Source organism: Siphateles boraxobius, unplaced genomic scaffold, assembly GCF_051911475.1.
Source record: "Siphateles boraxobius isolate OS27281-9 unplaced genomic scaffold, OSU_SipBor_1 87, whole genome shotgun sequence".
Lineage (NCBI taxonomy): Eukaryota > Metazoa > Chordata > Actinopteri > Cypriniformes > Leuciscidae > Siphateles > Siphateles boraxobius.
Window position 1 is genome coordinate 1,380,014 of NW_027509216.1, and position 60,948 is coordinate 1,440,961.

A 60,948-nucleotide genomic window follows, 5' to 3' on the forward strand; every position below is an offset into this window, starting at 1 on the left:
GAGGGCGCCTTCGGCGGTGGGCAGACGAGGGATCTGAGCGGACGGCGGGGCCGTCGGGACAGAATCAGCCTCACTCTGCTCATGGGCGGCTGAGAGCTGTTGGGCAAGCCCTCAACCGCACCGCCGAAGAGGCCGACCTGGGATATGGGAATGTCGGACAGACGGGTCCGCGCGACATCCAGCACATCAGACAGGTTCAGCCACAGACTGGTGAGCATCACCTGACCCAGGGAGCGTACGGCCACTTTCGTCGCTCAGAGAGCAAGGTCAGTGGCGGCGCGCAGCTCAGTGAAGAGCCCTGGGTCAGTCCCGCCCTCGTGCAGGTCCATGAGCATCTGGGTCAGGTGGACCAGCAGAATGACCATGGCATGCAGTGAGGCGGCTGCCAGTCCCGTGGCGCTATAGGATCTCGCCACAAGCGTAGACGAAAAACTACAGGCCACGGGCGGGTGCTTAGGATTGCGCCGAGAAGAAGCACTCTGAGGACACATAGCATCGCAACAGAGCGTTCAGCCGGGGGAACCCTAGTGTACCCATGGGCAGCGGCCCCATCGAGGGGAGGAAAGGCGGATGAGATCAGCGAGCGGTCCCAAGAAGACAAGGGGGTCTTCTTGGACTTCGAGATCTCATCATGCACGTCCGGGAAGAGAGGTATTGGGGTTTGCCGTGGACGAGGGTCGGCGGCCTTACCCAAAACCCATCGTCCCAGGAAAGCATGGTCGTCATCTCCGGATCAGACTCAGGCACAGCCGTATGCACACCGGAAGGTGGCAGCTGTGACGAGCCCTCACTTCCAGAAGACTCAAACCCACCTAGTGATGCTGCAACAGACATGGCATCTTCCTCTGTAGCTTCAACTGAAACACGCGGGCCACCAGAGGGTAGACTCGCGGGAATCAGCAGTTCACTAGCGGGCACCGTCATTGAAGAGGGGGGCTGGGGTCACGGACACATAGTCGGCGCCTAGATCCAGACCGTAACCCTCAGGTCACCCTGGCCACCAGCCGAAGATCGGGGGGTGGATGAGGGGACTCTCACTCTTGCGAGTTCACCGAGTCTCGACCTATATATGACGCGATGATCACGTTCCCAGCGAGAACATGAGTCCCCCACGAGCGCTGTTCAAGCATGATCAAAGCCCAAACACACTAGACAGCGCTCGTGCCCATCAGAGTCCGATACCAGTCCGCTGCAACCAGAAATGCACGGGCGAGCCGTCTTTAAAAAGACGTGCCACGTGTAAGCTCTTTTAGTGAGAGAAAACTCAAGTGTTGAAGCACCCGGGGAGAAACGCACCGACTGGCAGACCACTGCAACAGATCAGCAGGAAGCACGCTCTCGCCGTAGATCGCCGTCACACCAACACTCGAGGTACTCGTTTGTAAAGCTGACAATTCAGAGATGGCTTGTGGAGAGAAGAATACACTTGGCTCCGAAGCGAAAACATATCTGCTTGCTGCCGGCTTCCTCCTTTTATACCCACGAGGTGGGGCGGAGTTACGCCATGCAAATTCCGCAGACCCATGGCATTTCTTTGCCATTGGCTCGTTTTGTAATACTCGAAGTTGATAGGCTTTCTAAGCGAAACCCCATTCGTCGTCATCCGACGTAACTCGGAGTGACAACGAAAGGGAACTAAGATTTTTTTTTTTTAAAAACTCAAACTTTTTCAGGCTGTTTAAGAAGCTCAGGGACTCTTCTTTTTTTTTTTTTTACTAAAAAGCTTACAGCACATGGTATTCCCAGGCGGTCTCCCATCTAAGTACTAACCAGGCCCGACCCTGCTTAGCTTCCGAGATCAGACGAGATCGGATGTGCCTTTTTTTTTAACTTTTTTATTTATTTTTATTTATTTATTTAAAACATGTTAATACACGTCTGAATCACATTCCGGCAACAATACATTAAATCGAAACTATGTCATTTCAATAAACGGGTTATCATTTACAAAATTTTCTCTTTATTCATATTACAATAATCAAATAAAACATTTAAAATACAACACATCTTTATCTTAAAAAGTTTGCACACAGGTATTTTTGTTTTCTTTTGTTTAACCATGTTTCTTCTGTTCCAAATTACAAATCTAGCAATGGTTAATATCCAATTTAAAAAAACACACATTCTTAACATTACCTTTAAAACCAAATAAAAACATTGTTTCGCAATCTTCATCAATACATATTTGTTCTACCCCCAATTTACTTGTGATTTCCTTTAATCTTTTTATAAAACATTTTAACCCTGAGCATAGAAAAAAAGATGCAGCAATCCTTCATCTTCCTTATTGCATACCATGCATCTTGCATCACTTGCCATCCCAATTTTACACAGTCTCATTTTACTTAGTAAACAATTATGTCTTAAAATGTAATCAAAGTTTTCTAAAATTGGGCTTTTGCACCAAGCTCTTAGATTTTGCCATGTTTTCTTAGTTTCCATGCTTGGGAATAATCTATGCCAATATCCTCTTCTGCTCTTGATAAAAACGTCTTTACATAATCAAGAATAAAACATTTTTAAAATACCGTCTTTAAAAGCATGTTGTTTGTCATTACTTTTAAAATTAATCATCATTACACTTTGTTTCTTCTGTACCTTCTAAAATATTTATCCATTCTTCCGGTATTACTCATTTCATTTGTTTGTACTGTTTTTCTAAGACTGCTTTAGTTTCTTTTTCCTAACTTCTGTTCTTTCATCTCCTTTTTTATCATCTTGTTCATTATTCAATACATGCTCTTGATTTTCACGTAGATCCTCCTTGGTTAAGTAATCGTCCTCTGTGTCTGCATCCTCCTCAGGGTTTTCATCCTCATTTCCTCCGTCATTTTCTTCATCTTCAACTCTTTCATTCTGCCTCAACAATTCATTAAACCTTTCAATTGTAGTGTCTCCAATCTCCTCATGTATCTCCATTCCTCCTCCTTTATATCCCTCTTTATCCTTCTCACATGTGCATCTCTTCATTGCCTTTGTGCTGCCTTGGCACCGCGGCGCTTTGCAGTCCCGCACATAATGCCCCTGCCCAAGACACTCTTTGCACGTAAAGATAGGACAGTCTTTCTTCTTATGTTCTGTACTTGCACAAATCCTGCATGTCGTTTCTTGATGATCATGTATCACTCTGAAGAACTGCGCTCCTTCCTCAGTCATGAATTTTGTGTTGTACGGTAAAGATGTCACCTCTTTTGGAAACTTCACTTTCAAGAAGTGTGTTCCGTCCACTATCGTAGTCCCAGGATAGTATCTCCATCCTAAAGGAAGGAGACCAAATAATCAGTTTTTTAACAATGTCTTCATCTTCAATGTAACTTGGCATATTAAAAAAAAAAACACCAGTCTTTCCATTGCACACAGCTTCCTTACTTCACATTTTTGCCCATTAATCATAATTCCATCCAGCAATCCTTCAGTCTCTCTCATCTTCCATCGTCATTTCAAATTCATTATTTAATTTTCTCCTAATCTAATGAGTTTACCAATTGCAGATTTATGTTCTACTGCTTTGATTATCATTGCTATTGTTGTATTTTCAATATCTTTCACATTCAAGGTCAATGTCGCTTCTTTCTTATATTCTCTTTGATATCTTGTTTTTTTTTTTAAGTCTGTTAATCATTTCTTGTCGTTGTGATAACGTGGATCTATTTAAAAGTTTAGACCATTAGTGAAGAAAACTAAGAAAACTTCTTCTCTGCTCTGTATGTCCATAGTTAATCCATGTGTTTGTTGTAGTGCACTTCCTTCATCATCCTCTTCCACATTCTCCCCGTCGTTGAGTGTCCCCGTCTCCATTTCCTCACGTTCCTCTTCATATGTTTCACATCTGCACCTGAGAAATGCCTTTCCGCAGCCTTGGCACCTCGGGTGGCTTTGCATAATGCCCCTGGCTCCAGGCTTTCTCTGCATATTAGTTGTGGACATTTCTTCTTTTCATGATCAACACTTGCACATATTCTGCACGTCTTCAACTGGTGATCATGAATCACCCTGAAAAACTGCCATCCTTCCTCCACTTCAAATCTTGTATTATATGGCAGAGACACCACGCCTTTTGGGAATTTAACTCTTATAAATCTTGTTTCATCCGCCACAGTTGTCTCAGGGTAATACCTCCTTCTCAGTGGAAGTATCGGTGTAACCCCCCAGCTTGTCAGTTTTTGTAAAACATCCTCATTTATATAGTTTGGCAATTGTAAAAAAGATACCATCCTTTCCGTTGCACAAAGTTTTCTTATTACACGACATTGAACAATTATTGGATGGAATTCAAATAAATGGACACAGTCTTCTTCTTTATCCAATGTAAGTTCATATTCAAATTCAGTTTTTTTCCTTAGTCCATATAGTTTGCCCATTCCAGTTTTGTCCTCCCAGGCTTTATCATCATAACCATTAGTTGTTTTGGGTTTTTCACATTCATTGTCAGCGTACTTTCCTTTTTGTATTCTCTCTGATATCTAATTTTTCCTCTCAATCTATTTAGCATATGTGACCCTGGATCACAAAACCAGTCTTAAGTAGCACGGATATATTTGTGGGAATAGCCAACAATACATGGTATGGGTCAAAATTATCAATTTTTCTTTTATGCCAAAAATCATTAGGATATTAAGTAAAGATCATGTTCCATGAAGATATTTTGTAAATTTCCTACCGTAAATGTATAAAACATCTATTTTTGTGAGTGAATGCAGCACAATCGCGAACATAAATGGACAACTTTAAAGGCGATTTTCTCAATGTTTTGATTTTTTTTGCACCCTCAGATTCCAGATTTTCAAATAGTTGTATCTCGGGCAAATATTGTCCTATCCTAACAAACCATACATCAATGGAAAGCTTATTTATTCAGCTTTCATGTGATGAATAAATCTCAATTTAAAAAAAATGTCCCATGTGACTGGTTTTGTCATCCAGGGTCACATATCTACGACTCATTTTTTGCTAAAAACCGTATTGAAATCAACCATTAAAATAACTTTCTTTTCTGTACAATTCCTTAAACCATTAAAGAAACCCCTCTTTTTTCTTTTCTTCATTTGGCGCATATACATTGCATAAAACAAAAGTTTCCTCCCCACTACTTATTTCTAATGCTAAACATTTTCCATTTCTATCATCAAATACCACATTCCATTTTTCATTCATATCATTAGCAATTAAAATTGCCACTCCCCTTCCTTTTCTTCCATCACTATTATTATATACTATTTATCCATTCTATCTTTTTTTAAATCTTCCATTACTTCATCTTTCCAATTTGTTTCTTGTAATACAATATATTTTCACCTTTACACATTTCTATCATTTTTTTTTAAATTTCACCAAATTTAACAAACCTCTTGCATTCCAAGATACATTTCTTAAAACCACTAAAAGTAATAATTATTTAAATATATATCTTTTTCCTCCCCTATACTACTTAAAACATCAAATCTCTCTTTATATGCAGCTTTTTCTTTTCTCTTTTTAGCACATTCAATTGGTTTTACCTTAAGCGGACTTCTTCTTTGCATACGACTCATTTCTCTGTCTTTTTTGCATCCTTCAATCTTTTGTTTCTCAGTCCTCCTTGTTGTTCTTCATTATGCTCCAGTTCTCTGTCCTCTAATGCAGTGTCCTTTAGTGTCCATGTTTCTTCCAGCATTTGTTCTTCTTTTTCTCCTCTTGTTCCGCTTTTCTCCCATTCCCTTTCAACCTCTGCCTGCTCATCACCAGCATTGTTCGACTCTGCTTCTTCCCCTACTTTATGCATTTGTCTGCTTTCCTCCTCGGTTCCAGCCTCTCTGTTTGGTTCCTCCTCATTTCCCATCCAACATTCACATTTCACAAGAACTTTGTGGCATTCTGGGCATCTCACTGCATCACAGTCCCGTGCAAAGTGTCCTTGCTCCTCGCACTGGTAGCATTTTAAGTCTGGACAGTCCCTGAGGATGTGTCCCGGATTCAAACACAACTGACAAGTCTTCACCTGTCAGTCATGTATTATCCGGAAAAACTGTGTTCCCGTCTCAAATTTTGCGCTACATGGTAAAGAAACCACTTGATCTGGGAATTTGACACAAACAAATCACGTTCCATCTTCCACTTCAGTGCCCGGATATACCCTTCTTTTAATTTGTGATGTTGGATGTACTCCTCACGCTTCCAATTTGTTAAAAATGTCTTTGTCCTCAAGATAAGCAGGCAAATGCATAAACGATACAACATATTCCCTTGTCTGTAGTTTTCTTACCCCACATTCCTTTCCTTTAATGGTTATTCCGTCCAATAAAATGTCACACATATCCTCATTTCTCAAAGTAATTTCATATTCTCTGCCCTGCCTGGGCCTTACCGCCAAGATATTTCCGGATATTTAAGAGGCGACGGCGTTGATGGCGGGTCTCTCTCTTTCTCTCTCTTCCTCACCTGCTCACTCATTCTTGCCAGCTGGGAGATCACTCACAGTCTTCTTCCAACATGCTGGAGGATCTTGAGATGGCTATATTTTGAGCTTAGTTTGAGTTTTATTTAAACCAGGTAGTGGGATTACTTTTCTTATTTCACTTTTTATTGTTTAGTTTAGAACAGCGAGGGAAGCAGTTGCCCGGAAGACTCACCTGTTTTTCTATTTTTCGGGAGCTAGGTAAGATCTACTGGTTAACTAGGTGTGGTTAAGGGTTCCTGTTTTCTTTTAGCTGCCCTACCTGTGTATGGTTATTTTCGTTTAATCTTAATCTTTGTATTCGATGATTAATCGCTAATCATCATAACGGTTAGTTGTTCTGGATTTTTCACATTCATTGTCAACGTTGTTTCTTTTTTGTACTCTCTCTGGTACCTCATTTTCACCTCACAACTTATTTATCATTTCATCTTTTTGACTTTCCTCTTGTCTCCTTTCACCATTTACATCATCCTTTTCTTTACCTTGTTATCTTCTGTTGTTCAGTCCTTCTCCGCCATTTCAGCTCCATTTCTCTTCTTTCTCGAAACCACAGTTGCCCATGTTTCTCCTTCTTGATTTTCACTTTCCAGTTCTGTTCCATTTTCCATTATGTTCTTCCTTGTTTGTAACCTCCACACCAAAATCCAAACGTAAAAATCTCAACCCCAAACAGTTTTAAAGCTGCTTGGGGTTAAATCGTGAAAAATAATAACAAAAGAAAGCTATATAGCACAAAACTAAATAAAAAACAAACAAACTATAAAACCAACAAAAAATGGAGACCCTTCCTCTCCAACTACAGTCAACTCACTTCCTGGATCGTACCAACAAGATCGGGCGTGTCCAAGGTGGTATGGCCGTAAGCGAAAACTGCTGCCAAAATTTGGCTATTTAAAAGGTTAGACCATTAATGAAGAAAACTAAAAAGAATTTTTGAAACAACTCACACTCTTTCAGGCTTTTTGAAGAAACTCAGGGACTTTTTTTTTTAATCAAAAAAGCTTACAGAACCTGGTATTCCCAGGCGGTCTCCAATCCAAGTACTAACCAGGCCCGACCCTGCTTAGCTTCCGAGATCAGACGAGATCGGGCGTGACTTTTTTCTTTTTTTTTTACTTTTATTTAAAACATATTAATACATTTAAAAAAAAAAAAAAAAGTCCTGAAGGCCATAGCGAATACCATCAGCTGTGGAATTGGCCACTGCAAACGCCTCCGCCAAGCTAAGAACAACATTGCTTTCGTCCGGGCAGGGGAGAAGCCACCATTAACTGCCAGGGCCACCTCATCTGGCCTGCTAGCAACAGCACAAGACTGGGAGTTGAAAGTTGACCTGGAGAAGCAACTGAAATTCCCAGAAACTGTCGCCACCACAACGCTGCGGCCTGACATTTTGCTCATCTCAGAGACCTCCAAGCAGATCGTTCTCCTGGAACTCACTGTACCCTGGGAGGACCGCATCGAGGAGGCCAATGAGAGGAAGAGGGCAAAATATGCTGAGCTAGTGGAGGAGTGCCGGAACAATGGTTGGCAAGCGCGGTGTGAGCCCATTGAGGTGGGATGCAGAGGTTTTGCTGGCCAATCTCTCTGCAGGGCGTACAACATCCTGGGCATCATAGGGGCCAGTAAGCGAAGGGCCATTAAAGAGCTCACGGAGTCAGCAGAAGTTGCCTCAAGGTGGCTGTGGATAAGGAGAGGAGAACCATGGGTGAGGTAGGGCTACCTGGACACAAGTTTGGGCCTGATCAACCCCAGCTGGGTCGCCTGGGTGAGAGTGTATGATGCTTGAAAGACCCGAAACACTCCGTGACCCCAGGTAACATCACTGATGATGTGTCCAGGTTGCATCAAGTTGATGTATGTTACAAGATACCTTCCCTTTTAAAAATAAGCCTCTTAATTTCCAGAAATGTAATCTCTTTTCTATTCCTTTTACAACCTCCTCCCATACCACTTCCCTTATTTCTTTTTCATTTTCTCCAACTCTTATACCTAAAATTTTCATATTCTTCTTCGCTTCCTTAAATTGCATTTTATTCAGTAAATCATTCGGTAATCCAATTTTCATGTATGTTTTTTTCTTTATTAAACTTTGCCCCTGTTCCTTTACAATATCTTTCTAAAACCTCCATTGCTTTATTTCCATAGTTCATTCCTCCCTCTATCTCTTCTAAATCTCATTGAATCATCTATATCAATTCTCTGTATTACAGTATTAAAATCACCTAACACCATCATATTTTCATGGTTTTCTATTAACTCATTCATATCCTTATAAAATTTAAATTTTCACCTTTCATCATTTGGTGCATGTATGTTACACACTTTCATTTCTTTTCCATTACACAAAAATTTCACAATTATTATTCTTCCCTTAGCATCTTTATAGTCTATATCTGCTTCTTCAAATATCCCTTTTCTTATTAAAATAGCTACCCCTCTCTTCCTTTCCATATCACAATTACAATATATTTCTCTGTTCCATAATTTTCTGATTTCATCACTTATTTTATCTTCCCATTTCGTTTCTTGTAAACATAACACATCACATTTTTTGGTTAGACACATTAATCTTTCAAACTTTTGACATTTAGATAATCCTCTAACGTTCAGCGATACAATACTTATATCACTCATTAGATAAAAGATTGGATAAAACCAAAACCACCATTCAATCTGTTTCATTGTCTTTCAACAAAAGTATATCTTACTTGTATTTCATGTCAGCTCTCGTCCTCTCCAGTCATTCCTTTATCTCCCCTCTTCGTATCTTCTACTTTTTAAGAACCTGTTGAATGTTTATTCCACCTTTTTTTGCTTTTACATCTCTATTCAGTCTTTCTTTTCCTTTGTTTTCCATTCCACTATTTTCCCCCTCATTGTCTACTCCTCTTACCTTGGTCAGTGTCTTTATTCCTTTATCCTCAGCTTTTTCCTTTTCTTGTCCATTTTCATAGTCCAGCTCAGTAGTGTCCACTTCGTCTCCATCCTCATTCTTTTCTTTATTCTCATCTATGTTGGTGTTCTCCTCTTCCTCGTCATCTTGTTTATCTTTCTCTCTTTGTGTCTGCCTTTGTGAGTCATTTAATCTTTCAATTGTTGTAACTCCCATCACCTCTTGTACTTCCATTCCTGTATCTTCATTTTCCTCGTCGTCCATATCGCATCTACATCTTAACATTGTCTTTTGGCAGCGTTGGCACCGCGGGACTTTACAGTCTCGCGCATAATGCCCCTGCTCAAGACAGTTTCTGCAAATGAATTGAGGACAGTCCTTTTTTTCATGCTCCGGACTTGCACAAATCCTGCACATCTTCACTTGATTGTCGTGACAAAAACGTGTTCCGTCCGCCACTGTTGTCCCCGGATGATATCTCCTCCTTAGAGGCAGAATGGGAGTTACACCCCAATAGATCAGTTTTTGACTGATTTCGTCATCTTCTATGTAGCTGGGCAGACTCAAGAAAGATACCATTCTTTCCGTTGCACACAATTTCCTTATCTCGCGTTCTTGTCCGTTAATCATCATTCCGTTCAAAAGCACATCACAGTCTATCTCACTTTCCATAGTCATTTCAAACTCATTTTTAGTCTTTCTTCTCGGTCCGATCAGTTTTCCAATTCCAACTTTCTCTTCAACTGCTTTAATTATCATTATTATTGTTATATTTTCTATATTTCTAACAGTCATTGTTAATGTTGCTTCTTTCTTGTATTCTCTCTGATACCTTGTTTGTTTGCTTATCTTCTTTATCATTTGTTGTCGTTGAGATAAATCATTTACAGGTCCTTCTCAAAAAATTAGCATATTGTGGTAAAGTTCATTATTTTCCATAATGTAATGATAAAAATGAAACTTTTATATATTTAGATTCATTGCACACCAACTGAAATATTTCAGGTCTTTTATGGTTTTAATACTGATGATTTTGGGATACAGCTCATGAAAACCCAAAATCTCAAAAAATTAGCATATCATGAAAAGGGTCTCTAAACGAGCTATTTACCTAATCATCCGAATCAACTAATTAACTCTAAACTCCTGCAAAAGATTCCTGAGGCTTTTAAAAACTCCCAGCCTCAGTTTCATTACTCAAAACCGCAATCATGGGTAAGACTGCCACCTGACTGCTGTCCAGAAGGCAATCATTGACACCCTCAAGCAAGAGGGTAAGACACAGAAAGAAATTACTGAACAAATAGGCTGTTCCCAGAGTGCTGAGTCTGGAGTAGAAACATCCAGAGCAACTGTGCACAGGCGTGTAGAGGATATGGGCTACAGGTGCCGCATTCCCCAGGTCAAGCCACTTTTGAACCAGAAACAGCGGCAGAAGCGCCTGACCTGGGCTACAGAGAAGCAGTTCCTTTTTTTATTTATTTTTTTATTAAAAATATACATTAATATATTTTTACATGAATACATTCCTACTTCCAAATACACACATACAAACAAACAAACACATTAAAAACACAACATACAACACAACAAAAGACTAAAAACAACTAGGCAGCTTCAGATCAAAACCTATATATGTTTTTATAATAAAAGGATTACCATCAACTATGTTCTTATTAAAAATTCCCAGTTGCCCATTCACATTAAAATACTCATACAGGATCTTTATAGTATTATTTAACTTATGCCTAAACAATACACATACCGACAAATCTTTTTTCTCTTTTTTCATTATATTTCGTCTAGACCATATTACATGTCTTGCAACAGATAACCATAAATTAAGAGCATATTTATTACTTGCTTTTCCATTAAAACCAAATAAAAATAAAGTTTCCCATCCATCTTGTATTATACTTTGATCAACTATAAACTTCCCAACCATATTTTTTAACTTCCTCATGAAACATTCTAACTTCTTACATTTAAAAAACATATGCCGCATTCCTTCATTTTCTTCAAAGCATACTTTACATATCGCATCTTTTGCTATCCCAATTTTAAACAATCTTATTTCATTTAAAATACAGTTGTGTCTTAAAAGAAAGTCAAAATTTTCTAAAACAGGGCTTCTAAAATTCATCCGTACATTTTTCCACACTTCTCTTTCATCCGTACATTTTCCACACTTCTCTTACATCCAAAGTATTAAACAATTTTCCCCACTATTCATTTGCTCTGGGCTCAACAAATACATCCCTATATAAAATCAAATAAAAGTTTTTATAACACATGCATCAAAGTTGACATTCTCTTCATTTACTCTGTGTGTCTATTATAGCTTGTAGAGGCAAAAAAACAGGTTTCACTTCATATAAAATATCGTTTTACCATTACAAATAACCTTCTCATTTAAAAACAGTGGTTGATTTAATGTCACAAGTGACGAAGGAAGCGGAACAAATGTCCGCCGGAAGTGCGTTCCCCCCGGAACAATATTAGTGAAACACAGAGCCGGTTCCATTTGTTGTTGGTTTCTATGACAGTGGCTGCTGATGAGGCAAACGGTATCAGGTGCGGGCGATTAGTGTGAGGATTAGCGATAGGGCTATGGAGCCGAATGAAGCAGTTAAAAGGAAGAGGAAATTGAGCGTTGGTACTCCCCCGGGAGAAATCGTTCTTTGGCAGTAGCGTGAAGTCGCTGGGTTCTTTGGCAGTAGCTTGAAGTCGCTGGGTTCTTTTGAGAGGGCTGTGAGGATTTGGCTGGATGACGGGTCCAACGGTGATTTGCGTGAATACAAGCTGGAAGCGTGAACTGGATGGGAAGTAGGGAAATTGTGGGGACACAGTCGAGACTGGAGAGCGCCATCATTCCTGAGAGGAAGCTAAGTAAAGAAATATCGGATCTGTGTGAATGTATGTCTTGCACTAAGCTGAATAAGGAATTGTGAACTATATTGATTGCGAGTGTAACTGTCACTTAAGAGGGTGAACTGAGTCATCATTAAAATCCTGATATCTTCGTCTGAGTGTGAGCTAGTATTGAAGACGTTGTTTTCCATGCTATGAGAAGTCATCTACATCTCTTCATCTTCTGAGTGCTGATTCAGCGTAACAATGGAGGGATTGATTATTGGGTGAGTGCTGGCCTTATTGCAGTGAGAGTGGATATGCAGTGCCTGAATTGAAGTGTCACACAGTATTGGATTTGATGTGAAGTTGCAGTGTGTGGATGTATATGTATATTTAACTGCCAGTATTCTTCAGTTCATATTCTCGCCCAGTGTTGGCTGAACAAGGCCTCAGTGTTGAATGCGCATGTCCCGCTCGGGCTACAAGCCCCCGCTTCGATACTGAAGAGGAGTGTGCCTGCACCTGTGTAAATTGCTCTGTCTATTTGAATAGATGATTCTTCTGCTACTGTCTTGTGTGATGCCCGTTTGAAGGAGGGATCCACCCCAGCCTCAGCACTGTCCGCTTAGAGCTATACCATTCAGCCATAAGCTCGATTCTCCATCTTATAGAGGAGTGTGCCTGCACCTGTGTAAATTGCTCTGTCCATTTAAATAGATGATTCTTCTGCTACTGTTTTGTGTGAAGCCCGTCTGAAGGAGGGATCCACCCTAGCCTCAGCACTGTCCCCTTGGAGCCACACAGTCTAGCCGTAAGCCCGATTCTCCATCTTACAGAGGCGTGTGCTTGCACCTGTATAAATTGCTCCGTTTGTTTAAATAGATGATTATTCTGTTACTGTCTTGCGTGATGTCTGTCTGAACCAGAGGCCTGCCTTGGCCACATTGTGTCAGCACAACCACCCGCTCCAGCCGTAAGTCCTTGCCCCATCGTAAAGGGAAATGAGTTTGTATAAAAACTGTCTGTCTTTGGAATAGAGGATACCTCTGCTAACGACTGAACCCCGCCGAAGGAGAAAGAGACACGAGGGACCCCGCACCTGCTGCCCAGCGACGACACGGGAGTGCGCCTTGCCCTGAGGAGATATACGTACCCAACTACCTACCTGTCCTCTAGTGAAGCTCCTCTGCCTTGCATGTCCTTTGGAGAGGTATACGTACCTGCCACTTACCTGTCTGGGAGAAGAGTCCCCTCCTAGTCTTCAGTTCGGGCCCAGGCCTGTTCGGACGTCTGTCCGCCTGTATGACGCCTTAAAAGGTGTGCTTACCAAGATACTCACCTGCTTGCTGGAACGGCGGTCGAATCCTTCCTCCTCGGGGGTTGCCGGTGGCACGGATCGGTGGTGCGAACCCCTCGCCTCCCAGGGTCCAAAGCGGGCTCCCTTTCCTGGGAAGAGACATACAATTCACGTCAAAGACTTTTTAATTCCTTTTTATACAATAAAGATTGTTCATTTCAATTTCACTTGTCTGTCTGGTCTCTGGTACGCTCCTCGAGGTGGTCCTGGGTTTGAGGGGTGGGTGCAGTCTGGCTTGGCCCCCCCCGACCTGTGACATTATCATGTGTTGTCTGTCCTTTGGCTCAAAATAAATATACCTTCTAAAATCATTTCATGCCTTTAAAACTTCTTTATAAAATTCAGTTATATTTACAATCATATCAACTTTCAATTTCATCCATAATATATCACTACCTATTTGTCCACACTTATTCATAAAAAACACCATTATTTTTCCCCAAGCAGATCCAGAATTGTTTAAAAACCTTTTCATTATTTTTATTCTCATACTTTTCATTCTTAAAAGAGGATCAATAAGTCCCAATCCTCCTTCCACTTTTCCTATTATGATATTATATGCAATTTTCGCAGGTTTACCATCCGATAAAAAACTAAGTATATTCGCTTTTAATTTCTTGTATGCCCATACCGGAAGACTTACTACAGTCAGAGTGTACCACATCTTTGATAAAAATAATGAATTCAATACTAATACTTTGCCTTTTAAAAAATATACCTCGTTGTTTCCAAAAATTAAGTCTTTTAATCATACCACTAAGAACCTCCTCCCATATTATATCTCTTATTTTTATTTCATCCGCACCAATCCTAATTCCTAAAATCATATTATTTAACTGTTCTTTAAATTGAAATATTCCTGTTAAATCTTGTACTTGCCCCATCCTCATATACTCAGTTTTTTCTTCATTAACTTTTGCTCCTGCTCCTCTACAATATTTATCAATAATACTCATTGCCTTTTTAACACTATTAAAATCTTTTAAAAATAAAGTAGTATCATCGGCATACTGAAAGACCTTTTGCTCTACATTATCATTTTCTATAAAAAATCCCCTTATTTCTTTCTCTGCATTTATTGCTAAACCTAAAGGTTCAGCCACAATTGTGTATAATAATGCTGATAATGGACATCCCTGCCTGATTGATCTAGTTATACTAATAAAATCTGTTAAAAACCCATTCACTTTAACACAACTAAAAATCCCATTATAAATACATTTCATCCATCTAATAAAATTCTTTCCAAATCTTTCTATTAATTCAAATAAATAACTGTGCTCCACTCTGTCAAATGCTTTTTCTAGATCCACACTAATTAAATATCCCTTCTCTCTTTTTTCTTTTATATACCAAACAATATCTCTTATATTACATACTGTGTCCGAAATATCTCTATTTAAAACACCATAAGCTTGATTTGTAGTAATAATGTTAGGGATAACCTTTTTCATCCTATTAGCTAAAACCTTCGCTAAAATTTTATAATCCGTGTTTAACATACTCAGTGGCCTATAATTCTTTAACTCTTCTTTATTTCCTTTATTTTTATAGATAATTTTAATCATTCCTCTTTTCATACTTTCACACAATTGTTCTTTATTAAAAATAAAACTGTAAATTTCATATAAAATTGGGGTTAAAATACTTCTAAAAGCCTTATAAAATTCACTTGACAATCCATCTAATCCAGGAGTTTTGCCATCACTTAACTGAGTAATAACTTCATCTATTTCCTCTTCCGTTATTTTACTATCACACATTTTTCTATCATCATCTTCCCATTTTACTTTTATTTGATTCAAAAGAAATTCTTTGTCTTCTTCTACCACTCCCTTTTCCTGAAACAAATCTGCATAAAAATCTTTGACCTCCTTTAGAATTCCATTCGTTTCTTTAACACTCTTTCCATTTTTTATCACACTTCTAATTAGTTCTGCTCTTTGCCTTGTTTTTTCTAATTTATAAAAGAACTTTGTACTTCTCTCACCCTCTACTTCATGTTTAGCTCTACTTCTTATTATGGCACCCATACATTTTTCTTCTTCTATTTTTTTAAATTTTTCTTCTAATATTACAATTTTCTCCACTTCTGCCTTTCCTTCCTCCGCCTTTTTCATCTCTTTATCCCATTCTCTTTTGACTTCTCTTTCCTTTGCTCTTTTTGCTCTTTGCACGTTTCTCGCATATTTTATTGTAAACAACTCTATTGGTATTTTAAGATTATCCCACCACACACATATTTCTTCCTCATACAATAGATTATCTATACTATTTATGATTAGATTTTCCACTTCCATTTTATAACACTCATTTTTCAATATCTCTGTATTAAATAACCATATTCCATTTCCCCTCTCAACTCCACTCCAATCATTATTACATATAAAAAGTCATGATCACTTCCACTATATAACTTATAATATATTTTTGTTATATATTGTTCAAGTTCCCTCTTACTTAATAAAAAATCTAATCTACTTTGCTTTAAAACTGAGTTCACAACTTGTCTTCGTGAGTATTCCCTTTTAGACTTGTTTCTATTTCTCCATACTGCAATCAGATTATGTTGAGCCATCATTCTTTCCAACTCATTTCTCCCACTATCAGCTTTATATATCATTTTATCATCAACATCAATTCTCTCTAAAACCGTATTAAAATCACCAATCAGAAACACATTTTGCCATACACTCATTAAATCACTAAATTTCTTAAAAAATTCGACTCTTTCTCGTCCTTCATTTGGAGCATGAATGTTACAAATTATTATTTATTTTTCTTTACTTTTAAATTGTATAACTAAAATCCTACCCTCATTGTCCTTATATATTACATTTGTGTTATTACTCACTTCTCTTTTTATTAAAACAGCTACTCCTCTTTTTTGTTGTGGGTCATTATTAAACATTATTTCCCCATCCCACATTTTTTCCAAATCATTAATTTTTTCATCATTCCAACACGTTTCTTCTAAACATAATATGTTGCACATCTTAGTCATATGAATCAAATTTTCAAACTTATTGACATTTGATAGTCCTCTTACATTCACTGATACAATACTAAATTGACTCATTATCTCACAAAAAAAGAAGAAATAACCAACCAACAAAAACAGAAACACCCAAAAAACTTTCCCATCAGTCCAATTCATTTTACTGTCTTTTTGCCTTTTTTCAATTCTCTTCTTATTCTTTGTTTTTCCATCACCTTCCCAATATTCACTTTTGCTGTTGTTTTCATCCTACTTCCCCCACCAAAAATGTTTCTCTCCCCACTTTCTATTTCCAAAGTTTTTTCCTCTGTGTCCCTTACCTCCTTTGTCTTATAATGTCTTTTACTCCACCACCATCTTCATCTTTGTTTTCCATCTCATTCTGTTCATCTTTTCCTCGCTCTTCACCGTTCTGTATGTCCTTTGTTATGGCACATGCTTGTTGCAGTACCTCGCCTTCCCCAGCCACTTCCACATTCCCCTCGTCATCATGTAAATCCATCTCCATTTCCTCATGTACTTCTTTATCACCTTCATATGTACACCATTGTGCTGCCTTTCCACAGCTTTGGCACCGCGGGACTTCGCAATCCCGCGTCAAATGCCCCTGTTCAAGGCTTCCCAGTTACTCGTTTCTTGCTCTTTCTTCAGTGCTCTTTATTATATCACACGCTTGATGTAGTACACCTCCTTCACCATCCTCTTCCTCATTGTTGTGTAGGTCCATCTCCATTTCCTCATGTCCTTCTTCATCATCTTCACATGTACAACATTGTGCTGCCTTCCCACAGGTTCGGCACAGCAGGTCTTTACAATCCCGCTTCAAATGCCCCTGTTCCAGGCTTCCCAGTTCATCTTTTCTTGCTCTTTTTTCAGTGCTCCTTGCTATGTTACATGCTTGTTGTAGTACACTTCCTTCATCATCCTCTTCTCCGTTGTTGTGTGAGTCCATCCCCACTTCCTCATGTTCTTTTTCATAATCCTCACATGTACACCTTTGCGACACCTTCCCACAGCTTTGGTACCGCTGAGCTTTACACTCCCGCGCATAATGCCCCTGCTCCAGGCATTCTCGACATGTGAATTGCGGACAATCTTTTTTTTCATGTTCAGGACTTGAACAAATTCTACATGTTTTGACTTGGTGATCATGAATCACTCTAAAGAATTTATCTCCTTCCTCCGTTTCAAACTTTGTATTATATGGTAGGGAAACCACGTCCTTTGTACATTTTACTTTGATGAATCTGGGCCCATCCGCCACCGTAGTTCCTGGGTAAAATCTCCTTCTCAGAGGTTATATTGCTGTAACACCCCAGCTCGTTAATTTTTGCAACACTTCTTCATCATTTATGTAATTTGGCAGATTAAGAAATGAAACCATCCTTTCCATTGCACATAGTTTCCTCATTTCACACATTTGCCCAATAATTAACAGTCCATCCACTAGATTTTCACAGTCCGTTTCTTTCTCCATAGTCAGTTCATATTCACACTCAGATTTTTTCCTTAGTCCATATAACTTTCCAACTCCATTTTTGTCCTCTACAGCCTTTATTATCATCATAACAGTAAGTTCTCCTGGATTTTTCACATTCATTGTCAGTGTCGTTTTTTTTTTATACTCCCTCTGGTATCTCGTTTTCCCTCTCAGCTTATTTATCATTTCATCTTTTTGACTTACTTCTTGTCTCTTTTTACCATTTACATCATCCTTTTCTTTACCTTGTATCTTCTGTTGTTCAGTCCTTCTCTTCGCCATTTCAGCTCCATTTCTCTTCTTTCTCGCAACCACAGTTGCCCATGTTTCTTCTTCTTGATTTTCATTTTCCAGTTCCGTTCCGTTTTCCATTATGTTCTTCCTTATTTGTAACCTCCACACCAAAATCCAAACGTAAAAATCTCAACCCCAAACAGTTATAAAACTGCTTGGGATTAAATCGTGAAAAATAATAACAAAAGTAAGCTATATAGCACAAAACTAAATAAAAACAAACAAACTATAAAAAAAAAATTGGAGAGCCTTTCTCTCCAAACTGCCACTTCACACTTCCTGGATCAGACGAGATCGGGCGTGACCAAGGTGGTATGGCCGTAAGCGAAAACAGCTGCCAAAATTGGGCTATTTAAAAGGTAAGACCAATAGTGAAGAAAACTAAGAAGAACTTTTGAAAAAACTCAAACTCTTTCATGAAGATGAATCTCAGAGACTTTTTAAGGCTTTTTGAAGAAGCTCAGGGACTCTTTATTTTATTTTATATTTAAAAGCTTACAGGCCCTGGTATTCCCAGGCGGTCTCCCAACCAAGTACTAACCAGGCCCGACCCTGCTTACCTTCCGAGATCAGACGAGATCGGGCGTGCCTTTTTTAGTTTATTAATTTTTAATTAATTAATTTATTAATTTATTAATATTACAACAACATAATTCACATTGCATTTTAACATATTCAAGATCATAATTTACAAACCATTTTAAAATACATCTTCTGTCAGCAAAAACAGTTATCCTACTGACAAAGCAGCCTATTGTTGGACTGTCAATTTTTAATATTTCTCAACCAATCCAATAATAATAATAACAAAAACTATGGGTTCATAAAACGGCTAAGGGCTGACAGCATAGTAAAAGAGTCAGAGCGAGCCAGCCAGGAGTCGAACCTAGAATCTTCTGATCCGTAGTCAGACGCATTATCCATTGCACCACTGGCCCACTGATCAGGTGTCCGTGAGCTTACACGGCACCTGTTGGTTTTCGACTGGGCAGAGGCCTGTGATGACATCTACTTTTTCTCATGCTATTAACAGACCTGGACCCAACATCAGGAAGGGGTCAGATGAGGGGCCTGCTACAAAAACCTTCAAGATGGAGGCCTCACATGTTGGGGATCTCAATTCTCAATTCAAATCTTAAACGTCAATTTAAAAATTTTAATGTACAGGCTTTTTTGCATGATGTATATAATAGTGATTTACAGTTGGTTTCAATTATACCTGATGTGGTTGATGCTTGGGATTATTTCAAATCTATCCTTCTAGAAATTTGTGATAAACATGCTCCTTTACGTAGATTTCGGGTGAGCGGTAGAAATAATATTTGGAAATTATATCCTATATAATAGGATATTACTACAGAGCCTGTGACAGTTTCTCAGTGGAAGAACTGGGATCCAGGGCCACAGACGTCTGCAAAAAACTGCTTTAAAAACCTTCGAGATGCAGGCCTCACATGTTGGCGATCTTATTGTTTTTGTTTTCATGGCAAGTTGTGGTGTTGTTAGGATATTCCTACAGAGTCTGTGACAGTTTGTCAGTTTGCCAGGGTCGGTGACGTCTCCTCTCCTGGAGTAAAATACAAGTATTAGTGGTCTTGCTGCAAAATCTGGTAAAGGCCACAGCCAGGCTTGAGGGCAAGACGACAGCAGACTTTCCCTGGTGGTCTAGTGGTTAGGATTAGGCGCTCTCACCGCTGCGGCCAGGGTTTGATTCCCGGTCAGGGAATGAGTTTTTGCCTACCACCGGCGGCCGTGATTGTAAAATGGCGAACTACGAACTCAAGCGCTGACGCCCTCGTCGAGAAGCAGGGCCAAGGAAAAGTTTATGTGTGAAAAAGAACTCCTTCGAGCCGGAGTTGAACCAGCGACCGAAGGATTGCCAACTTGCCACCTACAGTCCTCCGCTCTTCCAGCTGAGCTATCAAAGGCACACTGATTGGGGACAGAACCTGAACATATCAGGTTGCTGAATCTCCGCCACTGGCTAAAACTGCTACAGACATACATGCTGGTTGTTTCGATTAAGTGATGCAAAGACAACCCGATCTTCCCATACCGGGAGTCGAACCCTGGCCGCCTGGGTGAAAACCAGGAATCCTGACCGCTAGACCATATGGGATATTCCTTCTGCTTGGACAGACCCTTTTACTTTTAGTGTGTGACCGTCCCCTTTAAGAACATGGGAATGATCCGAAGGGATTGTTTACTGAATTCAATTTCATCAGGCTCAACAGAGGGAGCTCTCATTTGCCTCATGAGGGGCTCAGTTTCCTCCCATTCTTGCGATGCTTTAATAAACACTACAAACTGGTCGTAAAGCAATGTCCTTGTGACAGTACTCATGCAATGCATTTTAAAAGACGCATAGTATTGTATGGTAACCGTTATCCTACTGACAAAGCAGCCTATTGTTGGACTGTCAATTTTTAATATTTCTCAACCAATCCAAAAATAATAATAACAAAAACTATGGGTTAATAAAACGGCTAAGGGCTGACAGCATAGTAAAAGAGGCAGAGCGAGCCAGCCAGGAGTCGAACGTAGAATCTTCTGATCCGTAGTCAGACGCGTTATCCATTGCGCCACTGGCCCACTGATCAGGTGTCCGTGAGCTTACACGGCACCTGTTGGTTTTCGACTGGGCAGAGGCCTGTGATGACATCTACTTTTTCTCATGCTATTACTGTAACAGACCTGGAGCCAACATCAGGAAGGGGTCAGATGAGGGGCCTGCTACAAAAACCTTCAAGATGGAGGCCTCACATGTTGGGGATCTCAATTCTCAATTCAAATCTTAAACGTCAATTTAAAAATTTTAATGTACAGGCTTTTTTGCATGATGTATATAATAGTGATTTACAGTTGGTTTCAATTATACCTGATGTGGTTGATGCTTGGGATTATTTCAAATCTATCTTTCTAGAAATTTGTGATAAACATGCTCCTTTACGTAGATTTCGGGTGAGAGGTAGAAATAATATTTGGTTCAATCAATCCGTCTCTAATCTTATTAAGCAAAGAAACGTGGCTTGGTCTAAAGCAAAGAAAAGAAATGGTGAGGAGGACTGGTCTCAATATAGATTATTACGAAATAAGTGTACAAAATTAATATAAAGTTCGAATAGTCAGTATTATTTAAACCTGATTAATGATAACATGAATTGTCCTTCTAAATTTTGGAAATTAACGAAATCTTTTATAGGATCAAATACATCCACTAATCTTCCAAAAGTTTTAAAATTGAATCAAAGATTGGATACAGACAAGGCTGATATTGTTAATACGTTTAATAGTCATTTTATTTCAGCTGGTTTGATAACAGACAATTCGTTGGTCCTTGATGAACAGAGAACTGATGAGTTGACTAATAGTGCATCAGATTTATTTTCTTTTGCCCCTGTATTGCCGTCCCAAGATCATAAACTACTCCGAAATTTAGACTAAGAAATCAGGTGGGTCTGACCAAATTGAACCAATTTTTTAAAAAATTGTCAGCAGATATTATTGCCGAACCTATTGCATCGATTTTTAATTTGAGTCTATCCACTAATGTAATTCCGCCATCTTGGAAATCGGCTATGGTTATGCCTTTATTAAAAGGAGGCGATCCTTCCGATTTGAATAATTATCGTCCGATTTCTAAATTACCGGTTTTAGCAAAAGTTTTTGAATCTATTATAAATGATCAAATGAAAGAATATCTACTTAGTCATGATATTTACAACGCATTTCAGTCAGGATTTAGAGCGGGCCATAGTACGATAACAGCTACTACATTAGTCACTAATGATTTAATTACTGCTCTCGATAATAGACAACATTGTGCGGCCTTATTTTTTGATTTGACAAAAGCGTTTGACTTAGTGGATCATGTTTTACTGTTACGGAGGCTTAAAAGTGTTGGCCTCGATAATTCGGCTGTGAGTTGGTTTAAAAATTATTCATCGGATAGAACTCAATGTGTTGCTGTAGATAATTACCCCTCATCCATGGTAATAGTCAGGAAGGGTGTCCCGCAAGGTTCTTTATTGGCACCACTTCTTTTTTCTATTTTTATTAATGAATTGGGGCAGGGAATACAATCGGAAAAGCTACATTTTTATGCTGACGATACAATTATTTACTCCACTGCATCCTCTGTGTCTCAGGCTATTGAAATTCTTAAGGATTCTTTTTATACTTTTCAGCTTACTTTGTTGAAACTAAAATTAGTTTTAAATGTAAATAAAACGAAGTATATTCTTTTTACACGTAGCCGTTCTATGTCTACTGTTATGCCTATTCTGACTATTGAGGGTTTACATATAGAAAGAGTACCAACTTATAAATATTTAGGAATATGGCTCGATGAGAAGTTAGCCTTTGATGTTCACATTAATTACTTGGTGAAAAGGCTTAAACCAAGACTGGGTTTTCTTTTTCGGGGAAAAAAATGTTTTTCCTTTATAGCTAGAAAGAGAATAATACAGAGTACTATTTTACCTATTTTAGACTATGGTGATGTTGTTTACATGCATGCGTCTACATATTTATTGAAAAGGCTGGATGGCGTTTATCATGCTGCACTGCGTTTTATAACAAATTCTTGTTCACGTACTCATCATTGTTTGCTGCACAACTATTTGGGTTGGTCCTCTTTATATCAAAGAAGGAAATCCCATATGTTAGAATTTATTGTAAAGACATTGATGGGTAGACTTCCAAATTACATTACTAGTCTTCTATGTTTATGTAGAAAGAACTATAGCACTAGATCATCTAATGGGATTAAATTAGTAGTACCTAGGGTACATTCAGAGCATGGTAAATCATCTTTCTCCTACTATGCTCCATGGCTGTGGAATGAATTTCAAGCTACTGTCCCTCCTGAAACAATTCCTCCTTTGAATGTATTAAAAAATTTACTGCAGCATACAATGATTGAATCATGCTGTTGTTTTACTTGATTTATGATGAATGTTTTGCCCTGACTTTCTGGAATGTTTTATATGTGTTTGTGTGTGATTTGTAGTGTGGCCATCTTGGCCAGGACTCCCTGGAGGAAGAGATTTCTTTTAATCTCAATGGGACCTTCCTGGAAAAATAAAGGAAATAAAATAAAATAAATGTTAAGTTGTGGTGTTGTTAGGATATTACTACAGAGCCTGTGACAGTTTCTCAGTGGAAGAACTGGGATCCAGGGCCACAGACGTCTGCAAAAAACTGCTTTAAAAACCTTCGAGATGCAGGCCTAACATGTTGGCGATCTTATTGTTTTTGTTTTCATGGCAAGTTGTGGTGTTGTTAGGATATTCCTACAGAGTCTGTGACAGTTTGTCAGTTTGCCAGGGTCGGTGACGTCTCCTCTCCTGGAGTAAAATACAAGTATTAGTGGTCTTGCTGCAAAATCTGGTAATGGCGACAGCCAGGCTTGAGGGCAAGTCGTCAGCAGACTTTCCCTGGTGGTCTAGTGATTAGGATTCGGCGCTCTCACCGCCGCGGCCCGGGTTCGATTCCCGGTCAGGGAATGAATTTTTGCCCACCACCGGCGGCCGTGATTGTAAAATGGCGAACTACGAACTCAAGCGCTGACGCCCTCGTCGAGAAGCAGGGCCAAGGAAAAGTTTATGTGTGAAAAAGAACTCCTTTGAGCCGGAGTTGAACCAGCGACCTAAGGATTGCCAACTTGCCACCTACAGTCCTCCGCTCTTCCAGCTGTGCTATCGAAGGCACACTGATTGGGGACAGAACCTCAACATATCAGGTTGCTGAATCTCCGCCACTGGCTAAAACTGCTACAGACATACATGCTGGTTGTTTCGATTAAGTGATGCAAAGACAACCCGATCTTCCCATACCGGGAGTCGAACCCTGGCCGCCTGGGTGAAAACCAGGAATCCTGACCGCTAGACCATATGGGATCTTCCTTCTGCCTGGAGCAGACCCTTTTACTTTTAGTGTGTGACCGTCCCCTTTAAGAACATGGGAATGATCCGAAGGGATTGTTTACTGAATTCAATTTCATCAGGCTCAACAGAGGGAGCTCTCATTTGCCTCATGAGGGGCTCAGTTTCCTCCCATTCTTGCGATGGTATAATAGACACTACAAACTGGTCGTAAAGCAATGTCCTTGTGACAGTACTCATGCAATGCATTTTAAAAGACGCATAGTATTGTATGGTAACCGTTATCCTACTGACAAAGCAGCCTATTGTTGGACTGTCAATTTTTAATATTTCTCAACCAATCCAATAATAATAATAACAAAAACTATGGGTTAATAAAACGGCTAAGGGCTGACAGCATAGTAAAAGAGGCAGAGCGAGCCAGCCAGGAGTCGAACGTAGAATCTTCTGATCCGTAGTCAGACGCGTTATCCATTGCACCACTGGCCCACTGATCTGGTGTCCGTGAGCTTACACGGCACCTGTTGGTTTTCGACTGGGCAGAGGCCTGTGATGACATCTACTTTTTCTCATGCTATTACTGTAACAGACCTGGAGCCAACATCAGGAAGGGGTCAGATGAGGGGCCTGCTACAAAAACCTTCAAGATGGAGGCCTCACATGTTGGGGATCTCAATTCTCAATTCAAATCTTAAACGTCAATTTAAAAATTTTAATGTACAGGCTTTTTTGCATGATGTATATAATAGTGATTTACAGTTGGTTTCAATTATACCTGATGTGGTTGATGCTTGGGATTATTTCAAATCTATCTTTCTAGAAATTTGTGATAAACATGCTCCTTTACGTAGATTTCGGGTGAGAGGTAGAAATAATATTTGGTTCAATCAATCCGTCTCTAATCTTATTAAGCAAAGAAACGTGGCTTGGTCTAAAGCAAAGAAAAGAAATGGTGAGGAGGACTGGTCTCAATATAGATTATTACGAAATAAGTGTACAAAATTAATATAAAGTTCGAAGAGTCAGTATTATTTAAACCTGATTAATGATAACATGAATTATCCTTCTAAATTTTGGAAATTAACGAAATCTTTTATAGGATCAAATACATCCACTAATCTTCCAAAAGTTTTAAAATTGAATCAAAGATTGATTACAGACAAGGCTGATATTGTTAATACGTTTAATAGTCATTTTATTTCAGCTGGTTTGATAACAGACAATTCGTTGGTCCTTGATGAACAGAGAACTGATGAGTTGACTAATAGTGCATCAGATTTATTTTCTTTTGCCCCTGTATTGCCATCCCAAGTTCATAAACTACTCCGAAATTTAGACTAAGAAATCAGGTGGGTCTGACCAAATTGAACCAATTTTAAAAAAAATTGTCAGCAGATATTATTGCCGAACCTATTGCATCGATTTTTAATTTGAGTCTATCCACTAATGTAATTCCGCCATCTTGGAAATCGGCTATGGTTATGCCTTTATTAAAAGGAGGCGATCCTTCCGATTTGAATAATTATCGTCGATTTCTAAATTACCGGTTTTAGCAAAAGTTTTTGAATCTATTATAAATGATCAAATGACAGAATATCTACTTAGTCATGATATTTACAACGCATTTCAGTCAGGATTTAGAGCGGGCCATAGTACGATAACAGCTACTACATTAGTCACTAATGATTTAATTACTGCTCTCGATAATAGACAACATTGTGCGGCCTTATTTTTTTGATTTGACAAAAGCGTTTGACTTAGTGGATCATGTTTTACGGTTACGGAGGCTTAAAAGTGTTGGCCTCGATAATTCGGCTGTGAGTTGGTTTAAAAATTATTCATCGGATAGAACTCAATGTGTTGATGTAGATAATTACACCTCATCCATGGTAATAGTCAGGAAGGGTGTCCCGCAAGGTTCTTTATTGGCACCACTTCTTTTTTCTATTTTTATTAATGAATTGGGGCAGGGAATGCAATCCGCAAAGCTACATTTTTATGCTGACGATACAATTATTTACTCCACTGCATCCTCTGTGTCTCAGGCTATTGAAATTCTTAAGGATTCTTTTTATACTTTTCAGCTTACTTTGTTGAAACTAAAATTAGTTTTAAATGTAAATAAAACGAAGTATATTCTTTTTACACGTAGCCGTTCTATGTCTACTGTTATGCCTATTCTGACTATTCAGGGTTTACATATAGAAAGAGTACCAACTTATAAATATTTAGGAATATGGCTCGATGAGAAGTTAGCCTTTGATGTTCACATTAATTACTTGGTGAAAAGGCTTAAACCAAGACTGGGTTTTCTTTTTCGGGAAAAAAATGTTTTTCCTTTATAGCTAGAAAAGAGAATAATACAGAGTACTATTTTACCTATTTTAGACTATGGTGATGTTGTTTACATGCATGCGTCTACATATTTATTGAAAAGGCTGGATGGCGTTTATCATGCTGCACTGCGTTTTATAACAAATTCTTGTTCACGTACTCATCATTGTTTGCTGCACAACTATTTGGGTTGGTCCTCTTTATATCAAAGAAGGAAATCCCATATGTTAGAATTTATTGTAAAGACATTAATGGGTAGACTTCCAAATTACATTACTAGTCTTCTATGTTTATGTAGAAAGAACTATAGCACTAGATCATCTAATGGGATTAAATTAGTAGTACCTAGGGTACATTCAGAGCATGGTAAATCATCTTTCTCCTACTATGCTCCATGGCTGTGGAATGAATTTCAAGCTACTGTCCCTCCTGAAACAATTCCTCCTTTGAATGTATTTAAAAGTTTACTACAGTATACAATGATTGAATCATGCTGTTGTTTTACTTGATTTATGATGAATGTTGTGCTCTGACTTTCTGGAATGTTTTATATGTGTTGTGTGTTTGTGTGTGATTTGTAGTGTGGCCATCTTGGCCAGGACTCCCTGGAGGAAGAGATTTCTTTTAATCTCAATGGGACCTTCCTGGAAAAATAAAGGAAATAAAAGAAAATAAATGTTAAGTTGTGGTGTTGTTAGGATATTACTACAGAGCCTGTGACAGTTTCTCAGTGGAAGAACTGGGATCCAGGCCCACAGACGTCTGCAAAAAACTGCTTTAAAAACCTTTGAGATGCAGGCCTCACATGTTGGGGATCTTATTGTTTTTGTTTTCATGGCAAGTTGTGGTGTTGTAAGGATATTCCTCCAGAGCCTGTGACAGTTTCTCAGCGGACAAACTGGGAACTGGGATCCAGGGCCAGAGACGTCTGCAAAAAACTGCTAGAAAAAACCTTAGAGATGGAGGTCTCACATGTTGGGGATCTCAAATTTTTTGTTTTTATGGCAAGTTGTGGTGTTATTAGGATATTCCTACAGAGTCTGTGACAGTTTCTCAGCGGAAGAACCGGGATCCAGCGTAAGAGACATCTGCAATAAACTGCGTAAAAATCCTTCGAGATGGAGGCCTCACATGTTGGGGATCTCGGTTGCTTTGTTTTCATGGCAAGTTGTGGTGTGGTTAGGATATTCCTACAGAGTCTGTGACAGTTTGTCAGTTTGCCAGGGTAAGTGACGTCTCCTCTCCTGGAGGAAAATACAAGTATTAGTGGTCTTGCTGTAAAATCTGGTAGAGGCGACAGCCAGGCTTGAGGGCAAGTCATCAGCAGACCTTCCCTGGTGGTCTAGTGGTTAGGATTTGGCGCTCTCACAGGCGCGGCCCAGGTTCGATTCCCGGTCAGGGAATGAGATTTTGCCCACCACCGGCGGTCGTGATTGTAAAATGGCGAACTACGAACTCAAGCGCTGACGCCCTCGTCGAGAAGCAGGGCCAAGGAAATGTTTATGTGTGAAAAAGAACTCCTTCGAGCCGGAGTTGAACCAGCGACCTAATTTTTTGCCCACCACCGGCGGCCGTGATTGTAAAATGGCGAACTACGAACTCAAGCGCTGACGCCCTCGTCGAGAAGCAGGGCCAAGGAAAAGTTTATGTGTGAAGAAGAACTCCTTCGAGCCGGAGTTGAACCAGCGACCTAAGGATTGCCAACTTGCCACCTACAGTCCTCCGCTCTTCCAGCTGAGCTATCGAAGGCACACTGTTTGGGGACCGAACCTCAACATATCAGGTGGCTGAATCTCCGCCACTGGCTAAAACTGCTACAGACATACATGCTGGTTGTTTCGATTAAGTGATGCAAAGACAACCCGATCTTCCCATACCGGGAGTCGAACCCAGGCCGCCTGGGTGAAAACCAGGAATCCTGACCGCTAGACCATATGGGATCTTCCTTCTACCTGGAGCAGACCCTTTTACTTTTAGTGTGTGACCGTCCCCTTTAAAAACATGGGAATGATCCGAAGGGATTGTTTACTGAATTCAATTTCATCAGGCTCAACAGAGGGAGCTCTCATTTGCCTCACGAGGGGTTCAGTTTCCTCCCATTCTTGCGATGGTATAATAGACACTACAAACTGGTCGTAAAGGAAGGTCCTTGTGACAGTACTCATGCAATGCATTTTAAAAGACGCATAGTATTGTATGGTAACCGTTATCCTACTGACAAAGCAGCCTATTGTTGGACTATCAATTTTTTATATTTCTCAACCAATCCAATAATAATAATAACAAAAACTATGGGATAAGAAAACGGCTAAGGGCTGACAGCATAGTATAAGAGGCAGAGCGAGCCAGCCAGGAGTCGAACCTAGAATGTTCTGATCCGTAGTCAGACGCGTTATCCATTGCGCCACTGACCCACTGATCAGGTGTCCGTGAGCTTACACGGCACGTGTTGGTGTTCGACTGGGCAGAGGTCTGTGATGACATCTACTTTTTCTCATGCTATTAACAGACCTGGAGCCAACATCAGGAAGGGGTCAGATGAGGGGCCTGCAAAAAAAAAACTTCAAGATGGAGGCCTCACATGTTGGGGATCTCAATTCTCAATTCAAATCTTAAACGTCAATTTAAAATTTTTAATGTACAGGCTTTTTTGCATGATGTATATAATAGTGATTTACAGTTGGTTTCAATTATACCTGATGTGGTTGATGCTTGGGATTATTTCAAATCTATCTTTCTAGAAATTTGTGATAAACATGCTCCTTTACGTAGATTTCGGGTGAGAGCTAGAAATAATCCTTGGTTCAATTAATCCGTCTCTAATCTTATTAAGCAAAGAAACGTGGCTTGGTCTAAAGCAAAGAAAACAAATGGTGAGGAGGACTGGTCTCAATATAGATTATTACGAAATAAGTGTACAAAATTAATATAAAGTTCGAAGAGTCAGTATTATTTAAACCTGATTAATGATAACATGAATTGTCCTTCTAAATTTTGGAAATTAACGAAATCTTTTATAGGATCAAATACATCCACTAATCTTCCAAAAGTTTTAAAATTGAATCAAAGATTGATTACAGACAAGCCTGATATTGTTAATACGTTTAATAGTAATTTTATTTCAGCTGGTTTGATAACAGACAATTCCTTGGTCCTTGATGAACAGAGAACTGATGAGTTGACTAATAGTGAATCAGATTTATTTTCTTTTGCCCCTGTATTGCCGTCCCAAGTTCGTAAACTACTCCGAAATTTAGACTGTAAGAAATCAGGTGGGTCTGACCAAATTGAACCAATTTTTTAAAAATTGTCAGCAGATATTATTGCCGAACCTATTGCATCGATTTTTAATTTGAGTCTACCCACTAATGTAATTCCGCCATCTTGGAAATCGGCTATGGTTATGCCTTTATTAAAAGGAGGCGATCCTTCCGATTTGAATAATTATCGTCCGATTTCTAAATTACCGGTTTTAGCAAAAGTTTTTGAATCTATTATAAATGATCAAATGAAAGAATATCTACTTAGTCATGATATTTACAACGCATTTCAGTCAGGATTTAGAGCGGGCCATAGTACGATAACAGCTACACTGCAAAAACTGAAATCTAAGAAAGGGAAAAAAAACTTATTTCTAGAAAATACATCTTTTTTTTTTGCCATGAAAGATAAAAAGTCTTATATAATACATTGCACGCTGGACTTTACATCTTAATATAAGAAAATTGGTCTTCTTCGGTCTTGACAAGTACATTTTAACTCATTTTGAGGTAGATTTTACTAGAAACAAGTGACAGTTATAAAGTGCAAGTTTTTGTGCATGTTCAATTAGATATTTGTGCTAATTTTAAGAATAATAGTACCCCTACAAATTCTAATTTCAAGAATCTTAATAAGAAAGTCAAAGTCAAATTTATGATTTTGTTTTGTTAGTCATCTCCTGTTCATGGGTTTGTGTGTGTTCAGGTATTTGAAAATTAAAGTAAGACAAATTGCTTGTGTGAACATAAACACTTGGTCAAAAAGTGGTTTGATTCTGATTTACTAAATTTCGTATCAACAAAAACATACAACAATGAATTTCATGTATGTAGAATAATCACTTGCAAAGTAACACTTAAAGATTTTTGTATCCCAGTGGCTGTTAAAACAGACAGCCCTTTACATGTGCATATCTATACGTTATAAATATCTTTATACAAGGAATATCCTGGGTTCAATACAGGTTAAGATTATCGGCAGCATTTGTTGTGTAATGTTGATGATCACAAAAATAACGGATTTAACATTTTCTTCTTAAAAAAAGGTTTGATCAACATTCTACTGTAGTTTGAGCTTAGCTTGTATTGAACCAAGAATATTCCAAAACATCACAATGATAAATGAAAAACAAAAAAAAAATTATACAGCTAAAATAGTATGCAATTTATAGAAAACACCCATAACTTTCTCACACATTTGAGGCTTTATGTAATTCAATCACATCTCTGAGGTAATACTTCATAGGGACATATGTAATGTCCCTGTGACTGAAACTGTAATACGGTGTGAAGTCTACAAGGTTGTCTGCATTTACCAGTTCAGTTGCCTCTGCCAGGTTGGGAACCTCAATTTTATAAGACATGTAGTCTCTGTCAAAACAGACTGTACTGAACATCTGACACTCAAAACAATACAAAGATGAATTTATGACAAATATGTTCCTCACAAGTCCAAATTCAGGTAGGCTACTAGCATTTGCCATACACACAAGTAATGATTTTTCACGAATGTATTTGTTTCCATTCAAAGTAATCCACTTCACAGACACTGCATGGTTTATCTGATCAACTCCAAAGTAGTCCCTTACTTTTCCTGTTAAATATGGCATGTTTTTTACTTCTGATACTGGTCCCAATACACATTCACTGGTAAAAATAGGGTGGTCGGAACTGTTTACATTCTGACAGCATTCAAACATTTGGTTATGCTTAATCAAGGACTTACAGACATTTTTGAAATTTACATTTGAAACCCATTTTTAAAAAAAACTATGTTTGGATTCGAATCTCATGCACATGTGACGTAGCATTGGTCCCAACAGTTTAATCTGGGATGGAATATGAATCAAGTAATGTTGTTTAGGTGTAATGTTGTTCTCTGAGAAAAGGTCCTTAAAATGTTTAAGATGCTGTTCAATAAGTACTTTCAACTTGTCAATAGTCTCAAGGCAAATAACAGGTGAAAACAAAATTTGAACAATCTCCAGAAGCTCAAGAATGAATGAAAAATAAGCAGTACCTCTAATCACATCCAACAGAAATGGCAATATTTTGAGTAAAACAAGCATTTGACCTGATGACTGTTTCAGTTTGTTGTCATTGGAAGCTAATGTACTGTACGCAATAGGGCTAGGCCTATCTCTAGTATCTTGTGGAGAGTATGGGAAACCAATGATATCAGCATTGAAAACATCTAGGTCAAGTTGTCCCAAAAGAACCAATTGTTTCAACATACACTTAATTTCCAAAGGAGCAATGCCCTCAAGAATGACATGCATTATATCTTGAGGTGTTTGTTGGATCAAATTGAAGGCAGGGAAATCCATTACTTTGCTCCTTCGGTTTATTCCGTATGTAGTTTTAAGGCTGTTCCTGAGATACTCAGTGCTGGCTTTCTCAATGTCACTGCACTGTCGAATATGTCTTTCTAGTGTCCTTTGCTCAAAGTTATCTTCATTAAAAAACATTTGCATGTCCTCAAAAGAACATTCACAATGTCTGCATTTACTGTACGCAAAGCCCACGCCCTCTTTAAATCCACACAACTCATGTTGAGCTAAAGTATCTCCACAAATGGAAACCACTGCTCCATATAGTTCATGTTCACCACTTGCAAGATGAATTTTCACCCCATTATATAGCTTTACCAAGTCCTCATGCAATCTTGCCAATATGGCATCAACTCCACATTCTGAGAGTTCACTTTGCTTCGCAATGGCAAGAAGGCGGATTGAAGCTAATTTTGACCTGTACTTTGGATTAATGTTTCCCAAAGTGTAGTAAAACATGAGCAATTTATTCTTTGACGCATGAGACCCAAGGGGATTGCAAATTTCGATTTCATCCGAATAAAGGATTATCTGTAAAGCAGAGGGTCTAGAAGAAAATAAAGGGTGTGACAGCATGAGTTCAGCATCTATGATGTCATAAAAATATCCACCACTGCATTTCTGGGATCCACCATTTATCATGGCAAAGACTTTTGGATGAGACAGTAATTGTTCTAAACTCTTTATCAGGGGTATATAATGGAAACATTTCATTTTTATGGCGAGATCTCTTCGTTTATCTCTTTTCTGACAACAAACTGCCGATCCAACTGAAACCTCTTCTGCTTCCACAAAATTGAATCTTTCTTTTATGACACTGTCCTGTCTATATGATGTTGAAACTGCAGCAAATGGATCTTTAAAGGAGTCAAAGAGTCCCAAAGCTTCTTGCTGAAGTTCACTTCCTGCATGTCTGTGGAATACTGTTTGTAGCTGACTCCTCAAGCTGTTCAGTAACTGAGCTTGATACTCTTGAACCGCTGCCACAACATCATTCACACCGCTCTGAAAAAAAAGAACATTAATTAGCAGGGAAATACACATTGAACATTACAACATCACTGAATGAGAACAATGATGGATCATTAGTGTGTCTCAGCAAGTTCTTTTAACAGTTTTAATAGTGGCCCATACTAATTTTAGAGCTATAATTAATGGGGCATTTTGTAAGGTATACTGTATTTATAAAATCAAATAAAAAACAGGAGTATATATATATATATATATATATAGTCGCTGTCTGATGAAAACCGCGTATGTCCATTTTGCCGATTTTGAGATTTTTCGACGGATAGAATGTCCAGGTTCATTTCCTTACACAGAATGCTTCACGTTATCTAAATGACCAATGAAAAGTTGTGAAATCATAACTGATTTTCTGATTACTGATTTTCACGTATATACATTTGGTGTCAAAACTGTCAATCACGCCGCGTATCTCCCACCCTGTGGAGGGATTTCGCCGGTCTCGTGAAGTTTCATCTTAAGCGTCTCTGGAAGCTCAGCATTGGATAGCCGAATAACACTGTGAGGTAAAGTATCAGCAAACGTTTGTTTTTGACCACTGTTCTCAAGTTATATTATATATATATATATATATATATATATTCACAAAATTACGGTAGGACTAGTGCAAACAAAGTATCAGTCTAGCCTTGCCCTGTCAGTGTATTGATTCATTGTCCCTTCATAGTTTGCAAGAGACATTTAATAGACTGAGCGTATTTAATAAACTGAGACGTAGGCTATTTAATAAACTGAGCGTATTTAATAAACTGAGACGTAGGCTATTTAATAAACTGAGCGTAGCCTATTCATCTGTCAATATGAAACGCGACTTGGTCATTCTAATTAATGATCGGAAGAACGCGTATCGACCACCGTTACTGTAAAACATGCACGCATGTCCATTTAAACTCGATTTTGGTCAAATGTGGATTATATCATTACACTGGCAAGAATATGGTTACATTTAAAGATGCCGTACCAAGTATGCAACGATACGTTCAACTGCTTTTGAAATTAGTGTTTTTTTCACTTCCTGAAAAATAACAGTTTTGGACATACGTGAGTTTCATCGGGCAGCGACGATATATATATATTAGTAAAAGTTTGGAAACATTCATTTTTATTCTAAATAGAAATCTAGAGTCTTTACTATCACTTTTAAAAAAAATCAATTTAACATCCATTAAATAGCCTCATCAATAGCTGAATAAAATTATTAATTTCTTTCAAAAAGAAAAAACTTACCCCAAACTTTTGAACGGTACTGTATTTTGTTACAAACGATTTCGATTTTAATCAATGTTGTTCTTTAACTTTTTATTCATCCAAAAATATTTAAAAAAAGTATCACAGGTTATAAAAAAAATAATGAAGCAGCACAACTGTGTCCAACATTGATAAATCAGCATATTAGATCCTAGGGGATCATGTGACACTTAAGACTGGAGCAGTTGGGCCACAGTATGGGCAATATTCAACCACTTGAAAACATAGAACTCTAGATAAACTTAATCAATCTTAAAATTCTAACTCGTAAATATGTTCATCATTTATTTATGAGTTTCTAGGCTATTTTAAGTCATAAAGTGAGATGGATATGTTGAAATTTAATGAATGGCTTGGGTTGACAGGTTGGCTATATTAATGATTGTAGTCATTGCACTAAGTGGGGCAGCGGGTCTCTAAGCCCTCCCAAGCTCAACAGCGCCCTGCATTTTTCCAATGTAAATCTGTGGTGAAAAATGGAAATGCAGCACGCTGTAATTGAGAGCCATATGGGCAGATAGGAGACTGCCCCGTCTGTTTTTATGCTACGTGAACGTAGTTCCGGACAATGCTATATCATTCCGCGTCAGCAAAGCTTATGAGTCTGTCAGTAAAGCAAACGCATCAAGGAAACCTTCGACAATCCTGGTGTTTTTAGAGGTCTTGTGGATCTTGTTGCTTCCCTTGACAGTATCATGCAGGAACATCTTGAACGCACCACTGTTTTTAGTTGTACCTCTAAAACCATTCAGAATGAGTTACTGGAAAGTTAAACTTATAGTAGTGTTCCGTTATATTGACCCCGCTAACACTGTTAAAGAGCGATTTTTTTTTGTTTTAAAACATTGGACGGTCCCACTGATGCCGACTCGATCTCTAAGGTGCTATTAGAGCAGTTATGTGTAGTTTGCTCTCCTGACAGCGAGTTTGACAAGGGGAGACTCATTGCACAAACATTTGATGGGGCTAGTGTGATGAGGAGCATCTGGAGGAGTGCGTAAGAAAGTGCAGGACATTTACCCGAATGCACATTTTGTGCATTGCTATGCACACCAATTAAATTCGATAATGGAGCAAGCTGTGTCCGTAGTGGCACCTGTCCAATATTTCTTCTCTGATCTTGGTGGCTTTTCGTCTTTTTTTTTTTTGAGATTGCCAAAAAGAACAGCAGTTCTGGATGAAATACGTGCTGTCTATGAAAATCAAGCCATTCTTCTGGAATGTTCTGAATCTATCCAGTCATCTCGAGGATTTGATTGTTACCAGGGTTTTTCCTGCATAGAGAATTATGAGGCGGCCGCCTCCGTCAAGTTTCGTGCAGCCTCCGGCTCTCGACAAATACCGAACAGACAGTCACATGCTCAGATACACTTTTTCCACCGTGACAGTTAAGTTGCGGGTTCCCGGCCTGTGTCCATTCTCAAACCGTATAGTTTGTTGATAGTGCTGCGCGGACCATAATCCACGGGTCGGCGGGGCAAGTAATAAAAACATAACATTACAATTAATCGTAATTGACAGATAAATCATTATAATGTGTTGAGTTTAATAAAAGACACGGAACTCTCATTACGGTAAAACGCAATGAACGTGCGTCACTCTTTTACTTTCATTTTCAACAACGTAATTCTCTTCAAGGAAATCAAGGAAAACATATCAGAGCTCGACATTAACGCTTGTCCGGGACACGTGTGTGTTTTTTAAGGGACAAGTGAAAGAGAATTGTACTTGCCCAACCAGATAAATGCCCTGATTAAAACTAATTTCAATATAAATTAAAAAATAAAATAAAAAATAACTAGGGAATCACTGAAACCGTGAGGATGATTCTGATTTTATTTAATTTAATGTAAGTGGCGATTGATAGACTATAGTTGATAATAATATACTGACGGTAACAAAGCTGCACGGTTTCAATTTTACCTGAAAGATAGAGCATACATTTAATGAAATTAGGGAAAAAATGCCCTTTATAAAAGGTAAAAAACTTATTCTGATAAGAGATTTTTCCAACAGTGATGTAATGAAACAGTAACAATTTAAGTTTGAAGGGAGTAAAGCCTCGGTTTAGGCTATCAAGGAGATGTCATTTTGCCAAAAGAAGAACTTTTATTTTAAATAAATGTTATTTTAAAGCAGCCTACTTCAGTGTGATATTTTACCATATTATCATGCTTAACACTGAGAATTTGAATAATTGTAATGTGATGATTAGATGCAGATATTAGGGCTGCTCGATTATGGAAAAAATCATAATCACGATTATTTTGGTCAGTATTGAAATTGCGATTATGTAACACGATTATTTCATGACTTTGGGAACGTGTTGCATTTATTAAAAAGACACCTTTCAACAATTCTTTAAAAATCGAAATTTTTACATTTATTGTACTTTTTGAACTATTAAAATAAATAATATAACAGATACATCAATAAGTATTTTAATAATTCACGCAGGTCTGCCACTTATAATGCGGTAAATTCCCTCACAAATATTGATTCACTTTAGCAAGTATATTGTACGAGTAGCCTAAATTAATCCACGGATATTATAAAATCAAATCTGCGTGCAGCATCTTCTCTCTCTCGGTCTCTCAAAATGTGTTGGACAAGGCAAGTGTCGAAACTAAACTCGCATTTAGGAATCGGGACATGACAGAATTGTCACTTGCACAATCGGGCCAGCATTGCATCGTAACTAAAGTTGATAATTTTCGCTTCTTTTTAAGTTTTATCAGTTTAAACATTCAAGCTGAGAGAGGTTATGACTTCGGGAGGGCGGATGTGCACGTGTCATACAGAACACAAGACAAAATAAGAGTGTTCTTGCCCAACAGAACATGGCAAAATAATAGATTTTAATATTAAAAACTATTTTTAATAGTAATGGGGGGGGGGGGGGGATATTATAAATATAAAATAGATATTTATTTATCTATAAATAAATAGATTTATTTATCTTATTATTAATATACATGATCAGGATTTTACCACCACCGCCTCATTTTGAGCCAGGAAAAAACCTTGGTTACTATAAGAGAGCCTAAAATTTCTTCTTGGATCCATTTCATTTAGTCATGCCCCACGTTGACATCCTCTATGCATAGCTTCAAAAGCGAGGAACTGACGCAGTAGAGGCACACAGAGTCACAAGAAGTTTTGTGGATTCTATTGGCAAAATGCGTGATGATGATGTACCATCTCTTTGCATAAAATATAGTGGCATGCAGTCTAAACGAAAGAGCATACCCAATTTACAGCAGATCGCATTTGAAGTTTGTGTCACTGTAATAGCCAATGCCAAAGGCAGATTTGATTTCACAGGGCATCTGTCAGCTGCGATCTTGTTCTACAACATGCTTTTTTGTGAATTGTCAAATGACTTTTCTAAAGAAAAATTGAAAAGGGCTGTTGATGCATACCCTATGTAAAATCAACAACGTCTCCAAACAGAGCTCTCGTTGATTTGTGACAATTGACCCTTCGCAGGGACTTTGATTGACAGGCGATCTGACCAATCATAATCCACCATTCGCTGAATCCGCCATTTTTGTCCGACAAAGCAGTCAGGAGAGTTAGTAGATTAACGTTGGAGGATTTGAACTTAAAAAACGGAGTGTACTGACGTCTTTCAACGGTTAAGACAACATTCATTCATATGTTCACTCATGTTTATTTGATGCTATAGATTAACTAGGAGGAAGAGATGATCGGTTCACGAGCAGCTTTAAATGAGGCGTTACTGCAATCGGTCAGACACAATAAAGAGCCTCAAAACGGTATTTATCGTTTAAATGGCTTTAAAAAAATGACCAAATTTGAAAGTTGATACTTTGTTTCATATCAAAAGTAACCTGTTCGTCCTGTCTGTCAGCGCGTTGTCAATGTCCTCTCAGATCCGCGATGTATTTTTCACTGCATGAGAACATGGTGTAAAGTGGGAACGGCGTGGCTTGTCGGACATAGTAACAGTAACTAAAGGGGGCAGGTCTTTGCGAACGGTCAATTCCGACTTCGGAGCAGTCATATTTTTGTGCGGAGGTGCAGTCACATTTCACATTTATAATCAGGAATAATTTAAACGATGTGTGCTCACAGAAACAATGAAACTCCTACCTATCCTGATCACAACGCCAATGACAACTGCCAAGTCTGAGAGATGTTTCTCCACCCTTAAATAAGGCTGCACGATTTGGGGAAAATGTCATATTGCGATTATTGAGTTCAATATTGCGATTGCAATATAATAAACAAATGGTTTCATGAGTGAACTTACTTGGTTCTCAAGTAAAATGCACACACAGATCAGTGATAATTCTGAAATGTGTATTTCTCAACTCAAACTAGAAACAGCAACTAAATGCACTGCGTTTTCAAATTAAAATAATATTTTTTACAAAATGAAATATTGACATTTGCATTACTGCAAACTTATTTGTCTTAATAGTACAATAGTAAAAAAATAAAATGTCATATTTACCTGTGCCCTTCCTGTCTAACAGGTAGACCTAGGACATATAGCCTACCGAAATTGAATAAAGTTATCAAACAGTCTGCACTGCATAAATTAAATATATATATATATATATATATATATATATATATATATATATATATATAATAAAATATTATATATATATATATAATAAAATATAATATAATATAATATATATATATATATATATATATATATATATTTATATAATTAAATATAGACTAATCCTTATTAAAACTACAAAAGTTCTTAAAGGGATAGTTCACCTAAAAATTAAAATTCTGTCAGTAATTACTCACCCTCATGTTGTTCAACCCCGTAAGACCTTCGTTCATCTTCGGAACACGAATTAAGATATTTTTGATTAAATCTGAGAGCTGGATCACTCCTCCATAGGCTTCTAAGGGATTGAAACTTGTTCCCCGAAAAGTCATTAAAGACATCGTTAAAATAGTCCAAGTGACTACAGTGGCTCAATCTTCAGTTTATCAAGCGACGAGAATACTTTTTGTGCGCAAAAACAAACAAAAATAACGACTTTATTTCAACTATTCATTTCCTTCTCTGTGGGCCTCTAGTCAGTTAACTTAGTGTAATAGCGTAAATCTACGTCACACGTAGGCTCACTATTGGCCGACGCTGGTCATGTGTGTGATGTGTGTGACGTACAACAACAGAAGCTCTACGCTTTTACACAAGTGAACTGACTCGAGGCCCACAGAGAAGGAAATGAATAGTTGGAATAAAGTCGTTATTTTTGTTTTTTGCGCACAAAAAGTATTCTCGTCGTTTGATAAACTTAAAGGATTAGTTCACTTTTTAAAAAACTTTTGCTGATAATTTACTCACCCCCATGTCATCCAAGATGTCCATGTCTGTCTTTCTTCAGTCGAAAAGAAATTAAGGTTTTTGATGAAAACATTCTAGGAGTTTTTCTCCATATAATGGACTTCATTGGGTACCAAACGGTCCAAGGTCCAAATGACAGTTTCAGTGCAGCTTCAAAGGGCTTTAAAAGACACCAGACGATGCATAAGGGTCTTATCTTGCGAAACGATCGGTCATTTCAAAAATAAATAAAAAAGTTTAAGTTTTATAAGCACAAATGCTCGCCTTGCTCTGTTCTGTGATGCACGTTCGTGACTCTCCTGTTCGAACTCGTTCATCAAAATGAACAAATCTTTTTTCGAGTCATTTCGTTCGTTGAATGCCTTGAGTGAACGAAATGACTCGAAAAAAAGACTAGTTCAAAATTAACAAATCTCTTTCGTGCATCACAGAACAGAGCAAGGCGTGCATTTGTGCTTAAACAAACTTTTTTATTTATTTTTGAAATGACCGATCGTTTCGCTAGATAAGACCCTTATGCATCGTCTGGTGTCGTTTAAAGCCATTTGAAGCTGCACTGAAACTGTCATTTGGACCTTGGACCGTTTGGTACCCCATGAAGTCCATTATATGGAGAAAAATCCTAGAATGTTTTCATCAAAAACCTTAATTTTTTTTCAACTGAAGAAAGAAAGACATGGACATCTTGGATGACATGGGGGTGAGTAAATTATCAGCAAAAGTTTTTTAAAAAGTGAACTAATCCTTTAAGATTGAGCCACTGTAGTCACTTGGACTATTTTAACAATGTCTTTAATAACTTATCGGGGCCTGCAAGTTCAATCCCTGAAGAAGCCTATGGAGGAGTGATCCAGCTCTCAGATTTAATCAAAAGTATCTTAATTCATGTTCCGAAGATGAACGAAGATCTTACGGGGTTGAACATTATATTTTTTATTATATTATATTATATTATTATATTTTTTCTGTATATTTGATCAAATAAATGCAGGCTTGAGCATAAGAGACTTCTTTCAAAACGTTATGGGTCTTAAATGCACACACACAAGCTGTTTCTTTTACTGATACTTACCTGTGAGAGATGATGTTTCTCTCTAGCAGTCATCACAATAGAAGTGGCATGTCTGGATAGCACATCATCACTTGATAATTCATCATTCTAAACACGAAAAAAACATTACAAATATTAAATACTTGAATGTATAATAGTTACATAAGAGACTACTGCTACTGTAATGATATTAACAACATAATAACTAAGTTATTAATTTACCGTGGTTTCTTGGGGGAAGCGTGAAGAACAGGAGTCATCTGAAGGCCTGTTTTGACCGAGTAGAGAGGGATTCGAATCTGAAGTTTCATTCGGTACATCATGTGGGTCTGGGTTTTGAGGCGACTGTAAAACGGTGTTACTGTTTAAGCCAGCGAATACTGTTTCACCAGTGTCAAATGCATCAAAATCACCAAAATGTTCCACAGGATCAGCAAGAGAGGGTTGTAGATCCACATTACTTCCCAATGTCGTTTCATTATCCGAACTGTTACTTGAGTTGCGAGTATCCTGAGTATCCACCGCCGTTGGTCCACTATATGCCCACAAATTGTTGCTGTTAATCGTTCTTCTAGGTTCACTGGCTGACCTCTCTCTCCGATGTGATCTGCTTCTACCCACGCCATCTAGATATTGTGAGTGTGTTCGTCTGATGTGATACCAAAAAGAGTTGTAGACTCTGTACTCTTTAGTGCACCCATCTATTCCACAAATCAGGCGGAAATCTGGACTACGACTATGTGCAAAATTGATGTGACTCAATAAAGATTTGAGAGAAAGAGCCACAAATACATAACAAATGACGCAGCGCCGAATCATTGTTTCCGGTGAAATTAAAGCAAGCTTTGTACCTCAGATAAAACCGAAGAGTTGAGTCTAAAATCGTATCCTAAATGTATCTTTCCACCGCAACCAACATGCCAAACTAACACGTACAACACAGGATGAGGAAGAGAACCGCGCGCGCATTGATCTTGTGACGCATAACGTTTTGTAATACGCATGCGCAATCAACGCGACAGCTGCAGCGAATGAGGAGCAAGGAAACGAAGTCAGTCAGTGGCACACACTGGCACTTCCTCCCGCCAGTTTCTCACCATGGATGGACTCGATGATGTTGCGATTTCCACTCTTAAAGGTAAGTCATTTGTAAAAATGTGTTGCAAGTTTCCTTTATTGGTCATTCTGTGTATTTGAAATTGAATTGTTATCGAAAATACTTCCTACTGGAAACAATTTGTAACGGAATGAAATTAGCTGACGCCAAACTCTGACGCATTCAGCACGCTCTCGCCCCACATTCATTTTCTCACACAGAGAAAAATCGCGAAGAGGACACTGACACAGGCAGACAAGACAGAGCAGGTTACTTTTGATATGAAACGAATCATCAGCTCTCAGATTCTGTCAATTTTATTACGAAATTCAAACAATAAAAACTGTTTTGGCGCTTGTAAATGTGACGTGACAGACTGCTGTTGTAGTAACTTAGTGCCTCAGTTCAAGCGGGACGTGAACCGAATAATATATCTAGTTAATAGTAAATAAACACGAATGGACAATAGGTACGTTGAAAGATAAACAACTTACAGAAATGTGTATGCCTCATACATAATATCTATCAATCAGTGTTTTTTCAACCGTGGAAAGACGTCAATGAGAACAATATGTCACATAACGTTACATGTAACATAAGTTACCTCAGGAATGCCGTGTAATGACCGTAGCACGTTGGTTGGCTTGAAAAATTGGCTATAGAGAGGAATATTTTGCTAAATATATGCACTATATTACATATTCATTTATAACTTTGTTTACCTATATCGTTAAAATATTATAACATTGTTATTGTAATAAAAAAATACATTTTATTTATATATTATATTATATAGTTGTTATTTTTAATAACAAAATTTAATAACAGAAGATTAACATGTATCTACTGTGCCTAATATTTATCCAAATTAATCGATATTGAATAAAGATCGAAATCAAATCACAAGAATTGAATTGAAATCTTGAAATTTGTGTCAGCAATAAGAAAACAGTAGCTTACCAGTTATTTTACCATGTAGCAGTTGTCACTAAACTCTCAGTTGTCTAAAATTCTCTTTAGTTACCAAATGTTTTGACAATCACTTAATTATGATGCAAGTTTTTTTTTAATAAGCAGTTTATAAAAACGGATATTGGCTAAATGCTTTATTCTTGATTTATAAGCATATATTTAATGTGTTTAATAATTGTATTTTCATACTTTATTAATTTTTAATTTATAATTTCTAAATTACATTATTTATAAACCAGTTATTTACGAGTTGTCAGTGGTTCATAAGGTACATTTCATATTATTTAGACATATAGGCCTAGTAACAGTTACTCAGTGTGTTAATAAATGCTTTAATAAACAATTTAAATTTTTATTATTTAGACATTTGTGTTAAAGGTGGGGTATGTGATTTGGAAAACGACCGGCAGATTTTGAAAATACACAATTCAAATGGTCCTACCTTCTTTCCTCCAACGCTGGCCCTGACTCCACCTATTCGAAGAACATGGACGCGCAATCATGCACGAGCGAAAACTCAGATGCGTGAGAGATTGTAATGACGATTTACTACTAATCATGGAACTGGCTTTACTGACGAGATGCGCATGCGTCACGAGCCTTGAGTATGCGCACAAAGGGGGTCACGCGCGCTGGGGGGAGGGGGGTGTGGTGCGACCGTTTGATTGACGAACTTACTGTCCAATGATTCTAGGTGGTCTTGGAAATGATTGGCTGGAGTTTTTCGAGTCCTGCCCGTTCCACAGATGATTAAATTGCTTAATTTTCATTTCAGTGCTTCTAAATCAGTGGCTGTAAGTGGGTTAGGAATAGGATTTCAAGTTATTTTGAAAAAATGGACAAAAAAGAGAATCACATACCCCACCTTTAATGAAAGCTTTATTAACATAAGAGATTTAAAGGCTCAGTTATCTTCTAAACAGTAAAAGGAAACAAACACAACACGAGTGATACAGAACATAGACGTGTATTACTCTGTGTTGTGTTTGTTTCCTTTTCAATCTTGGTCCTTGGGACCCACTGCTCTGCACATTTTATATGTCTCCTTTATCTGACACACCCAGTTCAGTTCATAGAGCTCTTTCCTTATGAGCTGATGATCTGAGTTAGGTGTGTTAAATGAGGGAGAGTACAAACTGTGCAGAGCTGCGAGTCCCCAGGTCCAGGATTGAGAACCTAAACTTAGGAAGATAACTGAGAGCCTTTAAAACTATTTTGTAAAAGCTTTAGGAGGCTTAACTAGTCCTCACTTTAGATGAGCTCACAAAAATAGTTAACTGACCACTAGAGCCCGACCGATATGGATTTTTGGGGCCCGATACCGATATTAGGGAGTATAAAAAGCCCAATAACGATATATTGGCCGATATTATTTATGTGTATATTATATAGAGATGGGCGATATATCGTTTAGACGATAATATCCAAATTGTTGTCTGAACGATATGCAAAGTTGGGATATCGAATATTTCATAATTTGTACAATCCGACCCCCCGAACATGAAAAGATCTGAAGGAAGTTAAAGAGAAAACAAATAATGCACACTATAACCTTCTAAAATATTATATGTAGCGATTTTAATACTGTAGGGGTTTGTTTGACTGTATTTTATGGGGTTTTTTTTGTACAAAATCACGATCGTTCCAATTGCAGAAGAGTAAGCTGCTATATTTGCAATACAACTACGAAGTTCTTACCTTTGTGTTATGATGTTTCTTAGGTTGAAGCAACAATCCAAAAACGTAAAGAGTAAAGCCGATGTACGATTAATAAAATAGCTGCTAGAAAACGCAAAATATGCGTTGTTTGCGGAAAAATGCAGTCTGAAGTTAAAAAGTTTTTCTTAAATGTCTGTGGCGCCCTCAAGTGGCGAGCTTCGTGATTGCATCATTAGAAAATTGCGTTGTATAATGAGTCCAAAAGATGGAATACATTTTCCCAAGAGATCGGTTCGGTACGCATTACAAACCGAACCATTCCGGTGGTTGGACCATTTTTCCTGCCGACCAAAATCCGCGCTAGAGCGAACACCACAACGTTGCGCAACATCAAATGGCAAATGTAATGAAAGCGGAAAGAAACTCATTGTTTTGTGCTTCACGCACAGATTATCATTTCGGACGAATGTCAGTGCAGCGCGAGCCGATCGTGATTAAGCGACACCGTTACTACATAAGAGATCCAGTAAACAAAGCATTTGAATTCGCCACTGAAGTAATAACATCGCTGCGAGATCTAGTGAGAAGCGTAACAATTTCTCCGTTATTAACGGATCAAACAGCGCTGACGTTGGAGAACGAAACCAGGAGAAACATTGGAAACCAGGAGAAACATTGTTCCATGAATGAATAGGTTTTAAGTCCACAGATCATTCACCGTGGATTTAATGTAGTAACACTAACTTGTAACCATGGAAGTTTGGCAGGAATATTAAAATATTTTCAAGTACGTCACATATCTTTTTCCAGCACTTCAAAACTCAAATGTTATATGTTATTTTAATGTTATTTTTAATGTGATGACCAAAACATTACCCCCATTTATAAAACTAAAAGTTTCAAGATGTAGGAAAATTCACACTTATTTAAAAATAATTTTTCTTTTAATAAATAGGAAATTTCTATGGCATTTCTTTATTTTTGCTGTATCGAAAACGTACCGAACCGTGACACCACTGTATCGTATCGAACCGAACCGTGACACCACTGTATCGTATCGAACCGAACCGTGAATTTTGTGAACCATTACACCCCTATTAAAAATATAAAAGAACAATAAAGACTTTATTGAATAATATGTTATTATTTAAAAAATGTTGTTTTTATTTATCCCCCCGCAGAGCGGAGTATGCGAGATCCCCGCAGTGACAGAGCCTTAGGAGTCTTTAAATCAATAATGTCTAATATCTTTATGTACTAGTAATACTATACAATAATCGGTCAAATGCAGCAAGTCAAAAGACCAACTGGACCTTCTTTGCCAGTTTGCACACATTTCTTTGAAGGATTGCAAAAATATCGTCTGAATATCGATATCGAGATATTGAAAAAAAATATCGAGATATTAATTTTTGTCAATATCTCCCACCCCTAATATTATAATACAGTAGCATTATTATTTATGCGTATATTATATATACTTATATATAATTTACGCCGCATCCAGTGTGAACAACATCACTGATTATAATGGGTTCAACTGTCTTTTGTCACTTTTGTCTTGTTCAAGCATCAGCAGACAAGCGGTGTCTTAAAGGTAAGTTGCTAACTAGTTAGCAGTGTGGTGGTGGCTTGAGTCTGTTGAATGGTGATTTAACGCTACGTTGTCACCAGGTGAGACACTATAAAGTAAACAAACGATGTCCCTGGCTTTTACTCTTACAACGAGCTTATCATACTCGTTTGCTACATTAGCTAGCGAGCCATGTTTCATACCTTGTCAGTGGAGTGGAAGCTAATGTGTGCCCGCATCTTACACCGTGTCTTAAGAGACCTCATTAATGAAGTGTTGGCTGGTGTCACCACAGTGACCTGGGTCGCCAGTAGCAAACAATGGAGCGTGCTCTGCTGGACAAACTACGTAGTTACACAATTTACAAGCATTTTATCGCGTTATATGTTCTGAAAAAAGTTCATATCGGTGGCATATCTGCGTCATATACGCCGATATCTGCGACAGGCTCATATCGCCCGATAATATCGGCAGACCGATATATCGGTTGGGCTCTACTGACCACTACTAAATGCTTTATAACTACCTGAATTAACCATGAATTACATTAGGAATTCATGAGAATAAAGCATTTATTAACACATATGTCTAAATAATAATATGTATAAATGTACCTTTTTAATAGTTTATTAATCATTTACTTGCACATTCTAACTGATCTTATGAACCACTGACAACTCTTAAAAAACTGGTTTGTAAATAATGTATTAGTTTAGAAATTATAAATTGATCATTAATAAAGTATGAAAATACAATTATTAAACAATAGATATGCTTATAAATCAAGAATAAAGCATTTAGCCTATAGCTGTATTTATAAACTTCTTATTAATGTATATTAATGCTGTATAAATTATGAATTAGCCTAACTATTTACTAGGGCTGGGTAAAAAATATTGATTTCTCAATATTAATCGATTCTCTTTTTCACGAACCAATATCAATTCTTAAATCTCAAGAATCGATTAGTCATCCTGTTTTTATTTGATGAATGAATGGAACATTGTAACGTGCATCCAATAAATCGCAATAATCTTTGTGCTTTGTTACTATTGATATGAAATAAAGTCTCAAATTTCAAATTACGTCCATTTTATTACTAAATTCAAAAACATAAATACCGTTTTGGCGCTGTGGCGTGAGATCCCTCTGGCGCAGCTCAAGAAAAGCAGCAGCGCGGAGCGCATGATCTTCTCTTCCGCCTTAATAATACCAGTTACCGCGCGAAATAAACATGAATGAGCATTGTGAAAAGTGCATCTAAAAGTGAGTTAAAAGATAGAGAACAACTTATCGAAATCCTTATCATGTCACATGAAATCGCTCAATCAGTGTTTCAACCGTGGAAAGACGTCAGTTAAACAACTTGTAAACAATGTCATGTAACGGTCACATTTACCTCAGAAAAAAGAAGTCCTGAAACTTTCGACTAAAAATGACGTTAGAAAAAAAAACGTTAAATTAATTAGCTGCGCACTGTGCGCAGTACTTGTTGTCCGCCTAAATGGATTATAAATAAACATAAAAAACTAGTAGGCTATTTGCAGCATATTAAATCATTTTTGACCTAATTATTTTGCACTGAAATGAATGAGTCTGACACACGAGTCTGTCGGCTCTGACAGCGTTGCATCACGTGCACCTGCACAATATCATAGCCTATGATTTCCGAAAATAGTACTATGTTGTCAACTAGTGATATCACAAGAACTGTTGAGGAATATGCAACATAATTTAGACAATTCTTTTTGTCATATGTTATAATAATAAGTTATAACTGTCATTCAGTTCATCATTTCAGCCGCTCTGTGCATGTCCTCGCACAGAGCTCAGCTTCGCGGCTGAGAGACAAATAGACTATTAACTTAAAGCTTTTACTCTTAATAAACACAAAAGGCATGTCCACTTTAATAAAAACAAGAATATTTATTAAACAAACCAGATCAAGAGCAGAAACGAAATAAAGTGCATAACTGATATGCCAATTCCGATATGTTCATAATAGCCTACTCAAAACAGACAGGGCAACCTAACGCAGACAAGTTAGCTTACCGCTTTTAGATGATTTGTCGTCGAGCTGTGGAAGGCAAACTGTTGCTTGCAAACTTTGCATTCGATCTTTTTCCCGTTTTCCCAATTTTAACAAAATGCTGCCACACTGTCGATGTCTTTGTTGTTGACATGTTAGAAGAAGACTGACTATTAAACGCTCTCACAATTAAATAAATAATATTCAGCCTCAAACCTTCAATGGCCTACTTATCTGTCTCTCTTCTCCAGTGGGTTGGGCTAATCCAAAAAAAAGTGAAAACAAGGGGGTGTTCTGAAGACAGACTGTTACCTGTGAAAAAGGGGTACTCTGAAAACACCCCCATTAGCAGTTAGTGCTTTCCCCCTGATGAAATGAGCGCGGCAAAACTGATTAAATGAACGCGCAAAAAATCGACCAATCAGAATTTTAGTTGAACCAGAACGTATCGACCAATTAATCGACTAATCGACTGGGACATTACAGCCCTAATGAACATTTGTACTACAATGAACATTTGTACTAATATTAACCAATGTTGTTAAATGCTCTACAACTGTTTATTGCTTTTAAAAATAACCTTATTGTCAAGTGTTATGAAAATGTTATCATTATTGCCTGTTTTTATACACAAATAATTTCATAGATTTAATATTTCTGCCCTGTTAGGTCCATGTTACAAAACAGAAATTTCTCTATTTGGGTAAACTAAATAGCTATAATGATGTGGATATATTTTTTACAATATCTGAAAAGTTCTGCATACAAAGTATAAAGCTTAGAAACCTGAGCTATGCTAACTAACATATTTACATGTGTTCTAATCTAAGCTGCTAACATTGGGGAAGAGATTTTACCAACTCTCTCACGAGATGATATCCGAGATCTCTTTCCTGGTCCTGAGCACTTCCTGCGGCGCAAAGCCATTTGGCTTATGACTCATAAGGAAGAACAGGTAATTTTTATTTAAAATACTTGTGTTTTGGATATTTTTAACCTGTTAGTGGAAATAACATTTTCAGTACTTTAGCCACACCATATGTAAGTTGGTGTGGTTAAAGATTAACTCTTACACATATAAGTGAGATGTTACTTATATAACAAGACGTTATATAAGACGCCTCTCCAAGACGTTACACACCATATGACTAGTAAGTCAAAGTCCAAATCACAGTCTTTGCTGTCCCAACTTAATTGATATAAGTAGTGTAGAACATTATATAGAAACTGTGTCTATTCCTCGCTTAGTGAGGCCAAACAATAAATCTAGTGTAGGATCTAGCAAAAATCTTATTGTAATTAAACCAGAAAATCTAAATATCAGTGAACAAAAACAATTTCTAAAGCTAGGTCTTCTAAACATTAGATCGCTCACACCTAAGGCGGTTGTTGTAAATGAAATGGTCACAGATAATAGTTTCGATGTACTTTGCCTTACTGAAACCTGGCTTAAACCAAATGATTATTTCGGTCTAAATGAGTCTACTCCGCCAGGATACTGTTATAAGCATGAGCCCCGTCTGATCGGTCGTGGCGGCGGTGTTGCAACAATCTATAGAGATATTCTTAATGTTACTCAGAAAACAGGTCACAGGTTTAATTCGTTTGAAGTACTTGTGCTAAATGTTACGCTCTTAGATGCAAGAAAAAAATCCATATTATCTCTAGCCTTGGCTACCCTATATAGACCTCCAGGGCCCTATGCTGACTTCCTAAAAGAGTTTGCATACTTTCTCTCAGATCTATTGGTCAATGTCGATAAAGCAATAATTGTTGGAGACTTTAACATACACGTAGATAATACAAATGATGCGTTAGGGACTGCGTTTACAGATTTATTAAACTCCTTTGGGGTCACGCAAAACGTCAGTGGTCCCACTCATCGTCTAAATCATACACTAGATTTAATTATATCATATGGAACCAATCCAACTGATATAAATATTATACCGCAAAGTGATGATCTCACTGATCATTACATGGTAACTTGTATAATACGTACTGCTGAAATTTGTCATGTTGCGCCACGTTATAGACCAGGCAGAACAATCCTTCCAACCACTATAGATAGATTCTCAAATAGCTTACCTGATCTATCTCAGCTGCGCAGTGCACCCAAACAAACAGATGAACTAGAGGAAATGACTAGCAGTTTGAGCACCATGTTCTCTAGTACACTAGATATTGTTGCACCAATTAGATTAAAAAAGGTTAGAGAGAAAACTAAAGCACCATGGTACAACAGTGCTACGCATGCAATCAAGAGAGAAACTCGTAACTTAGAGCGTAAATGGAAACAAACTAATTTAGAGGTCTTTAGAATCGCGTGGAAAGACAGTATGTCACGTTATAAAAAGGCTCTAAAAGCAGCCAGGGCTGAGCATCTCCGCAAACTAATAGAAAATAACCAAAATAATCCAAGGTTTTTATTCAACACCGTGGCTAGACTAACAAATAAACAAACATCACCAGAGCAAAATATTCCATTACAATATAGTAGTAATGATTTTATGAATTACTTCAATGAGAAAATAGAAAGCATCCGAAACACAATTGTAAATATACAATCCTCTATGATGTCTTATGATTCAGCCTCAATTATGGCCCCTCTAGAACAACTACACCGTTTTACAACTATAGGACAGGAAGAGCTAAATAAACTTATCATTGCATCTAAACCAACAACATGTTTATTAGATCCAATACCCACTAAACTACTGAAAGAAGTGTTACCTGTAGTCGAAGAGCCTCTTCTTAATATTATTAACTCGTCTTTATTTTTAGGTCATGTTCCAAAAATATTCAAGCTGGCAGTAATAAAACCTCTCATTAAGAAACCGCAATTAGATCCAAATAACTTAGCAAATTACAGACCCATCTCAAATCTTCCATTTATGTCTAAAATACTAGAAAAAATTGTGTCCGCTCAATTGTGCTCTTTCTTACAAGAAAATGATATCTATGAAAAATTCCAGTCGGGATTCAGACCGCATCATAGCACAGAAACTGCGCTAGTTAAAATTACAAATGATTTACTTTTAGCTTCTGACCAAGGCTGTATCTCAATACTAGTTCTACTCGATCTTAGTGCTGCGTTCGATACTATCGATCATAAAATACTCTTGGATCGACTACAAAACTACACTGGTGTTCAGGGACAGGCATTAAGCTGGTTTAGATCGTACTTATCAGACCGTTACCATTTTGTCTGTTTAAATGGGGAAAAATCAAAGATAACGTCAGTAGACTATGGAGTGCCGCAAGGATCGGTGTTAGGCCCTCTGCTATTCTCAATATATATGCTGCCACTTGGTAATATTATAAGAAAACATGGAATTAATTTCCACTGTTATGCTGATGACACTCAATTATATATCTCATCACGACCAGATGAAAACACTAACTTATCTAAATTGACAGAGTGTCTAAATGATATAAAATGCTGGATGACGTGTAATTTCCTGCTATTAAATTCAGATAAAACGGAGGTATTACTTATTGGTCCAAAAAACTACCCACAAAATCCCTTACAATACAACTTTAATTTAGAAGGATGTCCTGTTACTTTATCCACTACAGTAAAAGACCTGGGTGTTATACTAGACCGCAACTTGACCTTCGAAAATCATATTTCATATATTACAAGAACAGCCTTTTTCCACCTTAGAAACATTGCTAAGCTACGCAACATGCTATCTGTTTCTGATGCAGAAAAGTTAGTTCATGCATTCATGACCTCGAGACTAGATTACTGTAATGCTTTATTAGCTGGCTGTCCTGCATCCTCAATCAACAAGCTACAGTTAGTGCAAAATGCAGCTGCTAGAGTTCTTACTAGATCAAGGAAATATGATCATATAACACCTATTTTATCATCTCTACACTGGTTACCTATCAAGTTCCGTATCAATTACAAAGTATTCCTACTGACCTATAAAGCCCTAAATGGTTTAGCTCCTGTGTATTTAACAGACCTTCTATCGCCATACAATCCATCGCGCTCTTTAAGATCACTAAATTCGAGGCTTCTGGTCATTCCTAGGATATCTAAGTCCACTAAAGGAGGGAGGGCGTTCTCGCATTTAGCTCCTAAACTCTGGAATAGCCTTCCTGATATTGTACGAGACTCAGACTCGCTGTCCCAGTTTAAAACTAGATTAAAGACGCATCTCTTTAACCAAGCATTCACTTAATGCTTAACCTTTGATACTACTGCTGAATCAGTTCGAATGCATTAACATTATGAACATCAGCTATGCTAATTATTTCCCATCTGCCTTTCTGCTGTTATCTCGGGACGCTAGTCCCGAGGTAAATAGCGTTCGTCAGCTCCAGTTTGTATCCAGCCTCTCACGGAGACTTCAGATGCCCCAACGCCTGTGAAGAGACGACTCGACGCCTGTGAAGAGACGACTCAAAGCCGGCGATATGTTATGCCATAAATTAATACTTGATTAACTAACTGTATTTTTCTATGTACATTTCCGAAATGCAATTTCTGTAAAGCTGCTTTGAGACAATGTGTATTGTGAAAAGCGCTATACAAATAAATTTGAATTGAATTGAATTGAATTGAATGTTCTGAAAATAAAATGACTTTGTCTGATCTGATTAATGTACAGTATACATTTGTATTTTAGGGGCACACGATTCCTGTTGAAGCCCAAGGTTCATCAGCAGATGATGAACATAATGAAAGTTCAAAACGAGATGACCCCAGTACTTCAAAGTTTTTGAAGTTACCCAGCCCAGAATACGTTCTCTTCACTGATAGTGAACTACAACACGTGAGACGCGCATACTTTGAGCAGCAGCGTCTTGGAAAAGAGGGTGAAGTCACCTTATCAAAGGAACTCTTCTGCCGGCTCATCCGAAATACCATGACAAATATGATCTCAATTGCAAGAGCCTCTTCAGATGACTACAAATACCCCACTAAACATGAAGTTCTTGCTATGGCAAAGCGGTTAGTGGAATACTACCCTATGATAAAAGATAAGTCAACTGGATCTAGTCACGAGTGGGTAAGTGACTTTATTTACTTGAATATTTATAGTTAAAGCATGTTTTTCTGCTTACATTGTTTCAAAACTGTTCATTGATGCTTTTGTTCTGTTGTACAGGACACTGTTGCCAAAAAGCTCATGAAGCGACTTTCAAATATCCGAAGTCCTGTGAAGGCCAAACACCCTCCTTCCAAGAGAGCCCGTCTGGACGAAGAACCTTCTGCTGCAGTGGCAAGTGACTATGATGCTGATTCCAGTGCATCAACACTTAATCTATCACCACCTTCAAAATCAACCACCCCACGGCAAGACAATGACAGCATCGATGAAGCATGTATGTACATCAAAATTTACTAAAAAACGTATAGAATTTTTGCAATAAATAATACCATAATATTTGGTAATATATGTAAGCCTAATTCTGCCTTATTTATTTTTATGTGGCATACATTCTTGAATTGTTGATTTTGTGCATATTGTTCAGTGATAAATTCTAATTATATTATATGGCTGAATTATAGCAGATGGTCCAGACAACAGCCTTGACAGCCAGAAAACACAGGCACGACATTACAGGACTCTACGAGAAATGTACAAAGCAAAGAAGCCAAACAAAGCTGCTGTAACTCATCTATTAGACCTGGAGTTCCAATCCAGAAGAAATTTTATTGACTCAAATGCTGTGAAGGAGCAAGAGAGACCCACACAAATTTTACAGGCATACCCCTTGCTTCAAAGAACTGGACCATGTGAGTACGCCGAAGCATAATTTAGACTGATGTAAAACATATCATCTACCTAATTGCAGACATACAGGTTGATGATTCTTATAACTTTCAATAATTATTTCTCTCAGACAATGGATGAACTGCGGAGAATCATTGAGCCAAACAATTGCCAATACATTTCTGAGGTGAAAGGCAGGTGGGAGACCTTCTACTCCAAGGTTCAGTTTTATGGTGTCATGAAGAAAGTCATGAAGCCTCCAAGGACATTAAATGGAGGTAAAGCTCTATTTTATTGATTGATTTTTTTTTATAGATAATACCCACACACCTAATTTCAGTAACACTTTATAATAAATACAGTAATAAAGTACTTGCAAATCATTTGCAAACTATTAGTTAGTTAACTGCTCATTGTATTTGTATTCTATGGTTTACATGTATTTGTAAACATTTTAAGGAACACTGAATATGAACGCATTTAATGTTTAATAAAGCTTAGTTTAAAGCACTTAATTAGTTACATTTTCCATTCTCAATCTAAAGAACTATTTACACCTAATGGGCGGCAGTGGCTCAGTGCTTCATGTAGGTTGTCTACAAACCGTTGGTTCAATCCCCGGTTCCACCTGACCAAGTGTGGAGGTGTCCATGAGCAAGACGCCTAACCCCCGCTGCTCCCGACGAGCTGGATGGTGCCTTGCATGGCTGACACCGCCGTCGGTGTATGAATGAGTGAATGTGAGACAATATGTAAAGCACTTAGGTGGCCATGGGTCTGTTGAAAGCGCTATATAAATGCATTCCATTTACCATTTCTTAATAACCAATTGAAAATTCCTTTACTACGAGCTAATTAAACAATAATAATTGTGTTAATTACAGTGACAATGAACTCACTTTTTGTTTAAAGCATATCAAAGGGACTATGTGTAGTTTTTTAGGTATTTTATTATCTAAAATCAATATTTTTATTCATAAATATGTCCTCAATGGTTTACAAATACCTCTGCCAATGATCTGACTTATCCTCGTAAACGAAGAATTTATTATCTTTGTATACATGTGACGGGTAGGTCCACGGAGGCTTCCATGTCGTTCCGCCATCTTGAAAAACTATAATAGTAGAGAGGGTCAAAAAGTACTAGGCCAACGCGTTTCCACAACACGTTTTCATTCAGAGCCAGTGTCACGTGACTGAAAGCAGCAGAAACGGAGGAGCAGAGCAGTGAGAGGCGCTTCACGGCCCCGGCAAGTTTAAAAGGTTGTATTGCACTGTTATTATTCATACTGTAACATTCATTTGTTCGTTGTGTCAAGTTGCAGTTTGTTTGAAATAACAAACCTGTTCACCCGAAGGAAAACTCGACGAAGTGCCATTAGAAGACATCCTGTCATAGCTTTTTGGTACATAACAGCTACCGTAGATGAAACACGCATTTGAAAAAGCGAGGCGCTGGAGAGCACAATTCGTTTGAATGCAAAATACAATTTCACCACTAGATGGGAGAAATTCCTACACAATGTCCCTTTAATATATTAACAATGTAGATACTACAATATATGAACTATGAATTTACTGTAAACTAATAGTTTACTAATGATTTGCAAGTACTTTATTACTGTTTACTTATTATAAAGTGTTAAATGTCTTAGTGCATATCAACATAGATCTCCTCTCTTGTGTTTTTTTTTTTTACTAGTTGAACATGCCTTTGCTGTTTTTACCGCCCTGCCACTGCTCTTCCCATCTGGCTCTGCAGTACCCAAGAAAGTGTTCCCAATCAGTGAGGCTCTTTTCCATGTTCTTACGGTGAGTTTTACTTCAGTAATACTAATTTATTAGCAGGGCGGCTCCATTGACAGCTATTTAATTAACACTTTGAAGGCCCAGAAAGGCAGGAAAGACATTGTTAAAATAGTCCAAGTGACTACAGTGGTTCAACCTTAATGTTATGAAGCGCTGAGTATTTTTTTGTGCGCCAAAAATACAAAATAATGACTTTATTCAACAATTAATTCTCTTTTGTATCGGTCTCTGACGCGCAATCACGAGACATTAAACATTACTTGACCAAACAGACGCAAATGGTCTGCCACAACACATCAAAGTTTTCTGTTTTCAGTTAAAACGGTGTTGTGTAAGCGGAAGTGAATCAATCAAAACTAACTTTAGCTGGACAAAAACTTTATTCTAGAGCTGCTGTAAAGCCAAAACAATCTCTGTTACTGTAATGTCCTATTATAACTGTTGCTTTTATAAAAGTTGCTTTGAAACAATCTATACTGTTAAAAGCGCTATATAAATGAAGGTGACTTGACTACTTTTTTTTTCCTTTTTTGCTGTGTTTGTAGTCTAAATTCTGTATTTATATATTTGGTTTTCTAGCCCTCAGAGGACACTGATACCTTCGTCCACCGGCGTGTGCTTTCTAGTCCTGTTTTGCTGGTTGGTGAGGAGAACTGCATGGTGGTTGTAGGTACAACTCCAGTTTTAACCTTTGAGAAAGATCTGCTCCACGAGGGGCTTCTCTACCTCCTGGCATATTACTATGCATTCCACCTGACCTATCCCAAGTGTATTGCCACACTCTTGTCTGTGTTGCAAACACAAGTTCTGCTAGATGTGCTCCATGAGCAGGATGCTACCCCCTCTTATAAAAAGGCCATTCATGAATGGAAAATGTTTGTTGAATAAATACTTCTAAAAACCTGTATGGCTGAGGCAGTGATGGAGTATTTGTTTGTTTTTAATTTTTTGATTTGTTCCCCATTATATTTGCACTTGATCTGTGCTACTATGAGATTTCCCTGCTTTTTAATTAGTGTTTCTTGAATCAATTGTATTAATGCAATACATCAATTCAGTAATTGCTGTTTAAAGCTGTTTGAGGTTATACAATGTATGCAGCTTACAGACTGAGGCATAGCTTTTTTATGCAGAACATTTGTTGTTGATGTGCCATGTTATGACACTGACACTTCCTAGGAATCAGTTCATCCTGCTTTATATGCTCCATTTGTTAAAGAGGATGTTCTTTAATAAATGTTCAGCAAAACTGAATATGTTGTTTGATTATTTATTTAAATGTATGTTTGTACAATATTTCTTTATTGGGTTGTTTCAAGAATTTTCTAATATTTTCAGGTCACGTGTTTTAAAGAAAATCTAAATAGCTGAATTTAAGTTTACATTTTCTATTTTTAATGAAATCTTCTCGAAAAATGACTTAATATTCAGTGCTTAAAAAAAGTGAAAACTGCATAGTTTTAAGCATGTCTGTCTAGTATTAAGACCAACAGTATATTAGTGATTAGATTTAAGATAAAATATTCTAGTTTTAATGCAATTTTCACTAAATTTTTTTATTATTTAATTCTTATAATAAGTATAAACTGCAGAGTTTTAAGCATTTGTCTAGTTTTAAGACCAAAAGGGTTTTTTTAGTGACTAGATTTAAGATTAAATGTTACATTCAAATGGTACATTCAGAGCATGGTAAATCATCTTTCTCCTACTATGCTCCATGGCTGTGGAATGAATTTCAAGCTACTGTCCCTCCTGAAACAATTCCTCCTTTGAATGTATTAAAAAATTTACTGCCTATTGTTGGACTGTCAATTTTTAATATTTCTCAACCAATCCAATAATAATAATAACAAAAACTATGGGTTAATAAAACGGCTAAGGGCTGACAGCATAGTAAAAGAGGCAGAGCGAGACCATATGGGATCTTCCTTCTGCCTGGAGCAGACCCTTTTACTTTTAGTGTGTGACCGTCCCCTTTAAAGAACATGGGAATGATCCGAAGGGATTGTTTACTGAATTCAATTTCATCAGGCTCAACAGAGGGAGCTCTCATTTGCCTCATGAGGGGTTCAGTTTCCTCCCATTCTTGCGATGGTATAATAGACACTACAAACTGGTCGTAAAGCAATGTCCTTGTGACAGTACTCATGCAATGCATTTTAAAAGACGCATAGTATTGTATGGTAACCGTTATCCTACTGAAAAAGCAGCCTATTGTTGGACTGTCAATTTTTAATATTTCTCAACCAATCCAATAATAATAATAACAAAAACTATGGGTTAATAAAACGGCTAAGGGCTGACAGCATAGTAAAAGAGTCAGAGCGAGCCAGCCAGGAGTCGAACCTAGAATCTTCTGATCCGTAGTCAGACGCGTTATCCATTGCACCAATGGCCCACTGATCAGGTGTCCATGAGCTTACACGGCACCTGTTGGTTTTCGACTGGGCAGAGGCCTGTGATGACATCTACTTTTTCTCATGCTATTAACAGACCTGGAGCCAACATCAGGAAGGGGTCAGATGAGGGGCCTGCTACAAACACCTTCAAGATGGAGGCCTCACATGTTGGGGATCTCAATTCTCAATTCAAATCTTAAACGCCAATTTAAAAATTTTAATGTACAGGCTTTTTTGCATGATGTATATAATAGTGATTTACAGTTGGTTTCAATTATACCTGATGTGGTTGATGCTTGGGATTATTTCAAATCTATCCTTCTAGAAATTTGTGATAAACATGCTCCTTTACGTAGATTTCGGGTGAGAGGTAGAAATAATATTTGGAAATTATATCCTATATAATAGGATATTACTACAGAGCCTGTGACAGTTTCTCAGTGGAAGAACTGGGATCCAGGGCCACAGACGTCTGCAAAAAACTGCTTTAAAAACTCTCGAGATGCAGGCCTCACATGTTGGCGATCTTATTGTTTTTGTTTTCATGGCAAGTTGTGGTGTTGTTAGGATATTCCTACAGAGTCTGTGACAGTTTGTCAGTTTGCCAGGGTCGGTGACGTCTCCTCTCCTGGAGTAAAATACAAGTATTAGTGGTCTTGCTGCAAAATCTGGTAATGGCGACAGCCAGGCTTGAGGGCAAGTCGTCAGCAGACTTTCCCTGGTGGTCTAGTGGTTAGGATTCGGCGCTCTCACCGCCGCGGCCCGGGTTCGATTCCCGGTCAGGGAATGAGTTTTTGCCCACCACCGGCGGCCGTGATTGTAAAATGGCGAACTACGAACTCAAGCGCTGACGCCCTCGTCGAGAAGCAGGGCCAAGGAAAAGTTTATGTGTGAAAAAGAACTCCTTCGAGCCGGAGTTGAACCAGCGACCTAAGGATTGCCAACTTGCCACCTACAGTCCTCCGCTCTTCCAGCTGAGCTATCGAAGGCACACTGATTGGGGACAGAACCTCAACATATCAGGTTGCTGAATCTCCGCCACCGGCTAAAACTGCTACAGACATACATGCTGGTTGTTTCGATTAAGTGATGCAAAGACAACCCGATCTTCCCATACCGGGAGTCGAACCCTGGCCGCCTGGGTGAAAACCAGGAATCCTGACCGCTAGACCATATGGGATCTTCCTTCTGCTTGGAGCAGACCCTTTTACTTTTAGTGTGTGACCGTCCCCTTTAAGAACATGGGAATGATCCGAAGGGATTGTTTACTGAATTCAATTTCATCAGGCTCAACAGAGGGAGCTCTCATTTGCCTCATGAGGGGCTCAGTTTCCTCCCATTCTTGCGATGGTATAATAGACACTACAAACTGGTCGTAAAGCAATGTCCTTGTGACAGTACTCATGCAATGCATTTTAAAAGACGCATAGTATTGTATGGTAACCGTTAACCTACTGACAAAGCAGCCTATTGTTGGACTGTCAATTTTTAATATTTCTCAACCAATCCAATAATAATTAAAGCTGCGAGCAGCATTTAGCGGTGTTCAAGCAGTTAAGGCCTTTAAGGCCTTTAAGCACAAAAGCATCAAAAAACATTAAGTTTTATTTAGCATACATTTAACCAGTGACATCATAGATGCAATAGACCATGTTTTAGCATGATTTACCATGATATACCACAATTTAGTGTGATTTTTCATGATTTACCATGAATCTAGCATGATTTACCATGGTTTATCATGATATACCAAGTTCTAGTATGATTCACCATGATTTACCACAATTGAACACATTCTAGTATGATTTAATATGATTCTAGCATGATTTACCATAGTTTACCATGATTTACCTTGATTTATCCTGTTATAGGATGATTTACCATGATATACCACATTCTAGAATGATTTACCAGGATTCATTACATTGCTAGCTTGATTTACTATGATACATCATGTAATAGTATTATTTACTATGATTTACCATTTTTCTATCGTGATTTACCATGATTTACCACATTGCTAGCATTGATGTGAAGTATCAATAAAAATGAAGTGATAAACTCTGACTAATTATATACAGGCAGTAGACGAAGTTTGTTTTTAATTTCTGCTGAGCAACAGATGCACTCTAAGGGATGTTTATTCAAATGGCACTTGTTGTTTTATGGTATTTGTTTAAAAAAAAAAATGTATATATATCTTTTTTTTGGTTGAACGTGCCAACATGTTAAACAGCCTTAAGGGCCGAGATTTTATTTTATGGTATTTTAATTTATTTATGTTTGGCGGAATTTTCTAGATCTGAAAGTGCAGACCGTTCAATTTTGGTGTCATATTTTTTCGATGGTGCATTTTGTTGTCTATATTGTCTTTATAATATTTTGTTTTTATTTTAATTATTTTATTTACCAGATGTGTCTATGCAAATATTGTTTTGTCATGTTGTATTTATCAGGTGTGGTGTAAATAAAGTGTGTTATAGTCATTTAAGACTCAAGTGTATTTATTAATCTGGAAATGTTTGGTGGCGTGATACCGCTATTTTATCAAAAAAACGTATTTAGTTTCCTACTCGAATAAGTGTATAATCAGTATTTACTGAAAGTTATCAATCTTTTATTGTTATGCTACTTGGGCTTTTGTTGAGCTTTGAGTTCAGCTGGGAATTTTGATACAGTTGTCATTGTGTACTTACAGCAGTGCATTATGTCTGTAGGCCAATTCATTTATTCAGTGGAGTTTGATTTTGGTTGAACATGCGCAGTTGTGTTACGTCAAATGTAACTGAATTACTCATTCAAATTAATGAATACATTTGTAACATTATATGACTCTTAAATTGACTGGTTTGAAACCGAATAAATCTTTTGTTGTATGTTATCAAAT

The 60,948-nt window shown here is 37.8% G+C and overlaps 1 protein-coding gene, 10 non-coding genes and 1 pseudogene across 12 annotated transcripts; 3 read left to right on the forward strand and 9 right to left on the reverse strand.

Annotated features, from left to right (window-relative positions):
* Window positions 1-20,155: 20,155 nt before the first annotated feature.
* On the reverse strand, window positions 20,156-20,242 carry trnay-gua (transfer RNA tyrosine (anticodon GUA)). The gene is given in 2 exon segments: window positions 20,156-20,191; window positions 20,206-20,242. It is a non-coding gene; the product is annotated as a tRNA-Tyr (tRNA).
* Window positions 20,243-20,361: 119 nt separating this feature from the next.
* trnae-uuc (transfer RNA glutamic acid (anticodon UUC)) lies at window positions 20,362-20,433 on the reverse strand. Its single transcript has one exon. It is a non-coding gene; the product is annotated as a tRNA-Glu (tRNA).
* Window positions 20,434-23,749: 3,316 nt separating this feature from the next.
* On the forward strand, window positions 23,750-23,821 carry trnae-cuc (transfer RNA glutamic acid (anticodon CUC)). The gene has a single exon. It is a non-coding gene; the product is annotated as a tRNA-Glu (tRNA).
* A 321-nt stretch (window positions 23,822-24,142) lies between these two features.
* Window positions 24,143-24,214, reverse strand: trnae-uuc (transfer RNA glutamic acid (anticodon UUC)). The gene has a single exon. It is a non-coding gene; the product is annotated as a tRNA-Glu (tRNA).
* A 3,981-nt stretch (window positions 24,215-28,195) lies between these two features.
* Window positions 28,196-28,282, reverse strand: trnay-gua (transfer RNA tyrosine (anticodon GUA)). Its single transcript is given in 2 exon segments — window positions 28,196-28,231; window positions 28,246-28,282. It is a non-coding gene; the product is annotated as a tRNA-Tyr (tRNA).
* Window positions 28,283-28,401: 119 nt separating this feature from the next.
* On the reverse strand, window positions 28,402-28,473 carry trnae-uuc (transfer RNA glutamic acid (anticodon UUC)). The gene has a single exon. It is a non-coding gene; the product is annotated as a tRNA-Glu (tRNA).
* A 401-nt stretch (window positions 28,474-28,874) lies between these two features.
* On the reverse strand, window positions 28,875-28,947 carry trnar-acg (transfer RNA arginine (anticodon ACG)). The gene has a single exon. It is a non-coding gene; the product is annotated as a tRNA-Arg (tRNA).
* A 1,944-nt stretch (window positions 28,948-30,891) lies between these two features.
* LOC143731491 (uncharacterized) lies at window positions 30,892-41,715 on the reverse strand. Its single transcript, XM_077222453.1, has 3 exons — window positions 41,015-41,715; window positions 40,814-40,900; window positions 30,892-33,128 (listed from the first exon to the last, which is right to left on the reverse strand). The coding sequence occupies exons 1-3, from the start codon at window positions 41,609-41,611 to the stop codon at window positions 31,554-31,556; spliced, it is 2,259 nt and encodes a 752-aa protein (XP_077078568.1). The 5' UTR covers window positions 41,612-41,715; the 3' UTR covers window positions 30,892-31,553.
* Window positions 41,716-41,890: 175 nt separating this feature from the next.
* Window positions 41,891-56,630, forward strand: LOC143731492 (uncharacterized; annotated as a pseudogene). Its single transcript, XR_013200769.1, has 8 exons — window positions 41,891-41,930; window positions 48,952-49,076; window positions 52,762-53,145; window positions 53,245-53,461; window positions 53,649-53,876; window positions 53,984-54,131; window positions 55,556-55,665; window positions 56,242-56,630. The product of XR_013200769.1 is annotated as an uncharacterized LOC143731492 (transcript).
* Window positions 56,631-58,776: 2,146 nt separating this feature from the next.
* On the forward strand, window positions 58,777-58,848 carry trnae-cuc (transfer RNA glutamic acid (anticodon CUC)). Its single transcript has one exon. It is a non-coding gene; the product is annotated as a tRNA-Glu (tRNA).
* Window positions 58,849-58,963: 115 nt separating this feature from the next.
* Window positions 58,964-59,050, reverse strand: trnay-gua (transfer RNA tyrosine (anticodon GUA)). Its single transcript is given in 2 exon segments — window positions 58,964-58,999; window positions 59,014-59,050. It is a non-coding gene; the product is annotated as a tRNA-Tyr (tRNA).
* A 119-nt stretch (window positions 59,051-59,169) lies between these two features.
* Window positions 59,170-59,241, reverse strand: trnae-uuc (transfer RNA glutamic acid (anticodon UUC)). The gene has a single exon. It is a non-coding gene; the product is annotated as a tRNA-Glu (tRNA).
* Window positions 59,242-60,948: the final 1,707 nt, after the last annotated feature.

What these genes read in the sequence shown, in the direction of transcription:
- LOC143731491 (XM_077222453.1), bottom strand. Translation starts at nt 41,611, where the DNA reads ATGATTCGGCGCTGCGTCATTTGTTATGTATTTGTGGCTCTTTCTCTC. An exon ending in GCTTCCCCCAAGAAACCACG is followed by an intron (nt 40,901 to 41,014) that starts GTAAATTAATAA and finishes TTTCGTGTTTAG; the next exon opens with AATGATGAATTATCAAGTGA. An exon ending in AGAAACATCATCTCTCACAG is followed by an intron (nt 33,129 to 40,813) that starts GTAAGTATCAGT and finishes CTTTTTTTTCAG; the next exon opens with AGCGGTGTGAATGATGTTGT.